The sequence below is a fragment of the Vicugna pacos genome, chromosome 4 (assembly GCF_048564905.1).
Source record: "Vicugna pacos chromosome 4, VicPac4, whole genome shotgun sequence".
Lineage (NCBI taxonomy): Eukaryota > Metazoa > Chordata > Mammalia > Artiodactyla > Camelidae > Vicugna > Vicugna pacos.
This window is the reverse complement of record NC_132990.1, coordinates 70,045,169-70,116,545: the sequence shown is the minus strand read 5'-3', so window position 1 is coordinate 70,116,545 and position 71,377 is coordinate 70,045,169. Positions and strand designations below refer to the sequence as shown.

General features: G+C 48.9%; 1 protein-coding gene and 1 long non-coding RNA gene across 2 annotated transcripts; one reads left to right on the top strand and one right to left on the bottom strand.

Annotated features, from left to right (window-relative positions):
• Positions 1–32,208: 32,208 nt before the first annotated feature.
• LHX2 (LIM homeobox 2) lies at positions 32,209–52,180 on the bottom strand. Its single transcript, XM_072960098.1, has 5 exons — positions 51,185–52,180; positions 49,473–49,675; positions 48,172–48,575; positions 42,336–42,541; positions 32,209–33,086 (listed from the first exon to the last, which is right to left on the bottom strand). The coding sequence occupies exons 1-5, from the start codon at positions 51,302–51,304 to the stop codon at positions 32,799–32,801; spliced, it is 1,221 nt and encodes a 406-aa protein (XP_072816199.1). The 5' UTR covers positions 51,305–52,180; the 3' UTR covers positions 32,209–32,798.
• Positions 52,181–53,090: 910 nt separating this feature from the next.
• Positions 53,091–55,858, top strand: LOC140696159 (uncharacterized). The gene is made up of 2 exons (XR_012072260.1): positions 53,091–54,954; positions 55,432–55,858. It is a non-coding gene; the product is annotated as an uncharacterized lncRNA (long non-coding RNA).
• The last annotated feature ends 15,519 nt before the right edge of the window (positions 55,859–71,377 follow it).

Genomic DNA, 71,377 nt, shown 5'->3' with positions numbered 1-71,377 from the left:
TGTTCTTTCACATCTCCATGTGTTCTGACACGTGCTTTTGTCTGAAAGGACCTTTCTCTGCCTGTCAGACTCCTACTCTTACTTCAAGACCAAACTCTATATCATGGAATGGGCAGAGTAGCTGATCTTGGGCTCACAGCCTCTTGGACATCCCTTGGTCATAAATCTTACCACAGTGAGTTAAATTTGATGATCCAACTCCCTACAAAATCAAGAGCTATCAAGGGCAGGAACAGAGACCGAACAATGTCTATATTCCCAACATCCAATTCAGAGTCTGAAAAAAAAAAAGGTTCTGAAGAAATCTTTATTGAATGAATGCCCTGCACAGAAACTTGCTAATGAGCCATCTGCAGAAACACTTGTCCGGGAGGCCAACCTATCCCTGGAGAAGTGAAGGAAAAGAGCGGTACCAGCATGGCATTGAATCCCAGGCCAAATTCAGAAGTCATGCTCGAGCAATTCATAAAATTCAGGCATATGTGTCTTTAAAATCTTACCTCTACCCTTTCTGGGCCACCCCTCCCGCTGTCTGACAGCTCCACTCTCACACCCAATACTGCTCTCTCACTGATACCTAAAGCATCCACCATGCTTGCTCTGTCTTGGTGGCCCAAGGTTTTAAAATAACTTATTTCTCCCTTAACCTCCAAAAAAATTCATTGAGATGGATTGTCTTGGTTGTTGGTAAAGCAATCTGATTCATAATAATGCCCAGCACTGTGCCAGTCACTTAAATACGTGAGCATACTTATTACAATATCTCACTAAATAGGGGCAGCAATTTTCAAGGTGTGATTTGCAGATTCCAGACATCCCCAAGACTCTTTCGCAGGCTTTGCAAGTCAAACATTTTCATAGCAATACCTAGAAATTATTTGCCTTTTCTCCCCCACAGTTCGACGTTAACACTGATGGAGAGGAAGCAAAGCTGGTTTGAGTGAATCAAGACAGTGTCACTGAACTGTATTCATGATCATTATATTCTTTACCACCACACACTGCAGCCAAAACAGACTGAATGCCAAGGCAAATATATGAATCTAGTTTTCTTCTATTAAGCCAAACACTAAAGATATTTGGAAAATGTAAAAGAATGCCACACTTTCAACAAATTTTTGTTTTGGAAAATATAGTTATCTTTCATAAAAATTATGTTATTTATGTCAATATGTAATGGACTTAGTGTTGCTCTTTTTCTATAAATAAATATTCTTAAATTTTTACTTTTAATGTTAAAATAGTAAATAGCAATAAATATAACTAACATAAATTACATTTTTTTGTTTATAAAAACATTAACCTTTAAGAGTGTACAAGAATCCAGAAACCAAAATGTCTGATGTCCACTGCATAGAATTAGTATCTCTACTTTACAGAAGAGGAAACTGAGGTTCAGGGAGGCATCGGGACTTCTTATCAGTTATCCAACTACTGGGTGATAAACTAAGGTTTGAGCTCATCTGATTCCAAAGCACAAATTCTTCACCATTGTGCTCTACTTTATTGCCTTGACATTAAATATACATCTCAGCAAACATAGGGATCCTGCTTTGCAGCTTTCAAAGAGCTTTTACTTTTATTATCTGCTCTGGTTAGCACAACTTCTTGGTGAGACTGGAATTATTTACATGTCTGAACAGACACGGATACTGAACCTCAGAGAATTGTAACGTCATTGCCCAAGGTCCCTGCTGGAAGGTGCAGAGTTGGGATCTGAACCAGGATTATCCAAATTGCCTTCTTTTCACTACTCTCAAGTGAGCAGTATATGTGTCCATCCATGCAGGTCCTCATACAATCACTTGTTGGAAACACTTTGTTTCAAGTCATCCTGTGATTTTTACTTTAAGAGCACATTATAATTTGGAGTTTGGCTGATTCATGTTTCTTATATATAGTAAAGTTCTAGTGCATTTAGAGGGTTGGGGCAGATTATAAATGCCAAGATAAAACACCATAACTATTTTTGTTCCTTAGAACAAAAATAACTATTCAAATAAATTAGCTTTCCTACACTGAGTGATTCATGTACTGAAAGACAAAATTTTCATATTAGTTAGTCCTAGTTTGGATTCCCTGAGACAAGGATTTGGGTACAAATAGTTTATTTGGGACGTAATCTGGGGAAACATAGTGAGGGAGTGAGGAAGAGATATAAGAAAAGGAAAATGCTGCCAAATGATCCATTTATGACAGGGGTGACCACTGTGGGCAACTGGGGTTAATCCAACTGAGGATTCTCAAGAGACTGTAGGGAACATGCTTCAAAAGTGTCTAGCTGTGGATAAAGAAGATGTGATATCTACATACAATGGAATATTACTCATCCATAAAAAAGAATGAAATAATGCCATTTGCAGCAACATGGATGGACCTAGAGATTATCATACTAAGTGAAGTAAGTCAGATAGAGAAAGACAAATATCATAGGATATCACTTTTATGTGGACTCTAAAAAATACAAATTTTATTTACAAACCAGAAATTGACTCACAGATGTAGAAAACAGACTATGGTTACCAACAGGGAAAGAGGGGAGGGATAAATTAGGAATTTGGGACTAATAGATAACACATTACTATATATAAAATAGATAAACAACAAGGACCTACTGTAAGCACAGAGAACTGTATTCAATTTCTTATATTAACATATAATGGAAAAGAACCTGAAAAGAAAAAAAATGTATATATACATATGTATATAACTGAATCACTGTGCTGTACACCTGAAACTAACATTGTAAATCAACTACACTTCAATGAAAAATGAAATTAAAAAGAAACTGTTCATCTGAAGGGCAAGGGAGCTGGGGTATTTATCCACCAGTTTCCTTCCCTCCCCACTGAGGATTTCTGCTAGGGCAGTAACTCTCCAGCAATTCTGACTGTCCACAGGTGAGCTGAGCATGACCAGGGAACACCCTCAGCTTGTAAGGGAATTGTCTGCACCAAAAACCACACCATTCATTACTAGTCAACAAATCCTTAGAGGAGCCTCCTCTGTGCCAGGCCCTGTCCTGGGCACTAGAGCTCCAGAGACGAATAACCAGCTCAAGCCCCACCCACATGGGCGGGCTTTCAGGACTGTATGTCATTGAAACAGAAGAGTAGATCATGGTGCTTTCACAGTAGTGGCAGATATTGGTTGAGGAAATGGATAACAAGCACTTAGAAGCACAAAGATTTTAATTAATTAATTAATTAATTAATTAAGATGATGCCACCATGGGCCTGTGCCTGGGCATTTTATTTAAAAGACACACTTGTGAAAGATTAAAGGTTCAATAGAAAAAGAAGAAGAAGTGCTCTAGGGAAAGGGTGGAAAGAATGCAGTAGATGCATACTTAGAGTGTGTCACAATATAAATGGCAGCTCTTTTTAAATTTCAGTGGTCAGTGTGATAGTTCGATAAATGTGAGACAGGCAGAGGATGACAGTGGTATTGATAAAAGAAATACCATTTTGCTTTCTCTGTTCTGGAACACTTGGCGCACATTATGTCATTTAATTCCCACAACAGCCCTAATGTTTGGAAACTGCTAGCTGCATTTTATAGACAGGGAAACTGAGGCTCAGAGAGGTGCAGTACCTTGATCAAAGACACGGCAGCTTAAAATCAAAGTTAATCTAAATCCAAAGTCCTGGCTCTTTCCCCTAGCCATGTGCTGGAAGGAAAGCGTGAAGAGAAGAGAAGAAATGGGTGGGAGTAGGGGAAGAGGGAGGAGGGGGAAGAGGAAGACGAGAAGGAAAGGAACAAAGCAGAGGAGGGAGAACCCGTGGGGACAGAGCCACCTGTTACCTAACAGTTGTCTTCATCCAAATTAGGAAAAGGCACCCCTCTGTGCTGTCACAGCCCCACAAGCTTGTTTGGGAGGAACACACTGTGTGTAAAGAAAATGATGCTTCTTCCTGTTGATGGATGAAGCTCTAAACACAGCAAGCAGAATGAGGGCTGGATTTCAGACATTCTCTGCTCCTTGCTTGGGGACATTGAGCACGGAGGTGAATCAGAAGAGAAAAAGAGTCTGGTGTGAATGAGTTCAAGAGAAGTAGGAGAGCTCCCGAGGGGCATTGTCTTTGGAGGTCCCTCGAGTAGAATCATGAAGATGCTCAGCGTCTGGAAGTGACAGGAGAGCACTGGCAGAGAAAGCCAACACCCTTCTATCACTCACACTTCCAGCTCCCGTCCATCTTATTCATCTACCCAACATCCACACACTCTTTATGCTTTCATCTCCTCCCTCCCATCCGTGCATCCATCCATTTGTTCAGTCACTCCAAAAGCCCTTTGTGCCCACTCTGTAAAAATAGTCTCTATTGGATTCTGGGGACCCAGAGGTGACTTAGTCAAGGTCCCTTCCCAACTTAAAGTCTGGAGTGGGAGACAGAGGCAGTCAAGAATGCAAGTCCTCAGGGCCTTCAAAGAGATGCAAACAATAGAAATTAGGAAACAATGGAGGAAAATCAAGAGGTAGGTGGGGAGGGAAGGAGGAAGAGAAAGAGAGAGAGGTCACAGTGTAAGAGGAATTATGTGGAGACAGAAAGAGATGGGAAACTACATGGAGGAGGTAACATCTGGTCCAGGCTTTGACGAGTGGGTAGGATTTAGTAGGGAAATGTAAATCAAAACCACAATGACGATATTGTAAACTGACTATACTTCAGTAAAAAATTAAAACAACTCACAATGAGATACCACCTCACACCCATTATGATAGCTACTATTAAAAAATAACATAAAATCACAATTGTTGGACATGATGTGGAGAAATTGGAACCCTTGTGCACTGTTCCTGTATGTAAAATGGCACAGTCACTGTGGAAAAGAGTATGGAGGTGCCTCAAAAATATTAAAAATAGAATTACCATGTGATCCAGCAATTCCACTTCTGGGTATGTACCCAAAATAATTGAAAGCAGGGTTGTGAAAAGATATTTTTACACTCACATTCATGGCAGGATTATTAACAATAGCCAAAAGGTGGAAGCAACTCAAGTGTCCAATGATAGATGAATAAGTGAAGAAAATATAATATGTACCTTTTTTAGGCTTAGAAAGGAAGGAAATTCTGACACATGCTACGACATGAGTGAATCTTCAGGGCATTATGCTAAGTGACATAAGCCAGCCACAAAAGGACAAATACTGTATGATTCCACTTACATAAGGTACATAGAGTGGTTAAATTCTTAGAGACAGAAAGTAGGATGCAGGTTGCTAGGGGCGGGGAGGGGAGAATGGGGAACGGAGAGTTGTTTAATGGGTGCAGAGTTTCGGATGAAGATGAAGAGTTTGGAGACTGGTTGCACAACAGTGTGAAAGTATGTAACACTACTGGACTGTACACTTAAAAAGGTTAACATAAATTTTATGTTATGTATATTTAGCCACAATTTAAAAAAAAAAAAAGAATGGGTAGCATCAGACATATGGAGATGGGGAAGAAGTAAATTCTAGTCAGAGAACACATTGAGAACGTCCTGAAGGTGTGAGGTGAAACCTGAAGACAGCGACACTCACTTTGCCTTCAGCACAGACAGGAAGAAAGAGGCATGGCTTCCTCAAGGATGTGGGTGGGTAACAGAAAGAAGTCTTGGCTGGAACTGGGGAGAATGCATACACAGGACCATGTCTTGATAGGAAGGACACAAGACCCACCACTCCTTAGAGACTTCATGAGGTGCTACCCTTGGAACCTTGATCAAGTCATCTTAGTTGTTACCTGCAAGATGGAGGTGATAAATCTGGCGGTTCAGTTCAATCTGGGATGTCAGTACAATGGAACACTAAGCAGCAAGTGTGCTGAAATGAGGTCATTCCAGATATGGCACAATGCAACGATCATGACATATTGTTACATGAAAACAAGAAAGTTGCAAAGTAGTATGGATGGAATGATAATGCCATTTTTTGGAAAAAGTGGTTACTACTATAGTTCTTCATTGTGCATAGGAAGACAATGTCTGGAGGATTAGACAGCAAGATATTCACAGAGACTCTCTTGTGGGTAGACACTGGGAAATGTTCCCTTACTACCTGAGTGTGTGTGCAGTCTGTGTGGTGGTTAAGAGAGCCAGCACCCCGGTCCTACTGTCTAGGATGGGACAGAGCCTGGCTCATCCCATCCAACCAGCAGAATGTCCTCCACACGCTATTTGACAATTGTCTACCTGCCATCTCCTCTTCTGTAAAATGGGAATAATGATACTTAGCGAGGGGTGAGGGATAAATGAGATGATGGAAGAAGAGGCTGCAGTTTGTAGAAGTTCAACATCTAGTTTTTGTGCCCGGCAGACCCAACAGGTGGGTCCCCTGTTGCACCTCTCCACAGCCTTAAGCAAGTCACTTAACCTCTGTACATCAGTTTCCTCATCCATCAGATAGGAATTAATTTTACTACCTATTAAAACAATCACCTTGTCATTTGTGGCTCCTGACATGTAACAAGTACCCAGCATACATTGGTTGGTATACGGTTGTGTGATGTCTGCATTTTTACCCTGAATATGCATTTTATCTTTTTAAACACCTTTATGGAGATTTATTTTATGTATCATAAAGTTCACACAATTCAATAACTTTAAGTAACTTTGCCGATCGGTGCAACCATCACCATGAATCAGATTTAGAAATTTTCATTCTTCATAAAATTTCTCCTGTTTATTTACTGCTGAGGCCTATTCACATACTCGCAGCCACAGGCACCCATTCCTCTTTCTGTCTCTATATTTTTGCCTTTTCTGGACATTTCATGTGAAGGGACTCATACAATATGTGGTCTCTTGTATGTAGCATCTTTCACTTAGCGTAATGTTTTCAAGGTTTGTCTATGATGCGGTGCGTGTCAGCAGTTTATTCACTGTGAGTAATATTTCATTGCAGGGATATATCATATTTTATCCGTCCATTCACTGGCCGATGAACATTTAGGTTGGTTACGGTCATTGACTATTACGAATAATGCTGCTATGAACATTCACATACAGTTCTTGACGTAGACACCACCTGTTTTAGCTTATCTTGGTGTGGACTAGATACCTAAGGTATGCAGAGGAGGACCTGCTGGGTTGTGTGGTGGTTTTATGTTTACCTTTTTGAGAAACTGCAAACTGTTTTCCCAAGTGGTTGCACTCTTTTACCTTCCCACCAGCACTGTTGGACGGTTCCTCCTGTTCCTCACCCTCGCCAACCCTTGTTATCATCTGTCTTACTTATTCTAGCCATTGCAGCAGGTGTGAAGTGGTATCTTATTGTGGTTTTAATTTGCATTTCCCTGATCACTAATGATATTGAACACCTTTTCCTGTACTTATCAGCTGTGTGTTACTTTTGTAATCAGAATAAAGGATTTAGATGAGGGACCATTCCTCTCTAGTGAGTGAAAGCTCTCCCTGCCCTCTCCCTGCCTCCCCTCTCCCCGTCCCACTCCAACATGGACAGAAACCCCCACCAGTCTGGAGGAGGAGGAGGAGGCCAAGACAGACCCAACGACCAGCACCTGTTCTCTGACCGAGGGACCCTGGAAGATGGGCTGTTGAATATAATGGGACCCGCTGCCCTGTCCCAGACTGTCTCCTCCCACTGGGTGCCTTCCCCAGGCTCACCTCATGGGTGCCTTGTGCATGCCATCTTGGAAGGTCACGGGAAGGTCAGAAACCCCAGAGGCCACCACAGAGGTACGCAGATGGAGTGTTTGGCCGAACTGCTTCCTTCCCTCCACTCAGGGGCAGAGCATAGATGTGAGGTCAGCTCAGCCCACCAGTACCTGGGCCCATCTTGGGCGGCAGGACCCTCTGTGGGGCACTCACAAGGGACCTGGAAACTGGGTGTTAAAGGCAGGGTCCTTCTCTGGTTTCCGGAAGGATATCTGGCACTAGGCAGTGGCACTGTGCCCTGGGTACTTGCGTGTGTGTGCAGCATAGGGTTCGGTGCTAAACAGTGTGGGCTTTGGAACCAGACACCACATCAAACCCCTGCACCAGGCTCTGAAGAGACAGAGGAGAAGACCATGACTTTGAGAAGGTCCTGCAGTGCAGGGAGTCAGTCACTGACTCTCACAAGTCAGGGTAACAAGATGTGCAAGGCAGCAGCCACAGCCACAGTTCTCTCAGTGCCCTCGTGTGCTGGGCCGGGGACCTCAATTATTTCTGATCCTCCCAACAGCCTAGTGGCACGTGCTCAGTACAAGTTGTCCTGACTGACCTGCATGTAACCGATTTCCTGCGCTATTGGCTGCCCTCCAGTCACCAGTCAGAAGATACTGATGCTGCCACCAGTGCTGATGCCACCAGCGCTGATGGCTTCCACAGCATGCTTCACCCTGTCCAAACTCTGCTCCCACTGGCTGAGGTGTGAGCTGCCAGAATCAGGAGAGCTTGTTCCCCTAAAAGGTTTGACCAATTTGTATTCATTGTTGTAATCATATAAGTTAGCAAATAAATCAAAAATCATGAACTCTGACTGCAAAAAAAAAAAAAAAGAAAGAAAGAAGGAGAGCGAAAGCAATGTTTTGAGAAAAACTTAAGCTTTGGAAATATGCAGTAAAGATGAATTGCTAAAAATAAATCCGTTGATTTCATTTTGGGAGAGATTTGGGGTGGGAGGGGATAATAATGTGGAATTCCAAATTCAAACTGCTTCTCAAGTATCCTTGCACTCCATTTTAAAAGATTAAAAAAAAAAAAAAGAACTGGAAATCTTTAGCAATGCTCTGTGGGTACAGGCAAAACAAACAAAGGGAACAGCAGCCAGAGTACTTGGACTTGAAGCAGCAGCTTTGCTCTGTACTGGTTGTTTTATGTTAGAACAAAATGCTTAAGTTATTTATGAACCCACTGTTAATAACTGCCTTTCTCAGCCCACCTTTCCATTACCTAGACAACTACTTGGACCAGTCAGGCTAGCTGAGAGGATTATTATAGCTGGATCATTATGCCCATTTTACAGATGAGGAGAGTAAGGCTAGGAGAGACTAAGTGTCTTGTTCAAGGTCACACAGCTGAGAGGTCCTGGTGTTGGAAACCTGGCTGAGTGGCTCCCAAGCCAAGATCCTCCCTCGTCATTCACGGCCTCCTGTGGGTGAGCGGATATACTGAGTGTGGCTGTGAGGGGGTAAGTCCAAGTTATGTGTGTGTGTATGAGTGTGTGTGTGCATATGCACATGCATGTGTTTCTGACACGGGTTCAGCGCCAGCCTTGCCCACCTCCTGAAGTTTCCGCTAACAATTGCGCTCAGATGCCAGTTCTGGTCCCACCAGTGTGGCCTCCGTGTAGAGACAGGTCTAGAAAACCCTAGGGAAGAGCCTAGGGCACTTGGGCTCCAGGGAGCAGGCTTGTACATAACAATCAGGACACAGCCCAGAAAGGACCCCACTGGCCTGTCCTCCTGGCCCAAAGAGGGTGGTCAGCCATGCTGACTCCCACACCCTAAGGAGGGGCCCAGCCACGCTGGTAATCTCAAGCCCCGCCCCCAATGAGGCTGCCCACGTGGGCTCACCAGGGACCAGCACCCTCCCAGGTGGCAGCCTCACCCTTTCCCAGGCGCAGTGGGCCTGGCTTCTGCCCGGGATACCTGCAGGCTCAAAAGACCCCAATTTGGAGCCCCTATGCTCTGCTATTCTTCCTGAGAGCATGTGGGTCCCAGGGCAAACTGAGATGGTGCAGGAAAAAAGCCAGGCAGGCTGGGTTGTACTCACCACTGCCCACTCAGAGAGGCACAGGCAGCTTGATCACTTGTGCTCCCTAAGGCTGAGTCTCTTCATCTGTTACATGGGGGTGGCAGCACCCACCTTCCAAAAGGCAGGAAAAGCTCACACTCAGGACTACCAAGTCCAAATTCTTGTTCTGACACCTGCCAGCTATGTGAGCTTCAGCAGGTGACTTAACCACCCTGTGCTTTAGTTTTTTTCATCTGTAAAGTGGGGATGATAACAGTATCTCTCTAATAGGACAGTGATGAGTGTGAAAGGAATGAGTATATGTAAAAACTTAGGGTAAGCATGCAAGACACACAGAGCTATTTCTGTTAGCTATTATCATCATCATTAAAATAATTATTTTTAACCTGGTGGGTGAGTGAAAAATGAAATGGATCCAGCCCACTGCCCATAGGAGCCCAGGACATCCTGGCTGCCCCGCCCCACCTAGGGAGGTTTGGGAAGACACAGTGAGGATAGACCTGGGACCCGCCCAGCCCCTGAACCAGCCACTGCTGTACTTCTAGAGCATACATGTCCTTCCTATGTGCCCCGCACTGTCTGCCATGAGCTCATTTCATGTCTCCTACCTCATTTAGTCTAATAGCAGACCTCAGAGGGATTCTCATCCCCATTTTCCAGACGAGGTAATTGAGAAAGTTTCCAGGGTGTTTTACTGCCACCCAGAGGTTGGGATCCCAGAACATTTGAGTTAGAAGGACCCTGAGGGCTTGTCCACCACACGGGTGGTTTCATCTCCCAAGCAGCTGGGGCTGCCTAGTCCCAGAGGCCTCCTTGAGAGGGATTTGGAGGCTGGATGGGACCTCAGAAAATGTGCTGTGATTCATTAGTGATGTCTTCTGTGGATGCAGGTAGGTGACGTGGAGATGTGCACCATTGGTCAACCTGTTCTCATCTGTCCGCCTTACTTAGTGTGTGGCTTAGAGATGGGAGCCATTTGCCCGTGGTCTCAAATAAGACAGTGCACAGTGGAGACAGACCCTGCCCAGCCCAGGCTCTGTGCCCCACCTGGCACTGGGTGGTCTCTGCTTTCTTGGGGGGACATTTACTCAGTTCTTCTGTCATCTGTGGTCCCGGCTTCCAAGAATCAAGGCATGAAGAATGGACTGGGGAGCCTGTCCAAGGCAGCCCTGCCCCTGCCCCTGCTCCTGCCAGGTCCACGAACCTCATGCCTCACCACAGGCTCCCACTCTGGAGGTGTTTGTTATCCAGAAAATTCAGGAGCTGCCCCCAGGGACAGGTATGAAGAAAGCAGGTCTCTGATAAACTATCAAGCGGTATTCGTCACCTGGAGTCACTGTGTGACCCAACAGGGCTGCTCCCACCATGCTATGGGCAGGACGTTATCATGTACTGCCAGGCAGCCAGAGCAAACAGGAACCCGGGAAATACACATAAATGCACACACCCTTCTGCAAAGATTTGAAATTCATGTAGGTACACAGATACATACATAGTCACAGATGCACACTCAATAACAGAGAATCCCGAGAATACAAAGTAACGAATACCCACACACACACACCACCCTGAGTTTACAAATGTAGATGATGCATCATTTTTGATAGAGAAATTTTTAATAAAAGAACAGGTGTTGAAGATATTTAAATTGAAGTCCTTTTTGATATCCCTTCCCAGTACCATTCCCTTTTTTACGCAGAAGCAACTACCATCAGGAATTGTGTATATACCCTCCCAGTCCGTTGTTTAAATCCACAAATAATAGTAATAGATGGTATTATTGTGCCTTAAAATTTTACATAAATGATGTCATATGTATTAGTAATTCATTAATTCATCTTCTTTATTTTTGTGTATGGTGTGAGATAGGGACTAATTTTTTTTTCCATTTGGAAAGCTTCTCGAAACTCTAATTTTGAATAGTCCATCATCTTCCCCCACTAATTTGTAATGCCTTTCCATCATACGCCAAGGTCCATAACTTGGGTTTGTTTCTGGGCTGTTTTTACTGTTCTACTGATTTATTTGTCCACCTCTGTGCTAATAACCAGGATGTGTTCATTATCAAAGCTTTATAATAAATCAAAACTTTTAAGGTGTATTTTTATTGAGATAACATTGGTTTATAATGTCATTGGCATTATATGTTTTATATGTACAATATTACATATACTTGTGTATACCCAACAGTGCACTCACCACCAAAAATTTCATTTCCATCATCACAGTAGAGTTGATCCCCTTTACCTATTTCACCCTCCCCAACCCCATCTCTTCCCCTGTAATAATCACTACTCTGTTCTCTGTATCCATGTGTTTGTTTTTGTTTGGGTGGGTTTGTTCATTTATTTTGGTTTTTTTGTTTGGTTGGTTATTTTATTCCCCATATGAGTGAAATCATGTGGTATTTGTCTTTCTCTGTCTGACTTACTTCCCTTAGCATAAGCTCCTAAACGTCCATCCATGTTGTCACAAATGGCAAGATTTCATTTTTTATGATTGAGTAGTATTCTATCGTATAGATATACCACATCTTCTTTATCCATTCATCCTTTTATGGAAAATTAGGCTGCTTTCGTATCTTGACTATTGTAAATAATGCCACAATGAAATTAGGGGTGCATATATCCTTTCAAAATAGTGTTTTCCTATTCTTTGGTTAAATACCCAGAAATGGGATGGCTGGGTCATATGGTAGTTCTACTCTTAATTTTTTGAGGAATGCCCATACTGTTTTCCATAGTGGCTGCACCAAATTACGTTCCCACCAACAGTGCATGAGAGTTCCCATTTCTCCATATCCTTGCCAACACTCATTATTTCTTGCCTGTTTGATAATAGCCATTCTAACAGTCGTGAGGTGATATCTCACTGTAGTTTTGACTTGCATTTCCCTAATAATTAGTGATGCTGAACATACTTCTCATGTGCCTGTTGGCCATTTGTATGACTTCTTTCTAAAAATGTCTGTCCAGCTCCTCTGCCCATTTTCTAATTGGGTTGTTTGGGTTTTTGTTGTTGTTGATGCTGAGTTGTATAAGCTCTTCATATATGTTGGATATTTATCCTTTATCAGATGTATCACTTGCAAACATCTTCTCTCATTTGGCAGGTTGTCTTTTCGTTGTGTTGATGTCCCCCTTTGCTGTGCAGAAGCTGTTTAGTTTAGTGTAGTCCCATTTGTTTATCTCTGCTTTTGTTTCCCTTGTCTGAGAGGCATATCTAGATGGATATTGCTACAACCGATGTCAAAGACTATGTTTTCTTCTAGGCATTTTATGGTTTCAGGTCTTACATTCAAGCCTTTAACCCATTTTGAGTTGATTTTTGTGTGTAGCATGAGACAGTGGTCTAGTTTCATTTTTTTTGCATGTAGCTGTCCAGTTTTCCCAACACCATTTATTGAAGAGACTATCCTTTCTTCATTGTATGTTCTTTGCTCCTTTATTGTACATTAATTGGCCATCTATATATGGGCTCATTTCTGGGCTCTGAATTCTGTTCTACTGACCTATGTATCTGTTTTTCTGCCAATACTGTGCTGTTTTGTAAGTCAGGATATTTGTTAGGGTAGGACCTGTGTTTTGTTTTATCTCAGATTTGTCTTAGCTATTTGAGCATTTTTACGTTTCTGTGTGAATTTTAGAATTAGTTTCACAAATTTAATGAGAAATCCTCTTATTAAATTTGGAGGAGCAGATGTGCAATTGGAATTGAAATTTTCCTTGAGATTACATTGATTTTATGAATTAATTTGAAAAACTAAAGTATTGATGATATTGAGTCTTCCTTCCCATAAATATAACACATACCTTCATTTATTCTTATGTGTATGTGTGCGTTCTTCAATAATACTTTGTATTTTCTCCATTGAGTTATTACACACCTTTTGTTAGTTGATTACTAGTGTTTATAGTTTCAAACCTATCTTTTTTCTGGCACATTTACATTTTCTAATTGGTTATTGCTGGCAGTTAAGCACACTGTGGATTTTCTCTGTTGATCTCCTATCCAGCAACATCAATTCTTTTCCAGTTTCGGCCAGAAAGACAAGGAGCTTTGGACTTGATAAATTGCAGGGCCCAAGGCAGGATGCAGTGCTGGCTAGGTGTTTAGACTATGGACTTAGCCATCTAACAGGTGAATCTGGGTTTGAATCCTAGATCTGCCACTTACTAGCTAGGTAAGTTACCTTACCTTTCTCAACTAATGATCACACCCACCCGCTGGATTAGTTCAAGGAATAAGGCAGATAAAATGCATAAAATTGCCTACCACAGAGAAAGTGTTTAGCTGATGCTGGTTCTTGTCATTATTACTAACTGGTGCAGGGAGATAGTTGCCCAGAGTAAAAGAAATCAGTTCCTGCCTTTATTCGTCTTAGAGCAGCTACACAGAGTTGCCAGCGTTTAAAGCAGTTTGATCACAAATTAACCCCCGCATTCACTGACTGCCCTGGAGGCTGTGGATTTGGAGCTCATGCTTGAAACCCATTTGTTTTCTCTGTTTGTGCCATTTCAATACATGGCTTCCCAATCAGCCAGCAAACGGCCTGGCATTGACCATCACTTTGAGAGGGCTGGAGGACACTGCCCGCTTTGCTGGCCCTGCCCCATGCCCCAGCATCGTGAACCACTCTGAGTAATGAGGTGAACATCAAGCGCTATGGACTAAATGTGCACCCCCCCAGACTCATATGCTGAAATCCTAACCCAAGGGGATGGCATTAGGAGGTGGGGCCTTTGGGGTGATTAGGTCAACAGGGCTAAGTCCTCATGAAGGGGATTAGTGCCCTTATAAAACTGCTTTCTGGAGAGCTCTTTCATCCCACCTGCCATGCAAGGACACAGTGAGAAGGTGACTATCTTTGACCCAGGAAGACGTCCTCACCAGCTCCTTGATCCTGGATTTATGGATCTCCAGAACCGTCAGAAATAAATTTCTGTTGTTTATGGCCACCTAGTATATGGTGCTTTTGTTATAGCAGCCTGAGAGAACTGACACCAAGTCAGACCATCCCAAACACACCCTCCAAACAATTCACGTGGCTACCTCTTCATAATGTGGAAACAAATGGACAGACGCGCATTGTTGACAGATATCAACATCAATTGTGTTGATATCATCAGCAGTATCACTACTACGCTTCATACACTCTAATCGACTATTTACACAGGACTCAAGTCCAACATCTCTGAAGCCCAGTGGCCAGAAGAGAGCTGGACAGTGGGTGTGGTTGATAAAGGAAGAGAAATGGATCTGGGTGTGAGGCAGCGCTTTGTAAACACAGTCAAATGAGAACCAGAACCTCCTGGTTCTGACTCTGATGTCCTGTAATGTTTCAAGCTGTGAGTAAAGTTCATGAGCTTTTCTCATAGGCATCCTCCCTGGCCAGAGCCCCAGCAACCAGGACTGCCCCCTAGGGGCTGTGGGAATTGCAACAATAGAGGTGGTGGATCACAGGCCTTCAGTAAACATTGCTGACAGCACACTGTGTGTCTGGCACTAAGAGAGGCACTCGGTAGACATTATCTTATTTAATTCTCCCACCAAACCACAGAGGGAGTGAACATCCCTACAGAGGAACCATCGCTCAGTTGGAAGCAGGGCCAGGATGTGAACCCAAAGCCCACTCTGAGGTTGTTAGTTTTTATTTGTTCCCAAACAAGTGAATGCTACCGTGGACTGCTAAGTACTAGTCCAGGTTTAGCGAGGTCTTCAGCTGGCCCTGGGAGTAGTGCCACTGCGCTCTGGAGTCATTTAAATGCACTGCAGGTTGTTTCCACCAGACTGAGGAGTATTTGCTTGGGCTGGTGAGTACTCCCGCTCAGCTGCTGGGCATGGGGGCAAGTCCTGAGCTCATCGGGGGGGTCTGATGGACCAGCCGTGGCCAGGGCCCTGGCTCTAGCATTTCCCTTGGGGTGTCCCCCTGGCAGAACAACAACTTCCCAAACTCTGCACGGCAGCTGCTCTGACTTCATGGAGATAGCTGAGGCTGGCACACCCCACCCCATCTTTCCCTGGGTGTCTGGGGAGCCCAAGGCACAGCTGGAGCCTGGGTCGGGGGTGGGAGGAGGCCTCTGGGGCCCTGATCAGAGTTTGCCCTGGCAGAAGCTCTGGGGTTCAGGGACCTTCCCCCACCCCTTTAAAACCTGCCAGAGTCAGTATTGCCACAGACAGCAGCCTCAGGGGTCAGGGGGAAGGGCTGAAAGAGAAAACTGCCAGATAGTTGCTTAAAGCCTCAGAAGCCATTGAGACTACCCCCAAGCCCATTACACAGGTGGGGAGAGTGAGGCCCTAAGTCACACTCTTCACAGGAATGTTTGTGGGATCTGCCCTTGGAGACAATATATTGGCAGACCTTGTCTTCTCTTTCCTGGGAGGGGGCCCAGACACAGCTCACGCCCCCCCATGCCCCACCCCCAATGCCTGTACTTGACCTTCTCCTCTGGAATCCAAGCCACCCACCCCAGATGCTAGAACTGGGGTCCCAGAGATCTCTGGATTCACTTCCCACACAACACTTTCTATGTATTCCTTTTAAAGTGATGACAAGTCACTTGTCATCTTTCCAAATTTATTTCATAACAAAGCTTATGCATGTTTTGTTAAATTTACACCTATCCTATGACCCAGCAATTCCACTCCTGGGTATATGCCCAAGACATGAATGCATACAACCACCAAAAGCCCTGATACATGCGTTCATAGCAGCCTTGTCCATAATGGACCCAAACTGGAAACAACTAAATGCCATCAACAGGAGACTGGATCAATGAGCTGCAGTGTATTTTTGAGACGGGGTACTACACAGCAACAAGAAGGGAATGAGCCACCATTCAATAAGAATGTGTCATGTCTTCATCATGTTGTACCAAGGAGGCCAGACACAAAAGAATACTTTCTGTGTTATGCCATGTATATGAAGTTCAAGAGCAGACAAAACCATTCAAGATGACAGAAGACAAGATAGTGTCTTGGGGCACTGGGGGCAGATATATACAGGTCAGGGACAGAAGGGAACTTCCTGGGGTGCTGGAAATGTCTACACCTTGATCTGGGTGTGATTACATGGGTACACATACATGTTAAAAATTGTCAAACCATATGCTTATATACACACTTTAAGTATGTTATGCCACATTCAAAAATAAAAAATTTTAAAGTACAAATAAGTTTTTTAAAAACCACAGAAAGTACATCACTGTTAGGAGTTGACAAACATACAGGTCTTTAAAGAAATCCCAGCTACCCTACCCTCGACATCAACCACTTCTCTCCCTTTACCACCTGTCCCTCCCCAGTTGCAACCAGAGAAACTTTACATCCTTCTGAGAGACACCATCCCCTGTGGGACCTGCCTGTCCACTGCTGGAATTCCCACTAAGAGGGAGAGTTGGGGGGCCTGGGAGCTCGGCTGAGTCTTAGAGTCCAAACTGGGTCCTGGCTCTGCCTGGAGGAACAGTCCCGAGACAGGGAGATGAACCAGGTAGACTTTGCTGTCTCTGAGTGGCTCCTGCTCCCAGGTACCCACCAGCCACTTGGTGGAGGTGGGAGAGGGAAGCTCCAGCTCCCGACCCCCAGCCCACCTCCTCATTCACCCCTCTAAGTCCTGGTTTTCTTACATCACTGTCCCGCTTCCTGGAGGCCTTTCTCTAGGGGGGCTGTTAGGAGGAGGAGCCACTGGGCTTGGCAGGAGACTCAGCCACATGACACATGGTCAACTCTGCCCACTCCTGTTCTTCCTAAGGCATTCAGAGGAGCATTCAACCACCAAACAGCTGAGCCTTCAGCCTGTCTGTCTTCTGGGAATGAAACAAATTAAGATCACTCAGAAATCCCAAAGATGTGAGGAGAGAAACAGGAAAGAAAAGGTGTCTCCACTTCCTGTCTTTACATCTCCCATCATGAGAACTCACTGCTTCCCAGGGCTGTCTCTCTCCTCCCTAGCTGGTCCTGACTAGGGTCTTTGCTCACACAGAGAGAAAATTTGTGGTTCATGGCTCCACCACTATGGTGATCAACTCCTCCCACCTTGGCCAGGACTTTCTCTATTTCAGCACTGAAAGTCCAGTATTCTAGAAAATCCCTCAACTGAGAGCAAATCAGGTTAGTCACTCCATCCCACCCTTGGTCCTGGTCCTAGCTCCATCTTCTGGGCCATTTAAGAGACATCGTCTCTGGGCTCCTCTCTGTAGGTACCATATCCATGCCCAGTGCCAACCAGGCCTGGTAGTATAGCGTGTCTTCATTCATACATTTATTTATAGCTGTTTAGAATGGCCTAGAGACTTAGAGCCTAGGCCCGGAGCCAGACAAAGCTGGATTCACATTCTGGCTGTGTGACTTTACACATGTGACTTAACCTCTCTGAGCTTCCATTTGCTCTTCTCAGAGTGGAGATAATAAGCAACTACCTCACAGGGCTTTTGTATATATTAAATGAAATAATGAATGGAAAAATGCTTCACACAGGGCCTGACACCTAGTAAGTACTTAGAAATATTAGTTTTTATTCTAGTATTTACCCATCTGAAAAGCATTCATCATGTATTTACTCTGTATGGGCCCTAGTTTAGGCACTGAGGACACACAAATAATCCAGACATGCTACCCCTACATACACACACACACACACACACACACACACTCACAAACAAGCCAGTGCTCATAAGCTAGTGTGGGGAGCAGGGGACACAGGCAGCTATAGTCCAGCATGAAAAGGGCTGCAAGGAGACCAGATAGAGGGAAGGAGTGCCTGGGAAGTTTCCCAGAGCAAATGACATTGTTTTGGGCTTTGTCTGAGAGAAGCTAGGGAGAAGGGCATTCCATGAAGAGGGACTAGCTTGGACTAGGAGGCATGAAAAAACATGACCTTTTCACAGAGTAATGAGTAATTCAGTACTGCAGAGTCTAGGCTAAATGTGGAGGAGGCCAGAGAAGTAAGCAGTTAAGAAAGAAATTTTTTCTTAATAAAATTGGAAAATATTTAAATACAATAGAGTTTATTTATCTTAATGCAAAAGCCAGCATCATGCTTTAAGGGAAAACATTAAAGCCACTCCCACTATAATGAAAAATGTGTGTCTATTTTCAACACTATTATTTAACATAGTTCTGGAGACACCAGCCCACACAATTAGACAAGAAAAAGAAATGAGTAGTATAAAAATCAGAAAAAAAGGAGGAAAATTGATCATTACTTACAGAATCAACTTAAAAAGCACTATAAATAATTAGAGAATTCAGTAAGGTGGCTGGCTGCAAAATTAATAACCTGAAATTAATAGTCTTCATAAATACAAAACAGCCAGTTAGAAAAGATAATGAAAGAGTAGTCCTTGTTTACAATAGCAGTAAAAAAAAAAAAAAAGATGGACTATTTAGAAATAAATTTCACAAAAACAAAATGCACAAGATTTATCAGAAATGTACTTTAACAAATTCCTGAGGGGCACAAAAGAAGATCTGAATGAGATTCTTTCCAAATCTATATATATAATACCAATAGGAATTTTAAGATAAGCAAGCTGATTCCAAAGCCCTTATGGCCATATAAGTAAGGAAATTCTGAAAATTCTGAAAATTCTGAAAAAGAAGAGTAACAAATGCGGATTAGTCCTGACAGACATTAGAACATAGGATAAACCTACAATACTTAAAACAGTGTGCTATTCATGGATCAAGCTAACAGAACACGAAATTTGAAAGCATATTTGTAGTGGGTAAAGTTATGTCCCTTCAAAAGATAGGTTCAAATCCTAACCTCTAATACTGGGAATGTGATCTTTTTGGAAATAGGGTCTTTGCAGATGTAATCAAATTGAAATGAGGTCAGACTGAATTAAGGCCATATTGGATTAGGCCTTACTCCAATGGTGGCATCCTTATAAGAATAGGGACATTTGGACACAGACATAAACACTGAGAGGAGAGGCCATGTAAAGACCAAGGCAGAGATTGGAGTTATGCTGCCACAACCCTAGGAATGCCAAGGGTTGCTGGCAACAACCACAAGCTAGGACAGACCAATTAGATGGTTTGTTCCAGCAGAGTCACCAGAGGGAGCCTGGCCCTGCCGACACCTTGATGTCAGACTTTTAGCCTCTGAAACTTTGAGAGAAACAGTTTCTGTTGTTCTCAGTTATCCAATTTGTGCTACTTTGTTACAGCATCCCTGGGAAACTAATACAGCAGCTAAACGCCTACAGGAATTTAGTACATGACAAGTGTAACATTGCTAATCAATGACAAAAAGATGGATTAGTCAGTAAATAGCACTGGGACAACTAGACTGCCATCCAGAGAAACAGCTGAACCCCTATCTCACACCATACACCAAAACAAATTCTAGAATGAATAAAACTTGGGAGTAATTCCAAAAGTATTCCTAGAGTAAGGAAGGCCTTTAAAAGTAAAACATTTTAAATGAATCCATAAATAAAAAGATTGAAAAATTTGGCTACAAAAATTATTTTTAATCCTTCATGAAAAAGAGTATAAACAAAGTCAAAAGACATATACTAAAGACATATCATATGTTATTGACAAAGGGCTGATATCCTTGCTACTTTAAGAGCTCCTACATATCTGGAAAAAAAAAAACCAACCTAATTAAAAGATAGGCGGATATAAACAAACAGTTCCCAGGAAAGGAAATGTAAATGATTCTTAGTCATATGAAAACATGATCAACCTCCCTTGTAGCAGGAGGAATGAAATTACAGCTACGAGATATCATTTTATATCTAACAGATTGACAAAGATCAGAAAGTTTGATAACATGCTGTGTTGGCAAGGGTGTGGGAAACAGGCATTCTCATTCATTGCAAGTGGGAGGGCAAATTGGTACAACCTCCCTGAAGAGCGATTTAGCAATATCTAAGTAAATTAAAAATCTACATACCCTTTAACCCAGCAATTCTATTTCTAGGAATTTACCATACAAATATACTTGTACACGTATTGACGTGTGAATGTGGTTATTTATTGCAGCTTTGCTTATAATAACGAGAGACTGGAAACAGCCTAATTTCCCGTCAGTAGGGCACTCGAGAAATGAATGATGGAACACCTGTTCGGTGGAATACTATGGACTGTTTTAAAAGAATGGAACAGTTCTATATTTACCACATGGAAATATCTCTGTGATACCTAGTTAAGGATAAAGAGGAAGCAAAGTGCAGCACAACAAGGACAAAACAATACCATTTGTGGAAAAACTATTTTCTAGACATGTTTCCATAGGCATAGAATATCTCTGAACAGATACACATGAAACCAGTAACAAAGACTGTCTTTAAATAAGGAACCAAGACACTGCAGATAGGAAACTGCATACGTAATACCTTCATGTACTACGTGCGAGTGTTAATCATTCAAAGAAATCCAAATATATTAAACAAAAGAAAACCATAAAGAAAGCAAAACGGTGAAAGTTTTCATATGAGATGAGTTTCAGTGTTAGCACTATTTTCTTGGACAAGTTATTTCAGCTCTTAAACGTTAGTTTCTCCCATCTGAAAGTGGGAATAGTACATAGTATTGTCCAAGGATGGGGGGTCAGGGGTGTCGAGAGAGAAAGGAAGAAAGCAAAAGTGGCAAAAGGTTAACTCTAGTGGCAAAAGGGGACTCTAGGAAGGTTATATGGGAGTTCATCGAATTATTGTATTATTATCTTCTCCGTAATTTTGAAATTTTTTCTAAATAAAAAGGTTTTTTTTTTAATTGCTAATGCCTGTGTCCCGCCCCAGACTTATTAAATCGGAATATCTGGAGATGAGAGGCTGGTGAACCAACCTTTTCTCTCAGGCAAGCTGTATTCTGAGCACCACTGGACCAGCACAAACCTGGGGTGACTGGGCCACCCCAGCATCTCACTGCAGGCTCCTTCCCTCTCTCCTGGGGCGCAGGTAAGTTGAGCCTTTTACCTGGCGTAGACGTACAGGACCAGGAACTGGGAATTTGGGGTCTGGGGACAAAGATTAGCTCCCCTTGGTCATCTCAGGGGGAAAGAAGCCCTGCATGTTCCGCCCTGGGATTGGCAGAGAGGGGTGGAGCCAGCGCCAAGCCCCGCCCCCCACCCACCGCCGGGGCTCTCTCCGCGGGGCCTGTGCTGGGACACGCAGGGAACCCCGGTCCTGGCCGAGCCCCCATCAGATAAGGCCGCCTCCCCCGCGCTGGCAGCCCTAAGCCGGCGAGGAGTTTACGTAAGTCTGTTGTTGATGGAAAAACAAATGCACCAGCAGGCGTTTCCTGGCCTGCTTGGAGCCGCGGGCCCCAGACGCTGGCTCACCCCAGAGAGGCTCCGTCCTGACAGCTCCCCCGGGGGCTTGGGCGAAACTGTGGGGGTCCCATGTGCTGGAAGCCCGGCTCTCAGGAGGCCACCCAGAGCCCCTTCTCTCAAGCACAGGCCACCCTGCATGTGAGCCCAGCATGCAGGAGGCATTTAATTAATGCTTATTCTTTTCTTTTCTTTTCTTTTTTTTTGTATTGAAGTATAGTCAGTTACAATGTGTCAATTTCTAGTGTACAGCATAATGTCCCAGTCATGCATATATATACATATATTCATTTTCATATTCCTTCTCAATTAATGCTTATTCTTAGCCTCTCTCCTCCAGGCCCTAGCATCAACCTGGGCCTCCCAGGGACCCAGCTCTGGCCCTATCCCCACCCCAGCCTGGAGCCCAGGAGGAGCCAATCCAGGCATCCATCAGCACCACTCCATTGAGTGCTTGTTGCATGCCTGGCCCTGCTCTGAGGTAGCGGGGGTGATGGAGGTATGGGAAAAAGGAAAGAACTGAGAATGGGCAGAGCTAGCAGAAAATCAAGGGGAAATCTCATCTCCACGTGGTGCCTCCTTTCTTACTTATAAAACTGAAGGAGAGCTAAGGCAGACCTTCACAGAGCTGTTGGAAAAAAGAAATCAGACAGCTGAGAGGGTCTCCTACCCACTCTCCACCGTATACCCATCTTTGCCTGGAGGGAGGCGGATGCCCAAGGTTCAAATCCCAGCTCTGCCAGCTCCATGATGTCATCATCTTGTGCCCAAGTCTCTGTATCTATAAAACAGGGCTAATTCTTGTACCAACTTCAAGTATTGAGAATTACATGAGGTGTTTTGAGAATTAAATGTGATGATGACTATTAAACCCTTAAATCAGCCCTGTCGTCTAAGAAGACCCAGCCTGGAGGTGTAGAGACAGATGTGTACAGAGCAAGGAATCACTGAGAGAATGTTATAAGAATTACAGTCTCATGTGGGCATAGTGCTGGCATGCCACCTGATGCACAGTGGGAACGCCCCGGAACCGTCACTACATAAAATGATGCGATTTAACTGTGGAAAGACCTGGAATCAAATGGTGGCTCTGCCACTTACTTGCTGTGTAACCTTGAGCAAGTTACTGTCTTTCTCTGGGCCTCAATTTCTCCATTTATCAGGGGAGATGCTAACATGAAATACCCATCTTAAGGCTCTGGTGAGATTCAAATAAGTTGATGCACCTGGAAGTACTTTCTGGACTATCAGAGGGTTAATCTTAACAGTTACAAACCACCCTCTCGAGGTCAGTGTAGGGAATACAGCCTCGGACAAAGGCTTTGGTATCAGGTCTGGTCCCAGGCCCCAGCCTGGACACCACCTTGTTTTGTGATCATTATGGCTAATGGCTTAGCCTCTGTTTCCTTATCTGTAAAGTGAGTATTTAACTCCTAGGGTGCCTTGAAGAGCCAAGGAAATGACAATAATGAGTCAATACTTGTTGTGCACTTATTCAATGCCAGACAGGTTTTTTTTAAGTGATTTTTGTATGTTAACTCATCTACTGTCATTTTACAGCTGGGAAAATTGAAGCAGAGAGATTTTAAGCAACTTAAAAGGTCACACAGCTAGGAAGCATTGCTGAGGAATAATCCTGGTGGTCTGGCTGACACCGGAGCTTCAAGTCCTAACCACCCAGCATCACTGCCTCCCCAAACCAGTTTAAAGAGCTTAGAAATGGCACATAGTCAGGCCTCAGCAAACAGTAGCTATTATTATGAGTCTATTAATATATGTGTTGATATCATCACGATCTTAATTACTCATTAATCCCTCCTCAGAGCAGGGCAAGCTGAAGCGCTTTGGGCCTGAGTGGGTGCCAGCTGAGAGCTGGCGCCATGAGCCTAAAATGTGGGCAAAGCTTTATTTCCTTGTCACACCCAACAAAAGTCAGCACATGGGGCAGTGGGGCAGGTGAGGCCACACTGGGACTGGTCCCCAGGTAAGCAGGGGTGTCACAGGCAGCTCTCTTTGCCCAGTCTGGCGCTGGACACCCACTGGCTCCCGGAGCAGGGCAGGGCCAGGCTGGTGAGGCCGGGTTGGACACTGGGCCTTTTGTGTCCTACTCCCCACGCGGCCCAGCCCAGAAACCCAGCCCCACCCCTGCCCCAGGGTGCTCAGTGCCCTCCTGGGAGAGGAAAGAATTCAGGCCAGAGATGGGAATCCAGCCAGCACCCTGGCTCCACTGCTTTCTGGCCAAGAGTCCTTGGGCCAGTCCTTTCCTGCTCTAGGCCTGGTTTCCTCATCTCCAAAGTTAGGCAGAGAGAGCTGATCTCAGGGCCAGGTAGGGGTCAGGGAAGGGAGAGGAAAGTAGTGGTCCTGAGGAGCTGCAGTAAGGGGACGGGACAGGGCAGGGGTCTGGCCGCCCCTCTGTTGGGCAGAAATGTAGTTAGGGTTTTCTACCGTCTCCTCAGACAGGCCCAGATCACTTTCAGCCCTAACACCGCCCCCAACCTACAGCACACAAGCAAACACCACCTTGAACACCCGTGTACACCTGAACTCTCACCCCTATGTGAACACACAGACTTATGCACACCCCTGGACACACACACACACACACCCTTGATCACAGATACACAGTCCTAGTCATAGACACACATGGACACACAGCACTGAACACACACAGATACCTGATCACAGACACACACACATCTCTACAAAGATATAGACACCCCAAATTTACATACACACCAACATAACTACAAACACAGATACCCTGACATCAAAGCACACCTCCCCTCAACCTATACACACCACAGTGCACACCCACACCTCACCCACCCATCACATACCACACAGAGGGGCTCCAGTGCTCTTTTGGGGAGGCCACTGAGGGGCAGAGCAAGCCACTCAAGGAGCCCCAGATGGGTGCCTGGAACTGTACCTCTTCATCCCAGCACCTCTGCCCAGAGGCCGGCAGGAATGAGCCTGAAGGAAACAAGGGCATTTGGGGGGGACCTACTGTGTGCCAATCCCTGTGCTGTGTGCTTCCATGCTGCAACAGAAACTCGACTCTGCCTAACGCAGTACCTGGCACACTTTAGGGGCTCCAAATTAGAAGCTGAGGAAAGCGTCCAGAGCCCGGAATAGAATAGATCTCAGGCCTCTGACCTCCCTGCGGGGAATTTCGACAGCGCAGACCCCGCCGGGACAATGCCGCGGTGCACCGCCAGGGGGCGCCCTCCGCCCGGCCCCTGCAGGGGCTCGGTCTCCCCCACACCCGGCGTCCCTCTTCCAGTCCCCGCGGTGCCCCGGCCGGCTCCCCTGGGAGCTCCGCTAGGTCCTGGCGGGCGCCCCCGCAGGATGTCGCGGCTCCTCACCCCGCCCGGATCCGACCTCGGCTCCGGCTTCCGCCCTCTACCCAGTCCCCGGAGGCCTCCTCGGATAGCTCCGGGCTCGCAGCCACCCCCTCTGCCCGGAACCGCCCCGAAGCCCACCCCCACCCCAGGCTCGATCTGAGAAATTCTGAGCCCGTCCCACAGTGGAGCCCCCTCGGTCGCCTCTTCTTACGGAGCAAAGACTCAAAGCTGCCTGAAGTGAAAGACTGAATTGAGCAAATGGCAGCAGCTCCTGCGAGCAGAGCATCCCACATACCAGGTGCTCTGAGCTGTATCAAGGGTTCACAAAACTCAATGAAGTAGGTGTCACCATTACCTCCGTTTTACAGATTTAAAATGCTGGAAGCTCAGAGTTGTTAAGTAATTTGCCCAGGATCCCAGGAGCAGTAAGCAGCAGGACAGTCTAGGGCCTACAGCTCTCAGGGCTAGATTCTTGGCCACAGGGAAGGCCCGTGCTGACATCTGTTCTCTCCAGGATTTAGGGAATATTTTTAAGGGCCCACCACCTGCCAGGCACTGTGCTGGGTGTAATAGAAAGATAAGGACAGAAACACTAAGTCATAGAACTTACAGTAGCAGGAAAAAGAGTAAAATCGTCCCAAAGCATGCAGCTACAGATTCATCGTTAATTTGCTCACTCACTAAAGAGATGCCACCAGGAAGTCTGTGCCCAGCACGGTGCTGGCAGTGCTGACCTAGGCAGGAAGAGGCCAGCTTCAGGCGGCCCTGCTGCAGGGCGGAGGTGAGAGTGTGTGTGAATGAAGATGAACAATTACAGCCCTGCGTGGTGAGAGGGGCAGTTACTGCAGGGTCAAGAGGGAAGAAGGCTAAGTGGGGAAGGCTCCAGAAAGAAGGGGGCATTTGAGCAGGAATTTTTGAAGGAAGAGGGTTTGGACCCCCAGACAGAGGGCCCACCCAGCATGTAACGCCTGGATGAGTTTGGTGCACTTGGCTGGCATTAAGCCCAGAGATGGGCGGGGCCCAAGTACTGCACCAGAAAGCTGGACAGGGACCAGCTTGGGTCTGAATCTCACGCACCAGCTTAAGGACCAACTTGCTTAGGAGGGCTGGGAAACTCAAAGAAAAGAAGCAATGGGTAAATGTCCCAAGTCCCTTTCATGCCTTCTTCATGTGACTCAGAGCCCCATGACAGGCCAGACGGGCCAGCACTTTACTGTCTTAAAGGCATCAACCTCCAACAAGTTCATCAAGTCCAAACCCCTGGTCATCTTACCCTGTTCTCTTCCCGATGACTTTTCCCATTGCAGCCAAGGGCCCCACCATCCACCCAGTTGTGACTCTGCCCCTTCTTTGCTCTCCCTCTCCTATAGCCAGTCCATCTCCTCTGCCACCATGCAGTTAGGTGCCCCATCATTTGCCTGACTTCAAGAGCCTCCTCACATCCATCTCTGTCCCCAGCTGCCCTGACTCAGCATTCCCAGCTTCCCCATGCTCTTGGAATAAAGACCCAGGCAAGCTTCCTGAGAAAGCCTATGGCCATGTCTCCCACCCCAACTCCCACCATTCTGGCCCTTGCTTTGAGAGCTCCAGTCACACTAGCTACCATTGATTGCTTTGGACCTGCTGGGCTCAGGGCCTTTGCATATGCTGTTATTCCTTTTTCTCCACCTTCCCCTCCCACTCGCTGACTTAATTCCCACTCACTTATCTGATCTCTCAGTGACACTTTCCTCTAGGAAGCTGTCCTTTCCCTCACCTGTGCATATGGTCCCACCCATGCCTTATCACAGGTATCATCAGTTATTTCTGAGGCTGTTTGACATTTCTATCCCCCACAAGACTCGGAGTTCCATAAGGGCAGGAGCCGTCTTATACACTGGTATCCCCAGTGACCAGTACAGGATATGGCACTCAGTGAGGGCCCTTTAGCAAGATGAACCCAGTTCTGCTGCTTACTGGCTGGATACCCTAAGCCCCTTCCCTTCTCTGAGCTTACACAGCTCATCCTTAAAATGAAGGGACCAGCTGGGTGGTCCCCAAATTACGATGCCTATCTGAATCCCTGAGAGACTTTTAAAAAATGTACAGGTAATCATCATCATCATTATCATCATCATCATCATTATCAGTGACTTGGGAGTGGAGAGTGGGTGAAGGTATAGATGTTACAAGAATGAGTGCATGTTGATAATTATAGAGCCTAGCCAGTGAATACATGGCGGTTCATAATACGCTTCTGTTTACTTCATAGATGTTTGAAATTTTCCATAATGAAAAGCTTTTTATAAGATACACTGACTAGCTCCCCCCCAGTGAGGGTATTTTAGAAAAGATGCTGGTTCCGAGAAAACTAGTTCTGAAGCACAGGTCTGGCTAGAGGCTCTCTGACGCTGCTTCCATCTCCAAAGACTCAGCAGTGATGCTCTCCTGCCCACGTGGGTGCTGTTCACTGGTGGAAAAATCCTGTACCCTGAGCACACGCTTCTGCCCTCTTCCTTGATCCCCCTGTGGTCACGAACACTTCTAGGTCAGGGGCTTGATCTTCCAACCCCACAAGCCTTCCAAAACATCAATCACTGTTAGTAACCTCTCCTGGGCTCCTTCTGCCTCTCGAACCTCCAATCCCAGCTGCATTCATACCTGGTCTGCTTCCTCAAGACCCCAGGATGGGCTGGAACTGTCTCGGTGCCCCCAGCTACAGTGCCTGGCACAGTGGAGGGAGTGATACATGCTAGCTGAATTTCTTGAATTGCAATGAAAATCTCTTTGTGGCCCATAAGCTGTGTGATTTGGAGCAAATGAATCCTCCTTGGCCTCCTTCTCTGTGAAATAGACTGACATTCCCTACCTCGTGGCAGAAAGGATGGCTAGTTGAGTAGGACTTTTACTCCGTGCAGAGCCTGACTCTCCCTCCTTGGGGCTCCCGCAAGCCCTGGGCTTCCCTCATGCCGACAGTGGCCGGCTGTTGACCCGTCTGTTTCCCAGAGAGCCCCAGGGTCTGGAGGGAGAGGCTGTGAGCCAAATTATCTCAATATCCCCAGACCCCAATGCCCAGCCCTGGGCCAAGAAGAAAGGGAGGCAAAGAGGAGGGGAAAGGTGTAAAGAAAGGTATGAAGGGCCTCCTGGCCTTCCTAGAGTCCCCAAGAGCCAGAGGGGCCAGAGTGCCCTCCCGGGTGCCCCAGCAGGTAAAGCCTGGAGGTGTCCACTCTTGCCCACAGGATGCACACTTCCTCTCCAGGAAGCTCGTTCTGCCATGTGGGACCCCAACCTGAGTACAGGGTGGGGAAGGGGGCCTGCTCAGTTATATCCTGGGCCAGGAAAGAACAGGGGGCGTCAGAGGCATCTCTGACCCAGGGCCAAGCTCCAGTCTCAGTATTCAAGACTGTCCATGAGCTGAAGCGCACCACCATCCAGGAACATTAAATCACTCCGCACTCCGGATTGAGCTCTGTATCCTTTTGCCTGGTGCCCCAGATGTTTCCTCGCCAGGAATGCTCACCTACTCCCTTTCTCTACTCAGTCTCCTTTGGTTCATCCAAGATCCCAACTCAAATATCATCTCCTTGGAGTCTCTCCCAACTTCTCGAGACAACTCCTCACACCTCCCCTGGAGCTCCCCTCCTATTTAGTCAAACCACGAATATTCCAAGTATATATTCTCTTGTGGAATTCTAACAATACCCCTGCAAGGTGGATACCGTTGGCCCCATTTTACAGGTTAAGATACTGAGGTTCAGCGTGGCTAATTACCTTGCCAAAATTCTTGTGGAAGGTCTCTTCCGTCTGCTCCAGACCTCCCCACTCTGGGGAAAAGGAGACTTTGTAGGATGGGACAGGATAGGGGACAGTAACAGTCAAGACCCCAGCCCCTGCCGATTGCCTAATGCCAGGTCTGGGTATAGGCCCAAGAACCAGGAGACCCCTCATATTCACAGCAGGCTGGAGCCCAAAGAGTCTTGTTGATGGTCCCTTGGTCCCCTCTGCAGCCAGCATGCAGGGAGGTGGGGACACTGCCCTAGAGTCTCAAGTGGCAACGGTGACAGCCCTTTCTCCCTCCCTCCCATCGCCAGTGGACAGAGCTGGGCTGGCAGCCTGAGCCCAGCCTCAGTCCCTCCCCCACCGAGTACGTGCCTCCCAGTCTCTGTTTATTTCTGTTGTCCCTTTGGTTCACCTTCTCCCTCCCTGAGTGTTTCTCTTCCCCAGCCTCAAAGCGACCACATCTGTTTCTCTTGCTCGGTCTCTCTGTCTTGGTCTCTCTCCCTCTGAATCTGTCCCAGGGTCTCCCTCTATCTCCGAATCTTCCCAATCTCCATCCACCTTTCTCTCCATCTCATCGTCTCTCCACCTGTGTCTCTGACGCTCCTAACCTGGGTCCCTATCTCTGTCCCTGTCTCCCTGCCTCTTCACTGCTCTGTGGCTGTTCTCTCTCCTTCCATCTCTCCTTCCGTCTACTGTTGATCTGTCTGCCTCTCTGCCCTGTGTCTTTGCCCCTGTTGTTGCCTCTCTCTAGCTCTGCCTCTGTGTGTATCTTTGTCGCTGTCCCTGTCTGTCTCTGTGCCCCACTCTTTCTCTGCCTCTCTTCCCTTCTCTCTGTCTCTCTCTCTTTTAGAATCTCGCTGTGTGTGTATGTTGCTCTCAGTCTCTGACTCTGGGGAGAGCAGTGCCTCCTCCACAGCGCCCCTATCCCTGGCCCAACAGCAGGCCCTGCTTCTGAAGTCGCTCCCTTGTAGGGGGTGGGGGGCCCCCGGGCATCATTCCAGAGCCTGCTCCATCTGGGTGGCAGCGCTGACGGATGAGATAGAGATCGGCCTCAGCTCTGTCCAGGCCTGAGCAAGGGGCACAGCCGGGCTATGCGGGGGCGTCTGGGTGCCTGCAAACGCTTGCATGTGAGCACATCTGGGTTTGTGTGCGGGTCTCCCTGTGTGGGGCGGTCTGGGTGTCTAGATGTATTCGTGAGTGCCTGGGCCTGTTTACATCTGTCTGCAAGATCTGTGTATGTGCGTCTTTGTGTGGGGCTGTCTGGGGGTGAGCACCTTAGCCTGGGGGTCTATCCATCCATTAGTGCCTCAAGAGTGTGCCTGTCTGGGGTCCCTGGGAGTCGCTGAGCCGTGGTGTGTCTGTGCAGCTGTCCTCGGGCCAGGCCCCCTATTGCGTTCTCTTACAGTCATTAGTGAGGCACGGATTCTATTACCTATTTGACAGGTAGAAAAGTAGAGGCTTTTAACCCCTCCGGCTTGGATGTATGACTGGGACCGTATCTGCTTGAGGCTGAGAGCTGGGTGTCTGCAGTCAGACCTGGTTCAAATTCTGGCCTCTCCACCACTAGCTGCCTGACCCCAGGCAATGTGGTTAACTTGGGCAATCCTGAATTCAATCAGCAAAAATGTATTGATCCAAACCAGATAAAACTAACCCACAGTACTAGAAGTCAGAATAGGAGCTACCTTATTGAGGGGTTGACAGGGAGGGCCCAAAGGAGAATTCGGGGTGCTGTAAAGTTCCTATACCTTGATTTGGGTGGTGGTTACGTGGGTGTCCTCATTTGAAAAACAGTAATCAAGCTGTTCATTTCAGACGTGTGCACTTTATGCACATTAGACATCAGTATAAAAGTTTACAAAAATTTATTGAGCTCCTACTGTTTGCCAGGCATTGAAGAGCAATACCAACAATAGTGTTTTGTGAGCATGTATGTTTTTAACACTTCAGAAAGTGAGTCACTTCAGGCTTTACATACTCTCAACCCGTTCCTGCTCCACTCCCTTCCCCCTGGTCCCAATCATGATGGCAGAGGAAAGGGAAAGAGACCACAGTCCTGGGCTGTACTGCTCCTCTGCCCAATTCTGCCTGGCTGTTTTCTCCTCAAAGCAGCTATGATTTTCCCTCTGGATTGTCAAACTGATGGGCCACTGTGGGGCACTTTGCTAGATAGCTGCTGGAACAGAGGACCCTACTGCAGGGCTCAGAGCAAGGAATGAGAGAGTGAGATGTTCAGTGACAGACACCACACCTACTTGATGCATCAAGCAATGACAGGCAATGCCTGGATACACACATTCCTGCTCTCCACCTACAGAGTCCTGACTCTGTGTCACTTGTTTACTTCATAAAATATACTGAGCTCCTACTATAGGCCAGGCCCTCTGCTGGGCCCTTCAACACACCTTACTTCACCCTCACTACAGCTGTCATGTAAGGTCATGATCGTCACCCTCCAGCTGAGGAAACTGAAGCCCGGAGAGGTGACATGACTTCCCTCAGCTCACACTGCTCAACAGTAGAGATTCCAACCTCATTCCACCTGGCTCACATTCTCCATTCCCTCTGGATGCATCTTTTCTCTGGGTTTCTGAGGTTACCTTTAGAAAAGGAAAAAAATTAGTTTGGTTTCACCTTCTTGGAAGATTTTTAAATTTTGTGTCATTCATTACATTCACTCCTCATGGGGAAAGGCCCCCCCTCATTGCCTGACACACCCTTCCAGCCCAGAGAAGAGCAGAAAAGGCAGGCGTAATGACTTCTGACCTTTGTGTCACAAGTATCCAGCAGAGCATGCTTATTTAATATTTGAAACAATAAATGAATGAGTGGTATTTACTTACATGCTCTCCACGTAGTACATATCACACATGTTAAGATGATCTCTTGTCCGTCTCTCCTTCCACTCTGAATTCCTCTACGGCAGGGACTGTGTCTCCTTCATCTCAGGATCCCAACAAGCAGCCCAAAGTCTGGCACAAAAGAGGGGCCCCACCAATATTATAAATAAATATTTATAAATTATTATGAGTAAATATTATAGGTAAGCAGGGGGAGACCCTGGAATTTATTTCAGGGCTTCGGTAAGACTCTTACGTCCTGTGAATTTCACACCTAACTAAACACCAGTAGCACCAACTAGTTTCAATAAGTGGTTTTATTACTGGTTAGATTTTACAAATTCTGATATTCGAACAGACTTCCACCTTAAAATTCTAAAACAACAAAGCGACCGTTGGAGGGGGTTTGATTTTTTTTCCTTTTTTTTTTTCTTTTTAGGACTATTCAAAGTAACAAACTTTTTTTTTTTTTTTACATTTTTTGCTCTGGTCATAAATATACAGAGAGAAAAAGAGGGAGAGAAAAATGAACAAGTCATCCAAAGTATGGAGATAAAACAGTATTCCTAAGGCACGTGGCAGTCTTTGAAAATACAGAAGCTCTAGCCAACTTAAATTATTTGTTGTTTTTCCTCGCTCAGTCCACAAAACTGTACAGAGACACAAATGTTGTGTTGCAGACAGATCTTCCAAGTAATTCCTCAGTCCACACCGCTGCGTCAGCCGGGCGCGCAATTATTTTCTTCCTCAGTTTCCAGGCGAGATCCTAAAATGTGGTTAGTTAGTTGCTCAAAGCCTCTATTTTAAAATACACTTGGAATTCAACTAAAGATAATTTCTTTTTTAAAGAAATTGTGGGGCAGGGGCGGGGGCTGGGGGCCGCGAGTCATTAGAAAAGGTTGGTGAGAGTCGTTTGCGAGGGGCTGTGAGGCTCGTGGCCCTCCAGGTTGCCAGGCACAGAAGTTAAGACGGACGTCACAGTCGGCAGGGTGGGGCTAGTCAAGTCTGTGAGGGTGGTGGGCGTGCTGGAGGGGCTGAGCGAGGCGTTGGACAGCTCCGAGGCCGGCCCCGACGGCGTCCCCGTCTGCAGCGCTGCCTCCGTCGACTTGTCCACGCCTGTGTTTTCCTGCCGTAAGAGGTTGCGCCTGAACTTGGCCCGGGCGTTCTGAAACCAGACCTGCGTGGAGGAGAGGGAAGGGCTGGTCAGAGGAAGCCGGGCAGGACCAGAGAAGAGCTGAGCATCCCCTCCCGCAGCCGACTGTGTAACGCAGAGATGCTAATCCGTGTCTCAACGATGGGGTGGGGGATGGGGATTAAAAAGTCAGGCTGCCAATATTTTGTTCTTAATACAATAAAAATGTCCTTTCCTCTAATTGGCTGCTACAGGGTTTCCCCTTTTGTAAGATGTTTCCAGAGCTGAGCTGCACTCTCCAGGATCGTAGCCACACTTGGCTACCCAGCACTTGAAACGTGACTAGCCCCAAAGTGGCTGATCCGTAGGTGAGATTTGAAACCACAGATTTGAAAACTTGGTATGAAAAAAATAAGAGGTTGAATATCTCAATAGTAAGTTTTATTTTGATTACATGCTGAAATGATAATATATTGGACAAAGTGGGCCAAAAAGATAAATTCTTAAAATTAATTTTATGGGTTTCCTTTTGATTTTTTTAACGTGGCTACTGGAAATTTTTAAACATATGTGGCTCACATTGCATTTCTATTATGTTCTGGAAGATTCACACAAACTAGATCTCGATCATTTTTCACAATGGTTGAGAGATTCGGGTTTCTCGGCAGTCATCTTTCAAGCAGGCAAGAGATCCCGCAAGTTCTTATGGGTGCGGTTTTTTAAGTTTTTCATGGTAAGTCTGGGAAACACTAGAATGGTGAAAAGAACACACAGGACTCAGTCAACAAAGAGTTACTAAGAGGAAGAGAAAGACGGGGATCTTAATCCCCACCACCATCCGTTGGAGAAGCCGCTGGCATCCTGGACCACTGGGTTTCAGGTCTCAGGGCAGAGTGGGCAGAGGGGGAACAGCTGCCCGATTAAAGAAAGGCCCAGGAGGTTGTGAGCCGCAGATTCCCTCTCCCAACCTGCCACGTCCCAGTACCATTTATGAGGGAGGTGGGGGGGTGGGCCACGTTACTGAGCTTGGTATGAAAGGAATGCCAAAGAAAGAGAATAAGGGTTTGCTTTCATTTTCCCTTGGGCGCAGACACACACACACACATCCACACCCACACCCACAACGCTGCCCACAAGCCTGTACACATGAAGACAAGCATCAAACCTCGCCTACACAGCGCCCTCTCCCAACTAGGACGTCCACCCGTCGAACTGCACAGAGATCCAGCTGTACCCTGAGATACTCAAAGTACTTCGGGAGAAGCCCAGAAAACCTAGGGGGAAGGGGGACAGGGTGGGAAGTTATGTCTCCCAAAGGGCAGGGCCTTTTCACTTCCCTTTGCGTGAGGAAAACACCCTCCAAAAGGCTCCCTGTAAAACAAAGGGCCTTGGGGAATTTTACAGATTCTGGGGTGTCCAGCTGCATATTTCCAGATGTGCCTGCATCTGCTGTCTTCCCAGTGTCTCAGACAGGGATGGGAAGGGCCGACGCCAGGCCCCACCCTCCCCTAGGGACCACCCCAGCTTCAGAGGCCTGTGGCCTCAAACCCACTATTTGGTGGCCTGTTACCACGTGGGCTCAATTAAGAAGCACAGCCTCAAGAATTCTGTTGTAAAGGAGACACGGACCCTGTCAAGGCAGGAAACAAAGCTCTCTCCCCAGCACGCTGGGTCTTTCCAGAAAGAAAGCACATTTTCCCTGGCCTTCTGCCCAAAGCAAGCCCATCACCTCTTCCAGGAGCTCACAAATAAGTCCAGCGCTCTAAGGCCAGCCTCAACAGGCACTTTTTGGGAGTGGGGGCTCCTTCCCTGCCCCTCCTGCAGAAATCTGCAGGGGTGAGACTCCGTGTCTCTCTGGCCCAGAGAATGACTGATGGAGAAAATGATGGAGGAAGCGCCAAGAGGCCCTCAGAGAAAGGAGGCGACTTCCCCGAAGTGTCTTTGAAGACTGGGGATGAGAAATGCCAGAGTCCTGGTGTCACCTCTTGCCACCGTCCTGTCCTGAGTGTGTGTGGCTCCGTGAGTGCCCTGTGCATCCGACTCTCTGAGCAGTAGCTGGAACAAGCAGCCCCGGGGGCAGCTCATGGCCCATCGGTCCGGGGCTCCAAGCCCTTGGGAAGGGCTGGAACCAGTTAGTTACTGGCTGTTTGCTATTTCTCTGGCGTTGCCCCTAACAGTGGTTTGTAAACAATGACACCATCTTCCACAAGTGCCTTCTCTGCTTTACTGGATCCGAGGCGCTGGGAATCTGGTGGATGAAAGTCAACAACTCAACTAAAAGCCAGCTGCTGTGGGGGTTTGTGTTGAGTTTGTTTCTCACCTTAAGCCAGGCTTCACCAGAATTCTCCAGGGTATTAAAAAAAAAAAATCCCCTCCCAAGAGGTTGTTGGGGCAAGTACCCTGTCTAAGTCATCTTCATGTCCCTGGGGATGTGGTACAGGGACTGGCAAAGATTAAGAATCAGTCATATGCATTGAGTCAATAGTAATAGTAACAGACAACTTTTATAGATCTCTACGTGCCTGGCGCCAGGCTACCCTCTGACGTGCACAGTCACAGGTTATCTCCATGATAGGCCAAGGAGGGGGTGATTGCCATTATCCCCATTTTATAGATTTAAAACCAGAGAGGCTGAGAGAGGTGAAGGCACTTGCACAAGGTCACACAAAGGCTAAGCTGAGACTAGAATCCGGGAATCCAGGATTATCTGTCATATAAAGTCCATGGTTTCCTTACCACATGATCCTGAGTGAGTGAATCAGTGAATGAATGAATGAATGAGGGAACAAACACAGAAGCAACTGTGGTACAGTGGAAAGAGCACCAGCTGTAGCTTCCAGTTCTGGTTGTGCCACTGACCAACCAAGTGACCTTGTGCTAGTCTCTTACCTCTGGGTCTGCCTCAGTTTCCCCACCTGTATGACAGGAGGGTTGGACCACCCCACGCACTCTCTATGGCCTTCTGGGGCTCTGGCAGGCTGGGATTCTAGGGCAGCTGCAACAAGGAAGGTGATCTGCTCCACCTATCCATCTTCTAACACCAGCAGCCCTCTCTCTTCATCCGCAGGAAGTGCCTCAGCCTGCTGCCCAGGGGAACCCAGTAAGTCCTGGGTGGATGAGGAAGCCCACATGGCTGAGTGCCACCTCCTCAGACACCCACTGGCCCTGTGGGCTCACAAATCCCCTCCCTGGGGCCCTTCCATCAAGGAGACCAGGAGGGCCAGTGGGAAACCTACTTTGACCTGCAAATCCCCTCCTGGGTTGCTAAGGAAACCAGCCAAAAGACACAAGCTTCATGCCTAAGGATGTCACTGGCATTTTTTTTAATAACATCAAAACTAATGGCTGTATCCAAAGCATCCAACCAGACGGGACACGCAGAAGTCATGACACAGCCACTCCATGCAGTTGCAGAGGAAATGTCTCATGGTGGACATCATGTGAAGGAAAAAAATAACAAAACTACGTCCTCTGGTATTGCAAGTTCATAAAGCAAATAATAACAACGAATTATTATTCACTCGCTAAGTGCAAGGCAACATCCAAGCAAAGTTCTAAGCATTTTACATGTATGAACTCCCATTAGTGTCTTACAAAGTCGGCACTAATACTATGGTCAGGTGAGGAAACTGAGGCCCAGAGCCCAGCCAAAGATGTGGAGCTGAGACATGAATCCCAGCAACTGGGTCCTCGTCCTTACCCGCTACTTAACCCCCAAACTACACGCCTGGATTATTGGTTTCCTGTGTCCTCATAGGGTAATCCCCCCCCCCCATTTTTCTAACCTGTCTGTATGGTGATTCTATTGTTTTATAAACTTTAAAAGTTTTCTTTAAAGAACCAAAAATCCTGAGCACTGGACTGGACATCATGACCCCTTGGTTCCAGCTCCAGGGCTACAACTACTTTGCTGTGAGGCCTTAGACGAGTTACTCCACCTCTCTGGGCTTCAGTTTCCTCTCTTGTAAAAAGAGATTTGGGCCAAATCATCTACGAAACTCCATCCAGCTCCAACTGTCCATCACTAGATCAAACACTCCCTACAGCTCTGTGCAAGAGACAAGCAAAATAATGCTCATTCTGCCCATTTTACAGGTGGGGAAGCTGAGGCCCAAGGAACTGAAGTTACTGGCCCTAGTGGAGACCTCACCTCCTCAGGGAAGCCATTCCTGACTACCTCCCTCCCTAGGTCAGGTCCTCATCTTTATGCTCTTGTTGCAACCCTATACTTTTCCATCCTAGCCCTTCTAGTTTATTTTTGTCAAGAGTTAAATAAGGGTTATGTGACCAAATACACTTGGGAAATGTTAGATGAGACAAAATTGAATCTCTTCAAGATTTCTCAATGCCTGTATGATTGCCAACATACTCTGATCTCCAAGAGAAAGACACAATCTTTAGCATTTCCCAAACTTATTTGGTCCTGGAATCATTTAAAAGATATTTTTTTTTATGATGAGCTATTTCAAATATATGGAAAAATACAGATTAATCTTATCACCATTTTAATTATTTATACAATATCTTGCTGTACTTTGTCTCCCCTCTGGACTGTCTGTTCCAGCAGGGACTGTTCACTGACAGGGTCACCACTTAATTCTCAGCACCGCAAGTCCTGCACAGAACATGGCAGGTTGGTACATTTGTTGAAGAAGTGAACAAACAGAGGAAAGCTAGTGTACTCAGTTCCTGAGTTCTCATACAGGTTAATGATGACTAACTAGTCATCTGAAGAATATTTTTAAACTGTTGGTTGTTAAAATGTATTTTCTTTGAAAGTCACGCTAGGAACCCCTAAGGAGATCTCCTCTCATCCCAGTCAGTCAGCTCACTAGCCCCCTCCCCAAGCTGAGGGCATCTTAATATTCTGCCTTCCTGGCTGTTCCCCGGGAAGGAAGAGAGGTGACTCAGAGGTGCATGGAAGTGCTGAGGAATGGTCTCCAAGAACTGGCAAAGCCTAATATCTAAATGGACCTCTGTCCAAGGGCCATTCTGCCTCCTGATCACCTTGCCCACTGATGACAAGTGAGTACGGTGGGCGTCATGCTGCTGATGACAATTTTGAGCATTTTTATGCACTTTACATAGGGCTTCACAACAGAATTCCTGCTTCCTACCAAGACATGGCATCTACGACCCACTCCTTCCCTTGCTCCCATCTGTACTGCTGCATTCATTCGGCAGCTAAATCCAAGGGCGGAGGGTGCTGGGAATCACAATCCCTACACTGCGCTGTGTTGGAAAGAGCTGTGGAATCAGGCCAATCTGAGCTTGACTCCTCATCACTTGTTAGCTGTGAGATTCAGTGCAAGGGTTTTTGCTTCTCTGAACCTGTTACCTCATCTGCAAAATGAAGATAATTAAATTTTTTAAATGTGTGCAAAAAGGGGTGGTAGACTGAACCCTACTATGTAAATGTGTGTGAAGTTAATATGCAGAGTCCCTGATACATACTTTATAAATTATACTTTATGTCATCTTATTTACTTCTTGCAACTGCCTAGTGAAGCATTACTATTATCCCCATTTTATAGCTGAAGCTACTGAGGCTCAGAAAGGTTAAGCCACTTGCTCACGATCACTCAGAAGTAAGTGGGAGGGCTGAGTCTGGTCCTCATATCAGCTCCAGCTTCCAGCAGGGATACTGGGATACTGCATCCCAGGCCTGCCATGTTGGTGGTGCTCATACATTACAAATTCAATAACAGCCTAGAACCCTAGACAGACAGACAGACAGACACATACACACACACACACACGCACACACACATCCTACGTCATCCACTTCTGGGAATTCAGCCTCAACCCCACCCTGCCCTTGCCATGCAGACACACACTCTGAAGGGTCAAAGTGGACCACAACCTGCAGGGGGCACCCAAGGCCTAGCACCATGAAGCTGGTGTAGCCAGTGATGAGAAACTATTTCATGGGCACCTACATTGTACCAGCAGGCAGCATGCTGTAGCGCCTCCCATTTATTGTCTCAATCCTTAGGAACCCTCAGGATACAAACTATCAATATCTCCACCTCAAAGACAAGGAATAAGACTCTGAGAGGAGATATTAAGGTGTCCAAATCACACTGCTGGTATGTCAGAAAGGATCTGAATCTGTATGTTACCTTCTACACCACCAGTTGCCTTGCTCCAAACTGCCCACATCCCATCTCCCTCAGCCAGCCCATCAGTAGTCAACACCTGGGAGAGAGCCCCACCTTGCCAATGCCTGGCTCCCATATCCTCAAATAAATCACTTCATCTCACTAGTTCTTAAGCTTCTCATCAATAAAATAGGCAGGAACATATTAAGCTAAGGAAGACCAGTGGCTGGAACGATAATGCTTTGCAAACTGCTGCATCATCATGAAGTGTTGTGCTGTTAGGGAATATTAAGGATTTGTGCAGGAGGTCTGGAGGTCTGGGAGGAGGGAAAACAGTGGTCTGATGTGCCCTAGGGTATGGCCATCCTCACGCCAACAATGTACAAGCCCTCACGCTCAGATGTAGTCACTGCTGGGCTGGCTTAGAGGAGAAAGTGCAATGCCTGCTCATCAGACGGGCCTGGATTTGGATCCAGCTCTGCTACTTACCAGCAAAGTGTGACGTGGGGCAAGTGGGAATCATTTGAGCCTCAAAGTTCTTATCCGTATAGTGGAGGAGAAGGGATCACGATGTCTGATAATGAGGACTCAATGAGCAAATGTGTTTCACTGGCCTTTCAAAGTACCTGACACATAGCAGAGCGCTGAAACATTTATGGATTAGTAGACACACCACTATGTCAGTGCTTCTCTCTCTCAACTAGTCCCATGCCCCTGGCTTTTCTGAGTCCCCATGATAGAGGGGACATGCAGATGTGAACAGGATTCTGGGGGGGAGGGGCAAGCCTAGATCCAGGTCATTCAGGTGACTCTTTCTTCACATACAGGGTAGGTAGGTAGTTGGTCTCTCCCCTGGTTTCCTGCACAACCCCCTCTCCCAACTGATCACATTATAGGGAAACTGACTGTGGTCTGTCTCGGCACCTAATAGGTAAATTTCTTCAGGGCCAGGACTGTGGTTCATTCATCTTTGTGTCCCCAGGGCCTAGTGCCATTAGGTATTTGGTCAGATAAAAGAATGAGAGATAACGATTCTGGAACTCCAATGGGCTCCTAAATCAAGCCTCCTGCCTTACCAAGGCCAGCAGAGATCAGCTCTTCACTCCAGATTCAGACCCCACCATGGGCACTTACTCTTTATTTTACTGAATCTGGGTAACTGGTGAAGTACATGCCCTAATGGTGCCCATTTTACAGATAAGAAAGCTACCGCACAGAGAGGGTAACTAATTTGTCCAACACACACCACCAGTGAGTAGACAGGCAGAACGGAATTCAGCTCTGCCTAACTTCAAGCCCCTGCTCCGGGCACTTGATTCACGGACTCCTCCCCGTCGCCAACTCACCATAACGGCATCTAGACAGAGGAGGGGACTACTAACCAGAGAAAACGCGGCGACCGCAGGTCTTCAGTCCAAATTCGCCCAGAGCTGAGGAACAGAGGGGGCGCCATGGAGGGTCCCCTGACCTAAACCCCAAAAGGTGAAGTCCGAGGGAAACGGACCAGCGGGATCCGAGACGCACACAGCCGCAGCAGTATCCCCGTCCCTTCTGGAACCCAAGCTAGAGCGACCTTCGGGCAAAACCGACCCAAACAGGAGGGGCGGGGTCCGCACGGAGCCGCAGGGCGCGGGGCGGGCCCAGAGAGGCGCATCGGCGCCCCATTGGCGGCCCCTCACATCCCTCTGCTACGTCACCGAAGCCGAGCGAGACCGAGCTGCCCAAAACCCCCTCGCTGGAAGCCGGGCCAAGGCGGCCTGGGGCCCCCAACTCCCCGGGACCTTGGCCCGCCGTCAGTCCCATCCCTGCCACCGCCATCACTCCCAGAATGCTCTTCTGAAAATTCTGACAGACTCGCAAGAAAACTTACGGCAGTTTCACAGCCTTCAGGGCCCCTCGTCCTCACCCAGTCGGTGCTGCCGCCCACCTCCCGCCCCTCATTCTCGGAAGACCTGGAGCTGGAGGGCGGGTCAGACTGGCCTGCACTGGAATCCCAGCACCACTCCTCCTGACGGTCAGATCCCTTCAACTCTCAATTTTCTCACCCCCAAAATGTGCGCTGTTAACCCTACAACCACACACTGGAATAAATTGGTTAAACTTGATGTAAAAGGAGATATTCTCCCATCTTATTATTGTACAGCTAGGGAAATTGAAGTCTAGCCCCAGAATAATTGTTTGTATTAGTTAATATCAGTCAGTTAATCTAGTTAATGTCATTCTTAGCTTCCATCCACTGAGCGGTTAAGTGTCAGCTACTGTGACGGACACTTGCATTATCTCAGTGGCTCCTACAATTAAGCGGGCAGTATAATTTCTTGTGAATAAGTTTCTTCTTCCATTTCACATGTAAGGAAACTGAGGCTCAGAGGAGTTAAGTGACTTGCCCCGGACCAGGAAATGAGTTAGCAGAGGAGCTGAAGATTTCAGAAGTAGCCCCAGGCTCTGCCACGAGTTTAAGTCTTACAGGCACCTGGGACTCCCCAAACTGGGGTTCTTACATCTTTGGGATGACAGACCATTGGGAAATCTGGCGAAAGCTCTGGATCCTCTCTATCAAGAAATCGCTCTCACATACAAGTGCAATACTGCTAGGTTTCAGAGGCGCCCATCTACTTCCACCCAGGAGGTCGCCCTAATCACCCTCCCTCACCAAACCCTGCTTCTGGAAGAGTCTGAGAAACAACAAAGAAACAGAAGGAAAATCTAGAGAGAGACAGAAAGAAAGAAACGAGAGAGAGCAAGTGAGGAGCAAGAAGCAGAAGGAGCAAATGGCTAACAGCAGTTGCCTTGGACAGGCATCCTGGCATGAGGGGCCAAGGTGGGGAGGGGAGCTGTGGATTTATCTGAAATGCTTGAACCTTTTACAACATGAACATATTTGAGTGTCATTTGAGTAATAAATAGCAACTAAGAAGTGCTTACAAAAAAGAAAAGAGACTGTGTAGACAAAGAGGCAGAGGGGCACACAGACACAAAACAGAAACACTGAGGGACAAACTTAAAGAAGACAAAGTTAGAAAAAAAAAAGATTGAAATACGGCTAGAGACAGACAGAAGAGATGGAGAAAGAGAACGGAGAAAGATAAACAAAGAGATAGGCAGACAGAGCAGAACGTCCTTCCAAGGCCCATGGCTGTGGTGGGGTTCCACCCCAGGCCCTAGCCCCTACCCCCAGCCCCGGCCGGCTGACCTGGAGGACCCGCTTGGTGAGGCCCGTCTTTTGTGCGAGCTGCTTCAAGTCCTTGGCGTCAGGGTTGTGGTTAATGGCAAAGTAAGACTTCATGGTCCGAAGCTGGTGGTGCTTGAAGGAGGTGCGCATGCGCTTCGTCTTCTGGCTGCTCGGGTAGGGCTGGTCGCGGTCTAGGTGCTCCGCATCGTTCTCGTTGCAGCTCAGCGCTGGGGAGGGGACGCAGAGGCAGCAGGTGAACCTCCTGGCCCGGCCCCAACTACACTGCCAAGTCCACACCCACCCCACCAGTGCCAAGTGTTTCTAGCCTCTGGACCACACTGCAGGCACCGCACCCTGCTGGGATGGAGATATTATCCCCATTTTATAGATTTACAGGCAAATTTGAGGTTCGGGGAGCCATCTGCCCAGGGTCACTCTGCTAGGAAATGCTGGATTCAAACCCAGCTCTAGGAGAATCCAAAAACCATTCTGAGCCATCATGTTACAATAATAATAATAATTAATAATAACAATAACAGCAGCAGCAGCAGCTACAACTTGTTGATGGCTTATTAAACTCCAGATGATGCGCTAAAGGGCTTCACATGCACATTCTCGTCCTTAAAAACAACCCTCTGAGCCAGGTATTATTTCCCCCTTTTTACAAATGTTGAAACTGAGGCTCAGAAAGGGAAGTCACCCGACTGCGGGCACAGCAGGCCCACCATCTTCCTCTTTCCCCCTGCACTCTCTATGGAGGAATGCAATCTCCAGTCTCCCCCTTCCCTGCACCCCCGCCCAGTATTTGGGGCAGGCACCTGGAAATCACAGACTTCCACTTACTTTCCTTACTCTCCACTCACTTTCATTCCACCCTCATCAGTTTCCACACCTAGAAGTACTGCACGACCCGTAGGCCCTGGGCAACAGGCACTGGGCTGAAGGTTGGAAATTGTACTTTGAACTTTAATCCTCACCACTGCCTTGTAGGGCAGTTGCTTCCCAGTTTTACAAATGAGGTGAATGAGGCAGGGAGGTTAAGTGATCTTTGGAAATCTCATGGAGTAGCAGAGTTCTAACCGGAAAGGGGAGGAAGATGAAGGGAGAAGTCAACATGTATTTGACACCCATGGTATACCTGTGGCTCTCCGTAGATCATGGGGCCTTTACTACTCTAAGAGGTGGTTACTACTATTCATCCCATTTCAGAGATGAAGAAACTAATGCTAAGGGAAATGAAGCCATCGGCACATGGCCACACCACTGGTAACGGCTGAGCCTAGATTCAGCACTGCAACCCTTGCAGTTTCTTTCCACTACATCACAAAGGCAGGCAAAGATGAAGTATGACTCTTTGGGGAGCCCGTCCCCATCCAGAAGGGGCCCAGCTGGGACCTGGCTGCCAAAGCCTGGAAGGCACTGGGGGTGGGGAAGAAGGGTAGAAACCTCAGAAAGTTGCTTGGCAACCTGGCGGCTGATGGGGACATGCAGGACCCTTCTCCAAGATCCTCTCTTCCAATCCTGGGCCATCCCACACATTAGGCCTTACTTTGGGAAACGCCTCACAGGAGATTAATTCAGTCTGCCTAAAGTGGGCAACTGGAGAGATAACTCCTGTCTCATCACATGCCCGTGATAGAGCTGCCAGATTTAACAAAGAAAAATACAGGTTCCCCAGTTAAATTTGAATTTCAGATAAACAATGAACAGTTTTTTAGTATGATGTCTCCAATATTGTATGGGACATACCTATACTAAAAACTGATTTGCTTTCTGCCTAAAATTCAAATATTGCATAGTATACACATATACTATAAAATTATTCACTGTTTATTTAAAATTCAAATGTTGCATGGGATACACTTACACTAAAAATTTGTCATTTACCCAAAATTCAAATTTAACTGGGAGTCCTGCATTTTTTCTACCTCAGAAATACTCCTGCTCTTCTGGTGACCTAATCCTCCCCTGCCCAACTGAGAAGGAGTCCTTTGCAGAAAATATTTGTAAGATGCAGGTCTTGTCCCTAACCTTGGAGCTGTTAGCAAGTGGCTACACTTCCTAAGGGCCCCTTCCCAGATGCACCCAGGCACCCAAGTCCTCCACCCGTGCTGTACTCCCACTGACAGCGCCCAGAGTGAAGAATGGGGATCCAGCAATTTAAAGGGGATCAGAGCATGACTCCAAATGGGATCCATGGAAACTGCCCTGTCCCCTGCTGTGGGGAGCAGACCCTTTTCATGCCCCTAAGTCCCCAGCTCCACAGGGGGGTGGGGCAGGGCTCCCCATAGGGGATCTGTGGGCCCATCCCTCTGCCCAGCCCCCACCTAGGCCTTGCTGCTATTAATGAGCTCCATGGGGACCCGGGCGCCCCACTCACCCAAGGGACGTGCCCTGAGTGTTGCTTAGATGGGGGGAGGTGTTTCAGGGGAGGAGAAAGAAAGGGCAGAGAAAGGAGAGAAAGAGACAGATGTAGAAAGACAGAATGAAGAGAAAGAAAAGGAAGGTTGGTAGGGAGGAAAGATGGACAGAGCCAGGGAAAAGAGAGGAGAGACAGGAAAGAAAGCAGTGGAGATGGGGAGAACCAGAGAGACACTGCTACAAAGACAGTAAGAACTCAGGAGAGACAGAGAGAGAGCCTGAGGGGACAGTGAGGCCCGGGAATAGGGGGGATGTTGTGTGATGCAGGGTACAGGTTAAGGAACTGAATCCTAGGGTCTCAGAGAGACTGGGTCCCTGTAGGGAGGCCTTTCCAAAGCTGTTACAGGCTGGGAAGTGGTGAAAAGGGGAAAGAGGGGAAAGGATGAGAGGGCAGAGAAGGAGCTGGCCCAAGGTAGGGAGGCCTAAGCTGGCCAGTGGCTGAATCAGGGGGCTGTGCTGGGGGCGGAGAAGCCGCCACTGGGCCCAGATCTGTTCGTGCCCCAGGCCCCCTCACTCCAGCCCCCAGCTCCAGGGCTGGGTGGAGATTCCCCAGGATCGGATCCGGGGAGGAGCAAGGGGCCGAAGGGAGGGGAAGGACCAAGCTTTCTCTCTCTCTCTCCCTCTTTTTTTTTTTTTTCCTCTCAATTAGGCCGATTCAATGGAGCTAAAGAGCTCGTAAAATCATGAATAATTTACTCGTGATCTGTTATTAACCCATCGGGTTTCGAGCTCTTGTCGCTGGGACTGAACCTGTAATCAAATCTGACTTCGCCTCATTTTACTAAAGACGAGATTGTAGGTTCAATTGTCTAAATAATGGATTGGAATCAAATCAGTAATTACGCCGCCAGGCACACACATACAAAAAGCTGGGGCTCAGGGAGGCCCGGGCGACCGGCCGGTCCGCGCGGGACTCCCGTGGCCGTGCGGCGCAAACCCCGGTGCAGAGCGCTTGGCCGGGGCCCCTCACAGGCTCCGGCTGCCTTGGTGGCGCCCCCGGCCCGCGGGCAGCCACGCTCCGGGCTGGGGTAGGTTTCAGTTCCGCCTCCGAGACCTCGGCTGTGCTCTCGGACCAGAGGGGCAGCCGGAGGAGGGCCACCGCGGCCACCGCCCCGGAAGGACTTTCCGACCCTGCGCCCCGCCACTCGGTTTGTCCTTCCCTAAACCGAGGGCCGGGCACACCGACGGCGTCCCCTCCCCACTCTGCCGGAGCTCGCCACCGGGTAGTAAGTTGCCGCCTTTCCACCACCCGACTGTCCCCCAGAGCGACAAGCTTTGCAGCTGGTTGGTGTGGCTGGGCCCCTGGGTGTGGGACACGTACACAAACAATCTCGAGTCCTCACAATCAGAAACACGCACATACACGCCAGCACACACACTTGCGGGGACACACCACTGCAATCACAAGCTACCGTAGCCCTCCTTCCAGTCCCAGCAGCCCAGAGGCCCACACTGCGGCCATTTCTCTCCTGCGGGCGCCGGGAATGGAGGGAGGGGGATAGTGGCCAGACCTGGGGAGGCCTGGCGGGACGGGTGCGGCCAGGGAGGCGCCCCCTTTTCCCAACCTAGTCCCGGGAGCCCCGAGTAAGCGAGTCGCACAGTCACCAGTAACGCGCCGAGCGCGGTTTCTACCAGCATAGGAAGCGCGGACCAAGGCCAGAGATACGAGATCCGGGAGAGAAAAGAAGGCAGTAACAGAGAAACCGGGAGGCACACGCAGAAAGAGAAAGGGGGTGGGGGCCTAGAGAACCGAATGGGGCGAGGGAGAAGAGAAGGGCCAAATTAAAAACTAGGAGATGGCATGTGTGGAGAAGTCTTGTAGAGGTGCCAGCTCCTCTGAAACTCAGCCTCCAGCCACATCTTGTTTGGTGTAGCACAGCCTCGCCAGGGAAGGTGACAGAGCAGCAAAAAGCACAAATAAATCTCTGTATCTTCTACCTTTCCATTGTAAATCAGGTTGTGAACCTGCATGCCCTGGAAAACATAATCCTGCTCCTCACTCACTATGCACTCTGTGGCCCAGCCTGCATGCTGCTTCCTACTGGAGGCCGACCCCATTTGATAAATAGATGCGGCTTTGTTTTGGGGGACCTATTCTGGACTTGGTTAATCTATTCAGGATGGTGGGGGATGAGGAATGGAAGTTTTGGAGATTGGCACCTCTGACAGAGCCTTCAACAAATCTCAGGCAGACCTGGCTGTAGCCACCTCACCATTTACCAGAATGGGCGGCAATTTCCTCCCAGCTGCGCACACAGAGACATACATGCCCCATGATCACCCAACAAGCAACTTCGTTGGAGCAAACCAGGAACCCCCACCCATCCCCATTTACCTCCCCAGGCAGCTCAGATTCCTAAAGGTCAAAATAATCCTGACTTAAAAATAATCCCCACCACAGCCCTCTTTGCACAGTCCTGGCTTTTTGGTTTTTGTTTTGTTTCCACTTGTGCTTTAGACTAAGGGGAAAAGGAGGAAGAAAACCGATTCTTCCAATCCGACTCTATTGTAAACGAAAGAAAAGTAACTGCAAATAAACTCTATCAAGTTCAGAAGCCCGGGGAGTCATAAACCTTTCCTGGCTCTGCAGACTTCGGGCAGATGTTGATGGTTCAATTTACCGGGCCTCAGAACCTCCGCAGCTGTCCTGAGCGGGGAGGGGCGCGGGAGGGGTCAGAGCTCTCCCCGAGCGGCCCGGGGTCCAAAGACGCCGGAAATGCGAAATCCACTCTAACCCTGCGCAAGGCCAGGAGTACTCCCTTCTCACCCCGGGCGCCGGCTTCCGAGGGCGCTGTCGTCCCAGCGCCCCGCTGTCGCCCGAAACTCCAAGGAAGAACCCCGGGGAAAACTGAGACCTGGCAGAGCAGGAGGATCAAATGGTCACTACGACCCGCCTTTGCTCAAAAGGTTCCTTGGCTGGTTTCCCAAGCCTGCCACCTCAGGACACTTCGTATGACCCGCCGCAGGCCAGGCGGAGCTTGGTGGCCCCGGACACTGCCAGCCCTTTCTCTTGGGACCCCCACCGCCCTGCCTCGCTCATCCATCGTCCCAGATCCTCTTCCTCAGCCGCGCCAAACAAGAGCCTGTTTGGTGTCGGCTCTGCCTTGCTTTATTTTTCCTTGCACTTTCTGCCCAGCAAAGTGGGTAAAAGGCCCAAACCAAAAGGCTGCCTCTCAAAAATTTCTCAGCGACGAGGTTCTGCACTCGGCACATCAAGACCACTAACACACCCTCTCCTCCCGCCCCAGACGCAGGCGCACGAGCTGGAGCCCTAGGAGTTAATGTCCCTGCTGCCAGGTCGTCCGGCGATTAGAGCCTGGGGAAGCTGAAGGCTGGAGTACCCAGAGTGCTCTGTATAGCACACTGAGATTCACTCCGCTCTCGGCCACTGACGCCGCGCACTTTCCCTCAACCCGTCGGGGCGCCTCGCACTCACCAGCGTTGTAGGCCGCCAGATCCGCCCCGGGGCCGGGGCTCTTGCGCTTCCTCGGCCGCCCCTTCTGCACTGTGCCCACACCATTGTAGTAGGGAAGACCCAGAGGGTTGGCCCCGGCTGCGCCCAGCCCCGCGCTCTTGGCAGCGGCAGCTGCCGCCGCCGCGGCCGCCACGTCCGCGTGGTTGAAGTGCGCGGGGTACTCGCCCTGCAGCAGCGCCTCGAAGTGCAAGCGGCAGTAGACCAGGCTGTCCTTCATGCCGAAGTGGTCACCTGTGGTCAGCATCTTGTTACACGTGGTGCACGTGAAGCAGTTGAGGTGATAAACCAAGTCCCGAGCTCGCATCACCATCTCCGAGGCCGAGATGCCCAGGTGGCAGCGGGCGCAGCGCTGCACAGAGAACCGCCTGTAGGGACCATCGAGGGAGGGACTGTGGGGACACACGGTTGGGTACCCCCCATATCCCTCCTCCAATGACACTGCTGCTACTGGAGGAAATCCACTCCTCAAGGTGGACAACCAGGTCTTAACTTGGAGGATGGGAGGAGAGGGAACTAGACTTTGGCCCAGGTCTGGCCCTACCCTGAAATACAGTTCCCCTTAACCATTTTCTTGCCTACCAAGGCTTTACTTTACCCAGAGTCTGAGCAAGCTTTAGGAAAGCCTCTGCTTGGGAAGGAGGGGGAAACTTCCTAGTTATCCCTCCCTTGCCCTCCACACTAGTGCCTGGAAATCCTGCAGACCTTTATAATTTGCTAGAAACAGAGTAGGGAGAGAGAGGCAGAGGCAGAGAGAGAGAGAGAAAGAATAAGCAGACCTAACCCTAAACCCAGAGAGGAGAAACAAGGAACCTGGAGCCTGTTAGTGATTCCGGTTCTTTAATCCTGGCCAGCTTTCACTCCCATCTCCAGGAAAGACCCGGAAATACACCCAATCCGATACCCCCAGCTCTCCCTCCAACTTTGTTTCACCAACCCAGGCAGTTTGGGGTGTCTGTTTCTTTTCCCTCTAATTGACCCAAGAAACTTCAAAGGGAGAAAGGGGCAAGGACCCCCCCTAACCCAAGCTTAGTTTTGGTCCAAGCTCAGAAGAGGGCTGTTTTTTTCTGGGTCCCTACACTTCCAAGAGTTCCCTCAAAGTGCTGTTTTAAAAGGTTATCATCTAATTTGTACTGGCTTGGAGAAGCGGAGACCTAGGTAGGGAACCCTCCCTTTGGATTGGAGGGAAAGGCGACCGGATATTATGGCGTCTGAGATGAGGGGTCCTGGATGCCCAGGGAAGTGGGTCCCGAAATGGGGGCTACCTGTAGTAGTCTTCTTTGCAGTAGATGCTTCCATCTTTGCTGAAACAGGTGAGCTCCGACTCCAGGTTGAGCTTGCACTCGCAGCACTTGAGGCAGCGCATGTGCCACTGCTTGTCCACCGCCAGCAGGTAGTAGCGGTCCGAGATCTTGCCCCCGCAGCCGGCGCACAGCGCAGCGCGATCACTGCTGATGGACGGCATGGTCTGCGGAGGGAGGGAGGCGCGAGACCGCAGCGCCTGCGTCAGCCTGCGACCCCGCCGCCGCCGCCGCGGGGGAATGGGCACCCGGAGCTCCCTCCGTGTCTCCGGCTTGCCCTAAACGCGGAGGGCGCCGCCAGGGTGTGCGGTGCGCTTCTTCCACCCCAAAAGGCCCATATCCAGGGTGCCCAGAACCCAGGCCCGCCCACGGAGCCCAAGCCAGCCACAGGCCCAGGACCGGCTGCTGGCCTGGATAGATCTTCCTCTTTAGGTCTCCCGCTTCCTGTCGCCTCTGCTCTTTTTCCAGAAAGGCTCATACTGTGTTTGAAGACTAAGGCCGTGGTGGCTACTTCAGCCAAGCCCTCCAAAAGCTCCCCCCAAACTGTTTCTTAAAAGGAGCCACTCCACTAGGCCCCAGGAAAAGGGGTAAGATGACCATTAAAAGTCACCCTCCACACAGACTCCTCTCCAGAGATACCGTGAAGTTCCTGGCCTCTAATCCTGGCGATCTCTCAATCCTTAAGCCGAAGGTTTAGGCCAGGGCAAATCGCACAGCAACCTCTGCCCCTCCACCACCTCTTCCACATTGGCTGGGGCCCTCTTGGGTCCTGGGAGATGGTGAGTGGGGTGCATGGGCACCCTCAAAGTCTCTGAGTGCAGGACAGGCCCAATCCAAACCCTCCCCTGTCCAAACTGACAGGCTGAGAGGGTTTAACCTGGGAAGAAGAGTTCGAAGCAGAGGCACTGGGCAGCTTCTCTTGCTTTCCAAGCAGAGAAGCTTTATTCATGCTCCCCACCTCCTCGGCTTCTAAAGGTCTCTTCTGGGCCCAGCTTGCACAGTGTCTGCTCTTCTGGCCCCTAGGGAAGTCTGAGGCAAGGAACTGGGTCTATTTGGGGCTGGGCCGGTGGAGCCAGGTGTGGAGGTCTGAATGGACTCTCCTTCCGCAAGAGCCAGGCCAGAGCCTGAACTCCCAGCCCTAACCCGGCGAAGTAGGGAGGCCCAAGATGCGATCAACGAAAAGCGCTGGCCCAGACGACTTCGACCCCTGAAATTGCGCTGGGGAGGAAACCCCGATTGCCAGGAGGCGGGGAAAGGCCCAAGTCTGCTGGAGCTGCCGGTTGGTTTGTCCTTCCCCGCGCCGCAGGCGGCGCCGCCAGCAGCTAGAGCCGAGTGGTGGAGAGCCCGGGGCTGGCGACCAAAGAGCTGGAGAAGTGAAAAGAGAGTGATCCGGGCCGCGGGTAGGACTTCGCTCCCACTTCGGGAGAAATGTTCTCTTCCACCCTCCGGGTCTAAAATTTCGGTTTTAACCTTGTTTCCCTCCTCCTCCCCAGCAGCCGGGTTTCCCCCGAGCGGGGAGCTACGGGCCTTGCATCCTGTCTACAGATCCCCAGCGTCCAGTCCCGTACGGCACGAAGGACGCTCCTCAAAGTGCCCCCAAACTTGGGAGAGCAGAGGCGCAGACCGAGCCGGCCCCGTCCCAGCTTTTGGCCCCAACCCCACAGCCGTGCGCCTACCGTCTCCGTGTCGCCGCGGTCGATGGCGGAGCTGATAGCGGGAGCCTCGCTCTTGGCCCTGCGGTCCATCTCGTCGATGACCCCGTGCACCTCGGGGCCCGACAGACTGTGGAACAGCATCGCGGCGGGACCGGCGGGGCCGGGGGCGCGGCTCCTCTGCGGGAGGGCTTGCCCCCCGCCTCAGCTGCCTGGCGCTCCCCGGGCTAACGGGCCCGGTGCATCGCCACCGCGGCCCCGGCCCCGCCCGAGCTCGGCTGCGCCCCCAGGCCGGGCTCCGGGCCCTGGGCGCCCGCGGGCCAGGACGCCTCCCGCCGAGGCGCGGGGGCAGCTACATCGCGGGGCGCCTGGGCGGCGGCGCCAAAGCCAGGGTCACAAGGGCACGGGGCGGGGGGCGGGCGTTGGTGCGGGAGGGGGCGGGAGACCAGGGCAGAGGTCGGCGCCCGCCGCGGGCGCTTTCACGCCGGGGGCATCGCCCGCCCGGCTTCGGCGCCCCGGGCGCAAAGCAGGAGCGCAAACTCTGCCCGAGGCGGCGACGGCTGTGGTCAGGGCTCACGGGGGAGAGACTAGGTGCCCGCGGCGGCCCAGCTGCCTGGACCTCTCCCCTCCCCGGGGTGGGCCCCCAGCTCAAGGCGACCCGCTTAGACGCTGGGTCGGCTACTGGAGTAGGGGTTTCTCCGAAGCCAGTGAGCCGAGCAGAGACACCGGGAGAATTGAAGAGGAGGAGGAGGAAGAGGAGGAGGAGGAGGAGGAGGTGGAGGAGGAGGAGGAGAAAAAGGAGGAGGAGCAGAGTGGGAGGAGGAGCCGCGGGCCGCAGGCCCAGCCGCGCGCAATGCTCTCCAAGAGCGCGCCGAGCCCAGCCCCGGCTCTGCAGTCCGCGCCAGCCAAGCGTCCGCGCCTTTTCTACAGCCGCGCCTGACATCACGTCCTGCCGCCGCGCCATTGGCCGCCCGGCACCCCGGCCCTGGCAGCGCGTGCTCCGGGAAGGCGGGAGACCCGAGAGGGAGGGGAGCAGCAAGAGGAGGAGAGGAGCGACGAGATGGTGGGAGCTGGTGGGCGAGGCTGGAGGGCGGGGGCGGGTGGAAGGGAGGGAGGAGGGAGAGCGCGGGGTTTGGAGTTTTAAGCTACGAACAGTTTCCTGTGATTTTTTTCGGGAAGGAAAATTAGACCTTTTCTCCACCCTAAGAAGGCGCAGCCGCTAGAGGATGCTTGAGAAGGTCTCACTCCGGTCTCCTCTTGGCCCAGAGCCGCCCCTCGGGCACCGGTTGGGAAGGCAGGCCCGGGGCAGAGCTGTGGGAGCCTTCGGCCGCTTCCTGCTGAGTTCTGCCTTCGGCCTAGGCTCCGCGCCGCGGGCTGCGGGCTGCCGCGCAGGCCTCCCGCGGACCCGGCTGAACTAGAGAAGCTAGAACCGGCGGGAGCTGTGGCTCCCGGAGAGTGGGGCCAGTTGGCTTATCCTAGCTTCAAGTGAGCTAGGGCCCAATTAATGACCCAATGCGTAGCTCCTTCTCGCTGTTCCTGGCTTTAGGAACTAGGAAAGGCATGGGTACAGATCCTAATTCTGCCTTTACTTGCAATGTAACCTTAGGCAAGTGACAACTTCCCTAAGCCTGTTTCTGATCTTTTAAATGTGGCACAAGAAAGCCGTCTCCACATGGATGTGATGAGTGAAAATAGATCACGGATGTAAAATGCCTGGAACGTAGTAGGCACTACACAAATTCTTTCATCACTCCCTTTTCTCTCTCATCTCCTCCCTTTTAAAACTTTCCCACTATGAGATATATTAGGCATCAGTGAAGTTCTTAAAGACCACAGTCCCATTCTCTGTCCACTGGGTGCATCCCACCACAGACCGTTACTGAAGGGCAAACATCCTGCCGCCACTTCTCCGAGGACCAACAACCTGGCCTGCCCCTTAAATCCCAACTGCCGTCCCAGTCCCCAGACTTCAGGCTCAACTAACACTCTCTTGGGGGTGATACCCAAGTGTGTAGTGAAGCTGGATTTAGGAAATAAAAAGTGATTGTAGACAAAAACTGAATCAGCTAGTCAGTTACAGAACCCCATCCCCTGGCTCTGCTTTGGAAGTAGGTCAGTGTGAAGTGACACCCTTGCCAACAAGAGGCAAGAGGTTAGCCAGGATCTGCGCAGTTTATCTTACAGGGCACAGGATTGGGGCAGCATAAACTCATACTTTCCACATACTGTAAATTTCAGACATAAATATATGTGTGCTTGTAATGCCCAAGTACATGCATGTTCATGTGTGCAAATGCACACGTTTGTTTCTGTTGGCAAAAACAGAACCAGCAGAAATGTAGAGCTAGCACGTGCACATCAAGTATAAGTGTACAACGCCAGGCAGGAGGATGCGTCTATAAATTGGAAAATTGCAGTTATATGTACAATTGCATGCTCAGGCAATTCTCCTTAAATCCCTGCGTGTGATTCTACCAGGCCATGTGTTGCGTATTTTCAAAAACTCTTGAAGTTACAAGTATGTGTGTACACGCGGCACATGCACAGATGCTCCAAAGCGAGGGAAGGACCATAAACCCAAAGACGCGCGTGCGCGCGTATTCACACAGACGTGTGCTCTGGCGCCTGTACACGGGCCGGCGCCCAGGCATGCGGACGCCTACACAAGTATGTTTCACTGACGCATCTGGGGCACTTTCAAAGAAAGTAGGGAATGAAAATCTAATCTGAGAGTCACCGGGGTTCATCTGGAGGTCGCCCAACGGGTAGGAAAAAATTGTAACAACCTGGAGTGTTTGTCCTTGGTGCAGCTCTGCGCCCAGGCTGGATGGATGCAATACGTTTTCGAGAACTCGAGGGACTGCCTTAGGAGCTGCCGGGCGGGGGGAGGAGCACCCGGTAACTCTTGCCGCGGGCTTCCCAAGAAACGTGGAAAAACGCCCTGCGGCTCCACACTTCCCCCATATCTGTAAGCACAAGCTTTCTTCACCACCTCTCTGACCGGTAGCCGACACCCATCCCTGACCGACCCCAAATTCCCTGGTAGTCAGGATTCCCGCCGAGTGCGCCCGCCTATTTATTCCTCTGTGTCAGACTGGGACTCGCTCGAGTCTGCAAAAGACTCCAACCCATTTGCCGCCGCGGGGCGGGATCTGGGGGCTCCCGCCCAGGGTTCAGAGGCCCGTAACTTTGCTGCTCTCCCCCAGCGTCAGGGGCACCTCGCATAACCGCTGAGCTCTGTCCGCGGAGACTAAACAAGGAGAGGAACAGGCTGTAAACACACATCCTGACACGTGAGTGACATTTACACGGTGCGAGAAGCCTCAGCCGAGGGGATGGCAGGGGGTGGGGGGAGCAGGCATCTGCAGGTAAATGGAACCTTCGGAGGCGCTGAAAACGGCAGCCCTTCGACGCCCCTCCCCCCAGATAGGGGACGAGACTCCCTAAGTCCCCTGAACCTGCCTTTTGTGGGAGGTGACAGGTGAACGGAATTCAGGTCTGGCTACTCTCGCCGCTGCCTACCTCCCCACCATCTGCTTCCTCGCAGACAGGCAGACCCGGCGCATAATGAGGTAGCAGCCTCCAGCCGGCCACCGTGACTAACTCAGAACAAAAGCGCTCCCTCCACGCCTCTTCCAACAAAGGGGCCACCAGCCCCAGCGCTCCCCGAAGGCTGCGGGACTCCCGGCTGCCGGCTGCGGAGCTGCGGCGCGCAAACTTCCCTGGGCTCCCAGGGCTGCCGGCGCCACGGAGCCGGGGCCGCGGAGGGAGGAAGCACATGCCGCCCAGAGAAAGTGAGGCCGGGCTTGGCGGGGGGAAGAGGGGGCGGGAGCCGGGCAGCAGCGGAAGGAGGGTGATTGATCAGCGCGCTGTTCCCGGCGCTCTGTCCTGTTATTAGAGGCGGCCAAAGCAGGGCCACGCAATAACCTCCGAATCGCCAACTAATTGACGCTGCAGGCAACTACTTCATTGTGCGCGCTGGTTTTATGTCTTCATAGCCGGTGATTGACAAGGTGTAATTAGTCATCTCACTCGGTGATAAACATGGGCACCCTCCTCCCGCGGCATCAGGCCGTGTGTACCAGCAGAGGAAGCGATAGTTGACGCTGATATACCATTAAATCAAAATGAAGACGTTCAGAAGTGTGTGTTTGCTGTGACGCTCTGATGGTTTATTTCTCAAATACGGCACCAACAGATTTACTTGATTTGCAAGTTAACTACAACATTAACTGGTTTTATTTATTTTGCCTCTTCTTTCCTTTTCCTAGGCAGGGATGTTGCTCTTGGAGAATGTGAAGACAGTTTGCTTCTTGACAAGCGAGCGAACGGGCGCCCAGATTTTTGCAGCCTCTCGAGTCTCCCCCGAGGGAAAGGCAGGCAGAGAAAACGCCTGATTTGGGAGCCACCAGGAAGGATTCCGCGCAGGGGGAGCCACCTTCTTTGGCCCCAGACCGGCCTGTCTGGGGCCCCCCTTTGAGCACCGCCAGTGGATGATCTGAAACACTGAGGATGGTGCTGGGGTTTGGGGTCGGGAAAAGCCCCTTGGATAATAATCGCAAAGAAGAAAGAGGCAAAAACAACTGTTTCTTCTCTGCCTTGAAGCAGGAAGAACTGTGTTCTTAAAGCTGTTGGCTGCAGTCACAGGGCCAGTTGCCTGCCTTCGTTCCCTGAGTAAAGTATAATGTCTCCTGTTCACCATGTTGCACCATTCAGCAAATTAGATTCCTTCCTCATCGAAGTGGGTCTTCTTAGGGAAGTGTGTGTGTGTGTGTGTGTGTGTGTGTGTGTGTGTGTGTGTCCATGGGGGTGTGTCCCTCTACAGTGAGGCTGCTACTGGAAATGCTGGTTATTCATTTCAGAAACCTGGTGGTTTACACTTTAAAAAGTCAAAGAGCCCCCTCAAAAAAATTGGGCTCCCTTGGATTGTTGTGGTCTGTCTTGACCTGAATTCTGGTTAGAGAATGTCAGAAACTGAACAAAGCCACCAGCATCTCAAAGTCCACTTCCAGCGTATCACACACATGCCCCCAGGAACTCTCCAGTAGGGTAAGCTCCCGGCACTTTCTGCTCCTCTCTAACCTCTGTCTCTTGTTCCTATAGCAGAGGAACGGTGATTCCTTACCACTGCGCAGGAACGCTGGGTTGTGGACATCTCCAAAAAAAGATAGGGTGAAGCTGAGTCCGAGGGATGGCAGAAAAGCCCCATATCCTCAATAATGACCCCCTTTCTAGGCTTGGGAGCCTTGTTCAGCAAAGGGGGGAGTGTTTTATACTGATGTGAGAGGCTGTCAGTCAGCAGCAAATCAGCTCAGGCATGGCTACCTCTCTATGAGATCAACTCATTGCCTTGGTCACACCTTACAGAGAAGCTGCTGGTTACCACTATTGACAATAAAAATTAGTGGGGCCTTAGTTGTTTTGAAGAAGAACCCCATGTCTGTGGATAGATAAGTGGCTTGACTCAGCGCAGGTAGAGGGGAGCCCAATTCCTCCTCCTCTTCTCCCTGCAGCGATCTGAACAGTTCCGAAACTGCCTCCCTGAGCGTCAGTTGAGCAGGTTGGGGAACTAACCAGGGCCCTCTCTCTAGGGCCCTGTTAAATGCACTGAACTTAAAATGAAACACGAAGTGCGAATTTCAGGTTTGAACATGATGCATCAGGAAACGTGGAGGTTGGCAGCCCTTTCCTCCCTCCTGCCTTTCGGTAGCAGGTATTAATATTGTATTAAATGTTATGAGAAAGTAAGGGCTGCAGAGAGGAATGTGCTCAGATGCAATTTTGTCAAGGTTTTTATCTGTGATTATGATTCCAGATGTAAAAACTCCCGGAGGAGGGAAATGAGGGGCTGCTGGCGTGTGACATGTGTTTTAAGGTGTTTGGCAGTGTTTCTCAAAGTGGTGACAAAATGTTCTATTTTATTAAAGGGAATTGGTAAAAGAAATACGAATATACTAGGTCGAAGATTGTTCATCTCAGCAAAAGGATTTACCATTATTGATTAGGGTGGGGAAAGTTTGTATCTGGAGCCTGCTTAAATCATATTGTCAACAGTGTAAATCTGTCAGATCAGATTATTCTAAAGAACGATTGTAACAAAATACACAATAGCTAATTGCATCTCCCCACCTAATAATCTCCATGCAAAGATGTAAATTGCCCTGGAAGTAAAAAAAAAAAAGAGTAAATATTGCAACAAGATGTTAATTTTTTTTCAATTGGTATAACTATCACCGTTCCTTGAGAGTAATTTCTTTTTAATCTAACCCAGAGTACTACCCAGTCCTAGAAAGGTCATTTTGCCTGTTTTGTTAATCTGGCTGCTTTTTCGATGGAAGCACAAATAAATTTCCTCACACAGAGAACCATATTTTGCTAAGAGGAGAATCAGGAAGGTTGTGCGGGCATGAGGGAGGAAGCACATGAACTCTTGGCTGACAAGAGTTGTATCTTGTATCTCCAGGCACTTGGGACTAGAAAAATCCCTACCTCAGTCTTTCTTCATTCAAAGGCATCGCTGCCACCCCTCTCTGACAGCAGGACACCCCTAAACTCTATTTCCAAGCAAAGGTTTCCTCATAAACATTTTATGAGCTTCACATACACTAATCGACGCGGGTACCCAGCCAGCGCTGACTAGACTGGATGTGGATTTGGTAAATGTTTCCTCAGAACAAAAAGAGGAGTTTTTGGCTAAAGAGGCTAGACTTGGCTCTCCCCTGAGGCCCCAGTCAGGGGCCCTCAGCACACTCACTGGAGACATTACTGGATGTGGATCGCCCCATTTCTAGGACACCTCGTATGTCTCTCATCCCATTTCATGAAGAGCACAAATGTTCAGCCCTAGCCTTTCCTTAATCCAGGCTAAAGAATGTTGATTTTGGCTACCCAGCCGCTGGCACTATTTTACCATCACAAAACGTACTAGACTCCTAGCACAAATCGCACCTTCTTTGAAAGTAAGAAGATTCCTCTCCTCTGAGGTCCTGTAGGATGTGGTACATTTCCGAGGGGAACAGTGAGGTTGCAGGGGAGGGAAAATGCTTGGCGTGGTCACCACCTCTCACCCTGTGCTTTCAGCAGAGCCCTTTCTCTACCCCAACCCAACTTTCCACTGGCTTGATTAGCAAGTCTCTGCTGCTGTTTGGAAGCTGGCATTGTCTCCTTAGGTGAGGAACGAGTCATTTCCCACAAATGCTTCAGCTGAAGCCCAGCCCCTTGCCCCCTCCCCCATTTTTATTCTTCCATTAATTAAAGCAACTAATGTTCCATCGATTATCTTTGCATGAATGAAAATCATTATGGGCCCTTGCAGGTATATGGGAAATTCTGTTTGCTTAAGTATTCACACTTTGATTTCCAATAGACTCATTTTCTCAGGCATAAAGAAATTCAAACAAAACAAAACAAAAACAAAAACAAAAACAAAAACAAAATCTCCTGACACTTTGCAGTAAAGCATGAAGACCAATAGTAACGAGCTTGTGCGATCTCCTGCAGGAAGAAATGCTCAGATGGCCCCATTTTAGAGCTGGATTGTACTATCTGGTAAAGACTTCTAGACAGTGAAGGCAAACATTGATAGGTCATCAGACCTAGGTTTTGAATTTGTGCTTGTGTTGAGTCAGATGAGCTCATCCAAATTTACTGTGAAGCTACCGTCAGTCCTCAAAAGTAAAAAGGCAGGGGACAATCAGCTCTATTTGGAATTTCCTGGCTAGTTGGCCATTTCAGCTTGCATCTCCATTTCTGGGGGCTGCCATAATTAGAGCGATCTATTTTGCATTTACTTCTCTTTGCAAGCACTACATTATTCACTCTTTCCTGTGCTTATTAAACAGTGCCACCTGCACCAAATTCAACAAAGCTCTTCCATCAGTCAGCCCAGTAAGGATCCCGGACCATATATTATCATTAATTGAAGCTCAATTGAATAGTTGATGATAGAGGCATGAGTAAAAGCAACACATTTTCTAGGACCTGCTTATAAAAATGTTTTAAGCAAAAATAAAAAATATTCCTCAAATTGTCATTTTTTTACAAACTCATTTCATTCTCTCTGTACAGTAATCCAAGCAGCAGTGAGCAAGCCTTTTAATTAATGAACTATTCCCGTATGTCACCAAGGTGCCTCCAGCACAAATATCCTCCTTCATAAGATACTAGCAAATGCAGTCAATATTTTGTCACCCAAAGCCTTCGAAGCTGACCACCTCGATAGCCCTAATACTATCAAAAGGACCTGAAGAACCAAGGACAAGGCTGGGAAGCAGAGGAAAATTTTCAGGAAACTAGCCATGGATAGTCTGAATCCAGAGAGAGGGAGTGGCAGAAGGAAGATAACCAGAGACAGAAGAGAGGCAGAGAACGAATGTGGATAGATATCACTGTTTAAAGACAAGCACCTAAAGTTTCTGGCAAAGATGGGACCATCTCTGGGCTCCAGCTCTGTTATAACAAACTCCATTTAAATGCTGATGATTTACACATTCTAAAGAGCGTCGAAGCTCACTGTGCCTTGTTCTCTTAAGAGCTTTCTGCTTTGTTCAAACTACTGCTTATCTTTGGCATTGTCAACAGCTCTGCATCTGGGAGAGATTAATTAAGTGATAGGTCAGACACAATGAGGTGAAAGGGCATGTCCACCCAATCAGGACTGATTCATCCATTTCTAGGTGGATCAACTTTTTTGAGGGATGCCAATTTCAGTTCCATTTCCAGGGAGGATTTATCAATAGGAATGCCTGAACTCCCTCAGGAAGGAACTCTTAGCTGGGAAAAGGTTTTTCTGCACACAGAAAAATCTAAAAATCTATACTCTGTCTTTTTCAGATGTGAAAACAAAATATAACTATAAATTGTCTGTATGCTTAAGTTTCACTGATCTGGGTGAAGGCTGATTTTCTTGAACATGATCCTACAAAATAGCTAATTGGGTGATTACAAATAAGATTGCCATGCAACACAATAAAAAAAATTTGAAAGTTTGCTTTCTCTCCTCCCTCTTCCCAACTGTTTCTCATTCCCCCTTCCTTTCAGAATCCACTTTTAATTTCTAGAAGGCAAAAATGAAAGAAAGAGATAGGAAAAAGAGGAGGAGAGGAGGAAAGAGAGAGAGAGAATGAAACAGAAATAGGTTTTCTAAGTGTCGGCTGAATTTTTCCAGACCAGTCAGAGGTTATGTTTAAATCTTCACCCCTACAGGGCCCCCACACCTTCCTAAAAAAATCTTTAGATTAGTGAGAAATTTGTTACTCAGGAAAGGCTATGTGGCCAGTTCACCCTGTTCCTAACCAGAGGGTTTTAAGGACCTTGGACCCCACTCCTAGAAATGACACTGTCCCCATCTTTTCAGCAGCATGTCAGTCTGGGTCAAAATTGCAGTTGCGTGTGTGTGTGTGTGTGTGTGTGTGTGTGTGTGTGTGTGCGCGCGCGCGCGCGCGCGCGTGTGTATGAAAGAGACAGACAGACAGGCAGACAGGCAGGCAGAAACAGAGACAGATAGGGAAGTAAACTCCCTGCCTGTGAATAATGCTCAAGTAAAGTGACTGTTTTTGGCAAATCCCAAACAAAACACTTGGAATATTTTTATTCTATTTGGGAACACCCCTACAAAGGAAGTTAACCTTTTCCAAGATATGTGTGGGAGGTGGGGAATAGGGAGGAAACAAAGGTTTGTGGTTTTTGTAACTGACCAGCCATTTCCCCTTCTCCAAAGAAATGTAGAATGCCAGTTTCTTAACTATCCATTTCTTTAAATCATCTGGGATCTATCTATATTTATAAAACTGAGCAGGAACACTTAACAGACTGATCAATAGCCATTGACTGTCAGTGCACCACACACCCTAACATGCACAGCTTGATCATGTATATTTGATCATCGAAAAATTCAAAGCATCTTGCAGCAGTGTATCAAGCTTCCTATAAAATAGTCGGTCTTTTTCTGTGGTCTTAAAAAGAGTATGGGTTTCTCTCTCCCTTGCATTCATCTATCTATCCATCCATCTATTTACACAAACACACAGCTCCCTTCCTGGAGAATTTATTGCTCATATACTTGATGAAGAACAAGGTAATTAACTGAGAGGTTGTACATCTGGGTGGCACTTCATATCCATTGTAATAATATAACATTTCTTTTCATTTTAGCAGAAGAAAGGCTAGTCCTGCCTACAGATTCAGAGGACCCTAGAGTCTCTGTTCGCAAAGCCTCCTTGTTATAAATCCTGCCTCCCTCTTAAGTGATGGCACGCACAATTGCACCAAAGGGCACAAAGTTTATCTATGCAAAAGTATCATTGGAATGGCTTGTCCATTCTCAGAGCTTCAGCATCAGCTAGTGGGAGGTTGCAGTAGACACAGCTGTTTCCTCTGTCCCTAGTCTCCTTGGCAGCAAACGGGGACAAGAGTCCAAAGGGCTTGTCCTGTGAAGGGCCACAAGTAGAAGAGACATATTTGGGGATCTCAAAGGCTGCTGTCCTGAGCACATGCCACTAAGCTCCAGTATCCTGAAAAGGACCCAGCCCTGCAGACTTTCCTGATATTCTGAGGTTGAAAGGCTGGTTCTAAGTTTCTCCATAAAGTATGCCGCTGTATCTGTCCAAACCGTTTCAAGCATCCGGCCAGAGGAATACCAGCTGGCAAGCCTGTTCCAAGCCTGCCACACAGTTTTTCTAACCCCCTACCCCAGAGACCACCCCCACCTACCCACCCCAAGCCAGCAAAATAAATTACCTGCAGAACCTCCCATTTCGGGAGTCCTCTGCTCTGTATTCCAAATTGTGCCCAGGATAAATTTCTCGGGGCCCTTCCTTCTACAAGCAGCAGCATCTGGGCTGAGGCTCCTTCCTTTATATGGGGGGGGGGTGTGGGAGACTTCATATGATAATACATGTAATATGATATGGAATGACAGAATGCATGACAGTTGCCCATAATACGGAGAAGTCAGTCAAAGGACAGAGGGGACATTTGGATAATTACCATCCATTGGCTAGTCAATCACGGGAACAGAGAGAAACTGCACAAAACCCACAATGGAGTTGGGAAACAAAAGAGACCCGAGCCAGACTCAGGATTAACCGGTCTAAAGCGATCTAAATGCTTTTGTATCTGAAGAACTGAGGCTGGCCGGGTTGCCCCCCCTTTCCAATCCCAGGGAACTAATTGCGGGGATCAGAGTTAAAGCTCTCTCCCTCCTTTCCCCTTTCTCTTTGTAGACTGCTCACCACGCAGAAAAAAAAAATGATTTCTCTCTGTGTTCATTAAACTATTTTAAAGTTAAAGGGGTGGGGGAGGGAGGCTCCATGTGGGCCCTCAGCCCAGAAGCTGGGGTTCTTCAGCCTTCGAAGAATCTGGGACAGTCTCAATCGGTCTCAATTCTTTGTTTCTGGGTGAAATCTTCCCTTCTTGCTCCTGGACACAAATAACTCATTCACCTGGGCAGCTGCCCTCTGCCTGGAGGCTAGCAGGAATGGCTGGTACCCTGCTTTGGGCCAGGAGTCCCCATAACTGGCCCCTGCACCAGAAAAACAGAAGGTCCACCCTCTAGTTGAAAACTCAATTTGAGTCAGCACCCTCAGAATGAAGTGGAGTAAAAGGATGACACAAAAGGGGTTCTAGCCTTCAAAATGGGAGAGTAAGAGAAGACGGTGGTAAATTGTGTGGAGAGAGAATATCCTCTTCAACTAGAGAGTGCAAAAGAGGAAGAAAAACCTTCTAAATGGAGCAAGAAGAGATTATGATTAATTAGGGAAAAGGATGAGAAGAGACCCCTTCTGCCTGAGAAAGAGCGGCAAAGAGGTGATTCCTCAAAAGAGACATAAGAAAATGGTCCCATAAATTTTTAGAGTCTGGGATGAAGGCGAGAGAGGAAGAGAATTCCTTAAAAGATAAACGAAACGGACAGAGATGCCTGTAGCTGAGAGCGAGACCCCCGAGTCCCAGGACAGAAACACGAGCCGCAGTCTCACCCAATTTCCACCGGGTCCTCCCGATGCAATTCTAACTCGCCCAGCGCCCTCCCGGCCCGGCGGGGCTCGCGTGTCCCCGCTCGGTAGCGGCGGCCGCTCCCGCTCCCGCTCCCACTCCCGGCCCGCGGCTGCCCGCCAGGCCCCGGTCCGCACGCGCCCCGGTCCGCGCCCCCCGCACAGCCAGCGCCTCGGGGTGGCCTGGGCGCCTTCTTACCTTTCCGAGTCCTCCGCCGCGGGTGTGGCCGGCTCGGCGGGCGGCCCCGGGCCAGGGCCTGGGGGCGGGAGGCGGGGGCGCCGGGCTGGAGGGGAGCGGCAGGGTGAGGGCTGGGGGCGCTGGCACGGTGCCCAGGGGGGGCGAGGGGGCAGTGGGCAGCCCCAGGGCCCGCGGGCGAGCCCGGCCGAGACGGAGCAGGGGCAGGGGGCGGAGGGCCGGGAAGGGGCGCCGGGGCCCGGGCCAGGAGGCGGGGAGCTCCAGCCTGCGGGACCGGCCCGGGAGCCGGGCGAGGCGCGGGAGGGAGGCCCTGCGCCCGGGAAGCCGAAGACGGGGCGCGCGGATCCGAGGGGCGGTTTCGTCGCCTTGGCTGACAAATCAATCAGGGCTCCCCGAGCCGGGGCACTGCCACGGTCGCTGCCGCGCTAGCGGCTCCCGGGCCGGCCCGGCGCAGCCAGCTGCGGGGCGCCTCGGGTCCGCGCGGGCCGGCGTCGCGGGCGGGGCGGCGGTCATTAGGCTGCGGGCGCGTGCGGCCGGGGCGGGGGCAGGGGCGGGGGCCGCGCGGCGCCGCATCCCGGCCTCCTCCCCCGCCCGCCGAAGCCGGCCCGCGCCCGCTCCGCGCTCCCCTCGCTCCCTCGTCACTGTCACTAGCTCTGGCCCGTCCGTCTGTCCGTCTCTGCCTGCCTCCCTCTGTCTCTCTCCATCTCCCAGTCTCTGTAGCGTTTCTCACTCCCCTCCTCTCTCGGTCCCTCCTGATGTCCCCAGCTCCCTTGCTCATTGCGCCTCTCTTTGCATCCGTGGTGCTGACTCTCTTACCCTCTCTCGGTCGCTCTCACCATTTTCTCCTACTCTCTCCTTTCTTTCTTTCTTTCTTTCTTTCTTTCTTTCTTTCTTTCTTTCTTTCTTTCTTTCTTTCTTTCTTTCTTTCTTTCTTTCTTTCTTTCTTTCTTTCTTTCTTTCTTTCTTTTCTTTCTTTCTTTCTTTCTCCCCTCACTCTCCACCCCTTGCTCCCTTTGCTAGGGAGGACAATTTATCCCTTCCTCAATTCCTCCTGGAACAGCAGCCCCAGCCCCGGAATCCAACTTAATCCATTTCTCTGCTCTGAGACCTCGGACAAGTCACTTCCTCCCTCCTAGCTACAGTTTCCATGTGTGAAAGGAGTTAATAAGCCGCTCTTGGGGATGTGGTTGGGAGGGGCAGGGGGTTGCTCATGGACTCTGGTTCCCCCTCTTGGAGTTCATACTTACTCAAGTGCAGCAGTCACTGCGGCAGCTGTCTGGCCATAAGGGCTCACCAGGTGCCAAGTGTTCCCCTACAAAACCTATTTTGCCAGCCTCCGGGGCCAGGAGAGGTACCAAAAGGCCAGTTCAGCAGGGAAAGTCAAGGGTGTTTCTTCTAGGATCTCCAAAGCTTCTCCTGAGAAGTATCTGTGATCCCTTGCAGTATCCCCAGGGCAGATCCCAGAACTGGATCCAATATCTCAGGCTCTGTCACCTGCTGGTTCCTCCTTCACTGACACCAAGCAGAGGGACAATACTCTCTCCTGTCCTCGAACCCAAGCAGGAGAAAGCCTGTTCCTCCCTGCCTTCACACACACACACACACACACACACACACACACACACACACACACAGAAGATGAATAGCTTTTAAGCTTCAAAGATGTTTCCTGGATGAAGTGTGACTTCAGAGTCAGACAGATGTGGGTTCAAGGCCACTTAGTGTGTGGTCTTGGGCAAGTCATATCACTCTAAGTTTCAGTTCCCTCATCTGCAAAATGGGAACAATAGCCACCTCCGTTTTCAGACTGTGGTTGAGATCATCCATAGTATGCATAATGTGCGGATAAAAGCTTATTCATTCTGGCTAGCTTTTATTCAACAAATATGTAATAAGAATTACACTGAGAGTAGAACAGTTCGCAAGGCAGGAGTGATTTCTGCCTTCATGCAATTTGCAGTCTAGCTGGGGAGACAGACTGTGAATAGCAATTCTGTAATTATTTCATGACAGTTGTACAGGTGCCCTGGAGGAGTAGATAATGCAGTTGAGACCAAACATCTAGGGAAACTGACCTGGGCTGGGGGCTCAGGAAAGGCTTTCTCAAGGTGAGACTTGAAGTCAGGTGTGGGACCAGCCTTGCAGTTTACAGGAAGTGGGAAGGACCTGTTAAAGGGAGAGTGTTCCTGGAAGAGTGACCAGCATGCTCTAGGGCTGAGTGGCGGGAGGGAGCATAGTCAGTAAAAGGCCAGTGTGGCTGGAGCAGAAGGAATGAGAGGGATGAGGCTGGAGAGGTGGCAGGGCCAGGCACAGAAGGGGAGGGGCTTGTAGACTGAGGAGGAGTCTGGGCCTGGTAACAGGAACACAGGAGTCCCGATTTCCCCTTTTCTTGACTGGAAGGAGAAAACCAGTTTCGGTTCCCGTCCTGTCCTCTGCCTGTGATCCATCTTGGGAATTGTCCTCTCCTCTGCTCTGTCCTAGCACTGTCCACCTTGCAGGGACACTGCTTGCCTTGGCATCTGTGCCACCACATGAGTGCGGCCTCCCCCAGACCATATACCGAGGTGTGGTTCCTCTCTGTGCCCTCAAAGTCAGTCCCACAGGAGTATCCTCAGCTGGCTTTTGTTGTTTCATTGACCAGTCAGTAGCCACTGAGTGCCTGCTGTGTGCCAGGCTCTGTGCTGGGCATTGCCCTGCCTTCCCAAAGTGCTTGTTTTGCAGGGCAGACACTTTTGAATGCACAGGACCATAATGACCATTCTGAAGGAGTCTCACTGGGGACTTGGGGCATGGGACTGGAAGCTCTTTGTGAGCAGGCCCATTCCAGGGCTGCTCACCTTGTATGGTCTTCCGGGTTTGGCACAGTGCTTGGCACAAGCTGGGCACTCAGTAACATGTGATGGGAGAGTGAAAAAGAAAAGTAAAGTTTAAATACAGAAGGATTAAGAATAGATAGGAGTTAAGTGAGCCAGGAGAAGGGACAAGGAGATGTCTATGAAGATCTAGCTAAGAGCAATACATAGAGACAGGAAGAGACAGGAGGGTCTGGAGGGAGAAAGCTAATGCTTATTGAGCTTCTCCTCTGGGCCAGGCAGATGCTGGATGCTTTTGTGCAGTTATCTTGACTAAACTGCACAGCACCCCTACCTTGGAGGCACCATTGCTCTCCATTTGCTGAATAAGCACTAGGGTCCACAGAGGTTAAGTCACTGGCCTGAGGTCACACAGCTAGTAAGAGCTGGCCTTGGGATATGAACCCAGTTCTGCCTGCTCCTCTTCACTAAAAGCAGGAAGCAAAAGAGGAGGAAAAGGCAGAAGAAGATGACTGAGAAAAAAAGAAGAGCGATGGCAAAGGAGTGAGCTCTACGAGTAATTTTTCAGCTTACAAACAATCCCCATTTCCCAGCCCTGTAAAGGCTGGTGAGGTGGATCTGAGGCGAGCCGGCCCTCTGACTCGCAGGAGCCTGTCGAGGGGCCCCAGTGAGCTACTTCAAAGCCAGCCTCTTCAACACAGGAGCTTTTAAACTTCACACGGGAAACTTTCCAGGGCTGACTTTTTGCACTTTGTTTCCAAATCAAGAGGTGGGGAAGTCCCTGTCAGCCCAGAGGGGAGGAGATCTCACTGGGAGACTTGCTCAGGGTTTCCGGGCTTGGCATCGGGGTCCCCCACCTCCCAAGGGAACCTGGGTGGGGCGGGAGAAGGAGGGACCTGTCCCCTGTCCTCAGTGGGTTCCCAGAGAGAATTCAGATTGTGGGCTTGGCTACTGATCCCTCCTGTGTCCTCCCAAGTCTGGTTTCTAACTGGGTTCTTGGTGGCGTTTGCTGACAAGGTGTGACTGGCTCACAAGGGTCATAATATGCACCACTCTTCTCTGCGCAGCAGCCTCCAAACCAAACCATGCCTTCTGTCATCTTCTGATCATCATTGTGAGAGGCAGCAAGGGTCTTCCTAACCCTCAGCTCCCTCTGATTTTTGGAATTCAGATTTGGATTTTGGATGTACATCAAGAGCCTGGTTCCATGCATTTTAATTAAGCTGTCTTTTTTCATTTATTACTAATACACTCCTCTTAACTATGATTTATTTGTTAAACAAAGCACCATAAGCCGTCACTTATTCATCTTAATTTCAACAAAATTAAAGTAGTCGCTGTTAGATTGCACCTAATTGCACTTGCAATGAAGAGAACGGAGATGTTAATCAAAATAAATTGAAGATAAACAATAAAATCATTACATCTTTGCGGCGGTAAGTGTAACTAATCAGTTTTGACTCGAAGCGACCGAACAGGAATAATGAATGTGTCACTGAAGGCGCGCTCATTAAGGGAAGCCGCAGCGGCCTGGGTCCTCAGGGCAGAAGACAGCCACCCTGCCCATGTGGCCCTGAGGGCTCCTGCACCCCTGGGCTGGGCAGAGGGGCCCTGAGGAGCAAGGGCAGCAGGGAGGGGGCTCATAGAGTAGGAGAGAGTCCTAGCTGGGGGGCCCCGAGGCTGCCCTGCTATAGAGGAGTTCTTTCAGTCTGATGTGAAAGCTGGAGGTCCCAGGCCCATTTCTGGACATTGCAAATAACCAAAGATGGAGAGAGAGAGGCCTGGAGAGAAACAGATACACGATATCCAGGAGACACAGTCAGACACATGCCAGGGGCCAGAGTAGAGACAAGTCCAGCAGAAAGAGACAAGGAGAAAGAGACAGGCAAACGGAAAGAGACCAGGGTGAGAGACAAGGGGATAAGGGAGGATGGACAGTCAGACAGGACTGACAGACTAAAGAGTCTGTGGGAAAGAGGCGGCTCAGAGTGATGGAGGAGGGATGGGGTTCCGTGTGCATAAGGACACTGGAGAGACATAACCAGATGGGTCTGCAGCAATGGAGGCTCATTGGTCTTAATGAAATAATCTCTCCTGTGAGGACAAGACAGATACAAATTTTAATTTCGATTCAGTTAAAGCTCAGGATTTTCAAATTAGGAATTTGGACAAAGTGGTCTTTAGGAGTTTGTCAGGGAAGTGACTATCAGGACAGGACCCTGCACTGGGCTCTGGGAACACGGAGGAGGAGTGTGGCATTGTGGTAGGGGAGGCAGAAGACCACCCGGGGGTCTCCTGGGCTCATCCTCCGATTGCAGTGATTTCATGAACCGAAACAGTCCAGACTGAGGTCCCTTCCTCATGTCACAGGTTCCTGTGCCAGCTCTTGTGATGCTAGCCTGGCACCCGATGCAAAGCCAGAGGGATGCCAGGTGGGGCTGCTCTGGTTGATGCTTACTAAGCAACACTCCTTTCCAGGCTGGGAAAATCGAGAATGTAGGCAACTTTGGGAAATGCGAAAATCTGAGGACATGGCCATTCTGGTAAGATTGGACAACCAGGAGAGACAACTTGAAAGACACATAATTTTTGAACACCTACCTTGTGTCTAGCCCTGAGCTGGACCTGACAAATATGGAGGTGAATCACATACAACCCCCCATCTCAATTTCCCCATCTTTGAAGTAGGGTTAATAATAGAGCCGTCTTTATGGGTTTATTATAGGATTAAGTGACAACATTTGTAAAGAGCTTAGAATGGTGGTTGACCATTGGAAAGGGCTTTATGAGTTTGTTAAATAACAAAAATGAAATAAATCCCAGCCCTCATGGAGTGCAGAGTTCGGTGGAGGAGAAAGACTCATTAGCATTCAAGTTCAGTTCGATGGGGTCAAAACAACTATAGATGCACTTCAACCGGCTTTGGGGTCCAGAGTGGAGACGAAGTCCCCAGCTGAGCGGTCTTGAAGGAGGAGTAGGAATCAGTCAGATGAAGGGTGCAGAAGGGGGAAAGAATATTTTGGGTACAGAGGACCATACGAACAAAAGCATGTGAGCAAGAAATGGCAGTATGTCCCTGGGGACATCAAACAAATTGGAACTGGTGAGGCTGAAGACCAGGGACTGAGGTACTGATGTGTGTTAGCAAAACCACTGAAGAGCATCTGAGTGGAAATTTACTGTTTTGTTGTTGTTGTTTGTTTTGGGGTTTTTTTTGGGGGGGGGTTGCTCAGCATTCATTTGCTATACTTAGGATGGGAATTTTCTTTTGTGATTGTATCTTCCCCCCTTTTACCCCTTCTTCCCTCCCAGTCCATGTGGTTCTAGTAGAAGCACCTCCACCATGACTCCAGGGGAAGGAACATGTGATTTAGACCAAAGCCAATCAACACATTCCATTTCTGTAGCCACAGTGATTGGCAGAGGGATGGTTCATCAGACCCAATGGGAGCCAACCCAGGGCTTTTACTGGAGGACCTGACAGACATTTTTGAACCTGTCTTCTGGTCTCTAATCTAACAGGATGCAGGGGCTGGGGCTGCTGCCACCATCTCCCTGCCACACAGAGCTTGAAACCAAAGCCAATGGAGCAGAGGGCAGCATGATGGAGCAAAATGAGATCCAGTGACATCGTTTGAGCCCCAGATCTAGTCAGGATGAGGCTAGCCCTAGCTCCTGGCCTTTTTGGTTTCACGAGCCAATCAATTCCTTTCTGGGTAAGCCCGTCTGGGTTGGGTTTTCAGCCACATGGAATAGACAGTTCTAGCTGATAGGCTTCAAACAGGAACGCCATAGTGTGTATTTAGTGACATCCCTCTTGCAGTCACAGTGTAGCAGAGGGACTGAAGGGAGTGAGCTTGGAGGCAAGGAGGCCAGAGGGGAGGATGGAGGGGTCATCCCAAAGAGGGCTTGTGACGAAGAGCAGGCAAAGCTAGGGCTTCCACCACCACCAGTGCACTAGGTTCTTACTGCTGCTGTAACAAGTTACCACAAACTGAGTGGCTTAAAACAACAGAAATTTATTCTCTCACAGTTCTAGAGGCTAAAAGTCTCAAATGAAGGTGTCAGTAGGGCCGAACTCCTTCAGAAGGCTGTCAGGAGAGAATTCTTCCTTGCCTCTTCCAGCTTCTGCTGTCTCCAGGTGTTCCTGGCTCTGTGGTTGCACACTCCCCTCTCTGCCCCCATCTTTGCACAGCTTTCTCCTCCTCTGTGTCTGTGTCTTCTCCTCTTCCTACTCTTGTAAGGACACTTGCCATTGAATTTAGGGTCCACCTGTGTAATTGCAGATGATCTCATCTCAAGATCCTTAACTTTATTACATCTGCAAAGATCTTTTTTTTTTAATTTCTAGGTAAGGCCACATTCATAGGTTTCTGGATATGGACATATCCTTTTGGAGGTCACCATTCAACCCATTACAATCAGCAAGGAAAGTGAATATTGCTGAATGGAAACAGGAGACCAAGAGAGATGAGGCAGTGGTGAGGGCACTGAAGTTTAAATCTCCTGGCTGGAAGGAATTTATTCTAGGACAAGAGAACTTGCACACAAGATTGTTGAATGACTGTCCTGTTCCTCTCTGGAATCAAGAAGAATCAGAGAGGATCCAAGAGTCTAATAAATGGACAAATGTGGTTAGTATTATCAAAATCTAGCAGCCAAGACATTCTGCAAATGCAGGGGGTAGTGAGCTTAATGTTACTCTGAATGATATTCCACAGAACTCAGAGCTTGTGAGAGAGAAAGCAGTGATTCTTAGGACCACACACTGATTCCTTAAGAACAAGTCATCCCAGATCAGCCTCATTTCTTTCTTGGCTGAAGTCACCAGATGGGTAGGTCAGGAAAGGTATGATGGATAGAATGAGTCCAGTCTCTCATGGTCTCCCCATAAACGGGAAAGGAGAAATGTATGATGGATTCAAAGATGATTAGGAAGCTGACTACCCATAATGAAAGGATATTGACAGATCTCTGCCTCCTGGAAAAAAGCCTCTATGGGGGTACCCTAGCTCCTCTATACTGGGTCCTGTTCTGTTCAGCCATGTCACATGTGATGATGCTAAACATTGGACAGCCCACTTGTCGCTCTGGCAGATGGTTTGAGGAAGAAACAACTAGAGTTTATGTTGTATGATAGAACTCTTTTTTTTTTTTTGAATGCCCACTCTGCCAGGAATTGAACTGGGCTCTGGCAGAACAATGGAGTATCAGACAG

Excerpts from the sequence above, each read along its gene's own strand:
- LHX2 (XM_072960098.1), bottom strand. The coding sequence starts at position 51,304 with ATGCTGTTCCACAGTCTGTCGGGCCCCGAGGTGCACGGGGTCATCGAC. Across the intron at positions 49,676-51,184 it reads ACCGCGGCGACACGGAGACG|ACCATGCCGTCCATCAGCAG; the intron begins GTAGGCGCACGG and ends CTCCCTCCGCAG. Across the intron at positions 33,087-42,335 it reads TCACCAAGCGGGTCCTCCAG|GTCTGGTTTCAGAACGCCCG; the intron begins GTCAGCCGGCCG and ends TCCTCCACGCAG.